General features: G+C 32.9%; 4 protein-coding genes and 2 long non-coding RNA genes across 6 annotated transcripts; 2 read left to right on the top strand and 4 right to left on the bottom strand.

The window, feature by feature from the left end:
* Positions 1 to 23,197: 23,197 nt before the first annotated feature.
* Positions 23,198 to 27,400, bottom strand: LOC110856391 (cytochrome P450 2J5-like). Its single transcript, XM_035857009.1, has 8 exons — positions 27,161 to 27,400; positions 27,039 to 27,079; positions 26,886 to 26,965; positions 26,016 to 26,345; positions 25,260 to 25,438; positions 25,104 to 25,178; positions 24,313 to 24,493; positions 23,198 to 23,851 (listed from the first exon to the last, which is right to left on the bottom strand). Exons 1-8 carry the CDS (start codon positions 27,255 to 27,257, stop codon positions 23,428 to 23,430), a joined length of 1,407 nt encoding a protein of 468 aa, XP_035712902.1. The 5' UTR covers positions 27,258 to 27,400; the 3' UTR covers positions 23,198 to 23,427.
* Positions 27,401 to 27,821: 421 nt separating this feature from the next.
* Positions 27,822 to 31,171, bottom strand: LOC110856292. Its single transcript, XM_022104772.2, has 7 exons — positions 31,020 to 31,171; positions 30,726 to 30,928; positions 30,279 to 30,360; positions 29,982 to 30,010; positions 29,785 to 29,903; positions 28,485 to 28,816; positions 27,822 to 28,120 (listed from the first exon to the last, which is right to left on the bottom strand). Exons 1-7 carry the CDS (start codon positions 31,084 to 31,086, stop codon positions 27,969 to 27,971), a joined length of 984 nt encoding a protein of 327 aa, XP_021960464.1. The 5' UTR covers positions 31,087 to 31,171; the 3' UTR covers positions 27,822 to 27,968.
* Positions 31,172 to 32,265: 1,094 nt separating this feature from the next.
* On the bottom strand, positions 32,266 to 37,620 carry LOC110856390 (cytochrome P450 2C15). The gene is made up of 9 exons (XM_022104877.2): positions 37,547 to 37,620; positions 36,476 to 36,560; positions 36,351 to 36,391; positions 35,876 to 35,969; positions 35,351 to 35,734; positions 34,757 to 34,933; positions 34,538 to 34,614; positions 34,292 to 34,472; positions 32,266 to 33,039 (listed from the first exon to the last, which is right to left on the bottom strand). Exons 2-9 carry the CDS (start codon positions 36,535 to 36,537, stop codon positions 32,592 to 32,594), a joined length of 1,464 nt encoding a protein of 487 aa, XP_021960569.2. The 5' UTR covers positions 36,538 to 36,560; positions 37,547 to 37,620; the 3' UTR covers positions 32,266 to 32,591.
* Positions 37,621 to 37,974: 354 nt separating this feature from the next.
* Positions 37,975 to 39,182, top strand: LOC118437681. The gene is made up of 2 exons (XR_004836276.1): positions 37,975 to 38,802; positions 38,888 to 39,182. It is a non-coding gene; the product is annotated as an uncharacterized LOC118437681 (long non-coding RNA).
* Positions 39,183 to 63,196: 24,014 nt separating this feature from the next.
* LOC110856389 (probable cytochrome P450 305a1) lies at positions 63,197 to 68,966 on the bottom strand. The gene is made up of 6 exons (XM_035856958.1): positions 68,658 to 68,966; positions 67,756 to 67,867; positions 67,276 to 67,465; positions 66,578 to 66,695; positions 65,959 to 66,100; positions 63,197 to 63,567 (listed from the first exon to the last, which is right to left on the bottom strand). Exons 1-6 carry the CDS (start codon positions 68,862 to 68,864, stop codon positions 63,389 to 63,391), a joined length of 948 nt encoding a protein of 315 aa, XP_035712851.1. The 5' UTR covers positions 68,865 to 68,966; the 3' UTR covers positions 63,197 to 63,388.
* Positions 68,967 to 70,434: 1,468 nt separating this feature from the next.
* LOC118437682 lies at positions 70,435 to 71,301 on the top strand. The gene is made up of 2 exons (XR_004836277.1): positions 70,435 to 70,715; positions 70,821 to 71,301. It is a non-coding gene; the product is annotated as an uncharacterized LOC118437682 (long non-coding RNA).
* Positions 71,302 to 72,089: the final 788 nt, after the last annotated feature.

The raw sequence follows: 72,089 nt of genomic DNA, 5'->3' as shown, positions 1-72,089 counted from the left end.
TTACTCGATATTGGAACAAAATGATAAATGATTTGGAAATTTTTGTATTTAAGTTTTTCTTTTTCGAAGTAAAATAAAACATTATTTAATCACTAGGTAAAAATCGATTAATAAAATTATACAGGATCCCTACCCGATCTACAGTGTAACATAATATATACAAATTCACAAAAATAGTCATACGACGTACCGCCCTTACTTTTTAATTTGAATGACCACAATTTATTATCCGTTCGTTTTGAGGGAAGTTGTAAACTCGACAAATTCGAATTTTTCGTAAAATGTCTTGAAGACAAAAAGTCTTGAAGAAACTTAATGTTTCTTCGTAATTTTTGATACAGAACTTTTTCAAAATAAATTGTCATAAATTTACTACGTTATAAAAATCTGACATAATTAAATCCCTAATTGGCACACATTTTAATTTCCCTTTAATTAAATGATTTAACTATCATTAATGAATTAATCAAGTACTCTCAATAACCCAGTGTTAATCGTCATGTAATGGTTATAAAATTAACACCACCGAGTGACTATTGTGACTCTATGGGAGCAAGATTTATCACCATACGGTGAAAAATATTATCACCGCTTGGTAAAATTAAATATGTATACACACCGTTCGGTGACAATATTAACACCGGGTTTTTAATATCCTACTAATGAAATCTACAATATGATTAAACAAGTTTAACAAATAAACCGCTATATTTTACATATGGCCTTTAAGTTTTAAATAAGCATTATCCATATTTCTGCGAATATGTTTTTGCATGTCTATCGCAATGCAGCCCTCTATTCATGACCTTTGAAGTGTTCTTATAAACACCAAAAACCGAATGACGGATCACCCGATTACAGGATGTTTACAGATTTTGTGGAAAGACAATTACATGGATTACTTGTGAACGCATGATCCAATTTGCGCCAAATTTGGCACACACGATCTCGAAGGTCACGACCACATCTGCCCAAAGTTTCGAATTCATATCTTCAAAGATGGCGCCTAAAAGTTAGCCCAAAGTGGACGAACCGTAAAAGCGGTTTCCGAAGCTAATTTGGCGGCGAAAAGTGCCCAAACGATAATCCAAAAATCTGGAACCCATCTTATCGTGTCCCCCACATATAATTGTATTAATTTTGTAATAAAACGACGGTAATTAGTTTCATCCGACCAACGTATACCACGAAATGCATACCCCTCAAAACGATGAATTCTGCCACCCTCAAGAACATTGATCCCCACGATGGCAATCAGAATCCTGCAACCAAAAGACAGGTCACAATGCAATCCCAGGTGTCTCCTGGACACGTTAATCGTATTTTATAGCACAATTTTAAAAAAGCCTTGCAGAGGAAGGCGATAGTCCGCGCACTTAAATTTACCCATATGGTAAACAAAAAAACTAACAGCCGGAGGCTGTTTGAAGGTCATGTTGGGAATAAAAATTCCGACTTTGTCGTCACATTGGACGGGACACTCTGCTGCCTTCAAAACTTCAACGGGACAAAAATAATTTGCTGCAAAACCGACCGAAAGCAGATTTCAAAGCATGGGTCTGAAAAGAAGGAAAAGTTGTCTGACTGATTCCTGGTGGTAGATGCAACGATGGACCGTGGAGTGCTAACGTTGATACCTGTTGGGTCTAATTCAAAAATAAACTCGAAGTACTTTATGGACAATGTTTTACATAAGTTGTTCGAGGTCAAAATTGCAAAGAAGCATTTTGAAGAGCCTGACAAAGTTTGCATCCATCACGACGCGACATTTTCATATACGGCCGAAATTATCCAACCGGACGGTCAAGATTTAAAGGAAAACCCCGGAATGACCTCGACATCTTTTTCAGGGGTACATCTTAAGTAACCTGACACCAGTCCGATGAATTTTTTTGGGCTTGGATGCCTAGAACTAAGCCTTTTCAATGGCAGAGATAAAAAAATGTCTGCTGTTTGGAAATCCCTTTCACCAATTCCTCTACTTTGAGGTCACTTTTTGAGCTCATTTTTGAAGATAGAAATTTGAAATTTGGTACATATGTGACCGTGACCTTGGGGATTGCATGTTCGAAATTTGGCGCCAAAGCGGTAAATAGGTTCGCAGTTTACCCATGAAATCATCTTTCCACAAAATCTGTAAACACCCTCTGTAAAACGAAACGTTGAGATCTATGCTGAAATTGATTTAACGGATTGTAAGCCCACCAAAATTTTGATATTTTTCCCGTTTACTATAATTATTCAAAAACGTGTATTTAGAAACTAGCTATTAAGATCGACTTCTCAAATTCGAAAAGATATATATATCCACAAAATTTAAAGAATTACGAAAATGAGTAAGTCAAACAATTCATTTTGCCATCTTAATTTTGGAAGTATTCTAAACAAAACCTAACTCGGTTTTAAAATAGTTAAAAAAATTAAATTCAACTGGAAGACTTTAGCTATGAAATTGAAGATTTTAGTAACTACAATTTTATCATTTCATGACTAAATTTTTGCAAACTCGGTCTTCTAACGAATTATATCAAATTTATATCAATTTGTTACCTCGGGTGGGTGGCAGGGGATTAATCCCGGATAAAGTCAGCCTGCCAGGTGGGTACATATTAGGACAAAAATTGGAACGGAAATAAGCAATTTTGTCAAATTAAGACACCATTTAGAAAATTCTTGAATATGTTTAAAATAAAACGAAAAGTTAGGTGGATCTTCCTGCTTCATATTTTGGAATCTCTTAAATTTTATACCTTGCAAAGTCTATAATTTTGGGAAATTTAGAATCAAATTCCGTATGAAAATTAAGGCATTAGCATAAATTTAACAACATAATTATATAAAATATGTAGCATTTCGAGCAATATTGAGTTGCATATTCTATTGAATTTTTGACAAATGGATATAATTTCAGAATGGTTTTTGAGTAAGATTTTTAAAATTCAAAAAGTGATAATTCTGTCTGATGTCAGATTTGTAGGCCATTAAATAACTTCCTGAATACTTTTTGTATCGAAAAATAGTCAGACTAAAGAACGTCCGGGAATGAATGGGAATGGTCTGAAAATGTGGTCATAAAATCACAATGAGTTATCGGAATTTTAAACTTTTTGCATATGTATAATACCAAATACGTACCTACATAATTTAACCACCACATTATTTAGCCGCCACACCCCCGTTGGCGACTAGTTCGATTTTCTTGCGAAGATTTTTCATTAAATTTTTTCCCGAAGTTTTTGCCACTTCCGAGGTGATTTTCTTCCATCGTCCTTTGAATTTTCGAAAGGTGTCAGGCACATCTTGAAGCCGGGAGTATACTGACTTAGAACGTGCCCAGAATTTTTCGATTGGGCGGAGTTGGGGTACATTAGGTGGGTTGATATCTTTTGGTACGAAATCAATATTTTTCTTTCTGAGGTACTCGGTCACTTTCTTTGCATAGTGACAAGTGGCGAGGTCAGGCCAAAACAAAACTTTATCATTTTTGTGAAACCTATTAATAAATGCTTCCAATCCAGCCTTGACGCAATTTTTCAGATAAATATCTTGATTGATATTCCCTTCGAGAACTACCGGGTCTGATACATGTCCGTGACTGGAGATGCATTGCCAAATGCAATATTTCTTTGGAAATTTGTCTTTTTTTCGTACTTTTTCTTCATAAGCCACTTCAGAGGGATCCGAGCTATGAAAAAAATGACGCCCTGGAAGATTTGAAGGGTCAACCGGAACATACGTTTCGTCATCCAGGATCACTACTTTTCCACGCATTTTCTTCAACAATTTTTGACAGCAATCCTTGATCCGATTTTCTTGTACGGGCTTGTAATTTGGTGCAGGTTTTTTGGTCCTTGCTTTGATTCCTAATTTATGGACCTTAATTTCCCCCAGGTAGCTTTTGGAAATTTTGACTTTCCTGGCAGCTACAGCTACTGACGTTGATGGCTTGGTTTTGAAAATTTTTTCAATTCTATTTTTCACTCGAGTGGTCGCTAGCTTCGCCGGACGACCAGCTGGCTTCTTGAATTGCACATTTTCGGAATCCTTGAACTTTTTTATGTAGGAATACACATTTGAACTTGGAATTCGTTCCTGCTTAAAAAAGTTCCAGGTCACCTTGGAGTCTCGGTTGGCTGTCGTGTTGTAGAACTCCATCACTCGTTTTGCTAACAGCTCCCTTTCAAACAAGCTTCTACCCTTATCCATTTTTGAAATTTAAGAGTGATATACCAAATTGACCCTAATGAAGTGGGCTTTCAGAAATTTAAATTATTATAGTTCGCGGGTTTATTGATTTGTCAATATACTCGCTAGAGCGCGCATTCCCATTCATTCCCGGACGTTCTTTATTTCACTATTGAGTGTTCAAGGTTTTTATAATAAATATTTATAAACTTTATAAAACTGCACAAGTTTCTAGTACTTTACAAATTTTGCAAAATGTCCCACTCTGGGCTCAATGGCGAATCTGGCATTTCAGAATTTCACGTCTTAAATTGGGTCTTAAATTTAAATTTGTTAAAATTTCGTCTTAAATTTCCCTAAGGAAAATAATTTTTGGCGATTTAAAACTTACGTTTCTAACTAATTGATCCCAAAACGCAATGAAATGTCAAATTATACGCAGATGATGACCTATATGTTTTTAGAATAACGTAAAAATACGTCGGGTTGGATTCCGTCTTGATTAAAAAAGTCGTCGTCACGATGATAGGACCTTATCGGGCAAAGTCAAAGTGCACGGTATGATTACAGCATTTGTGACAATATTAATCACGAAATTGTGAAATAATTCTCTTAACGGTTCTAAATTTTTGAAAATTTAGATTTAAAATCGGTAAAAAAAGTTTGACAATGTATAAAATTTAAATTTCAAGTTTGCCATCTTTGCATTCATTTTCGGCCTAAACATAATTTATGCATGAATTTTTGACCAAGTAAGAAATCTAAAAGTTGAGTAATGATAATTTTGTCAAATTTTTACGCCAGGTAGAAAATTCCAGTGTATTTTTTAACCCCAGACTGATAAGCTATTTAGATGGTTAGACCATATTTTACCTAGGTTACGCAAGTTGAGTAAAATATTTCTAATATTTATGTATACTTCATAAAATTAAGCTTTGCAAAGTGTGTAATTTTGGAAAATTTAGGGTCAAATTTCGTACGAAAATTATGACATTAAAATAAATTAACAACATAATTCTATAAAATATGTCTTATTTCGAGCAATATTGAGTTGCATATTCTATTGAATTTTTATCAGAAATAAATATAATTTCAGAATGGTTCTTGAGCAAGATTTTAAAAATTCAAAATTTAGCAATTTTGTCAAGTTTATACGCTATTTATTAAATATCAAAATATATTTTGGTGCGTGCAACTGATAGAGAAGTACCGTTGTTGATTAGCGAAGTTTAATTTACTTACAATGGAACCTTTTTTCAAGCTACACCGGGATCGACTAGCGACTTATGTCAAAAAATCAAGCCAAAAATTAGGAGTCACGTGACATTTCTCTTTCCGTTGAATGGCCCCTTTGAAGAAAAATATTGGCGGTTAAGTTCAATTTTTGAGAAAATTTTCTCCTGCTTTTTCCTCCACGGGGCAAAAACCAGGGAGGAGTGCGAACTTTGACCCCCAATATTTTTCCTCAAAAAGGCCATTCAACGGGAAGATAAGTGTCACGTGACTCCTAATTTTTGGCTTGATTTTTTGACATAAGTCGCTACTCGATCCCGGTGTAGCTTGAAAAAAGGTTCCATTGTTAGTTTAGTTTTATTTAGCGTATATTTCTAATATATACAAACGTAATAAAATTGAACGTATTTAATTTTGGAAAATTTAGGTTCAAATTTCGAGCAATACTGCGAATTTAGAGTTTGAATTTTTTTAAAAAATTTTGTCACAGAAATATAATTCTTGTATGGTTTTTGAATGATATTTTAAAAATTCTAAAGCTACAAATATCTGACTTGGAAGCCATTAATTAATTTTTCGATTGTTTTTGTGAGATTAAAGAGTCAGATTTTCATTATTGTCCATTACATTAAAATTGAAAGTGTGCTGGACATTATTATTTCAGTCGGGTATTTGTAAACTTTAGAAAACGGCAAAAATCATTTTACAAATTTTAAAACTTTTTGGTATACAATAACACAAATGTTTTTAAACGTTATAAAACTACAAATTATTTTGCCAACTTTATAAAATATGGACAAGTTAACAATTTATGTAATTTCTTGTAATATTTTGTAATACAAGTTTTTACGCCAGGAACAAAATTCCAGGGTATTTTTTTACCCCACTAATAAACTGTTTATGTGGTTTGCCCATAGCTGATATAGTTAAGCAAATTTAGTCAAATATTTGTAATCTGTGTATTTCATAAAATTAAACTTTGTGAAGTTTATAATTTTCGGAAATTTGAGTTCAAATATTTTATAAAAATTATGACTTTGATTAATAAAATAAAGCTAATAACATAATTATTTAAAAAATGTATATGATTTCGAGTAACACGGCAAATTTTTAGTTTGTATATTCTGACAGAAATATAATTTCTGTTATGGTTCTTATGTGAGAATTGAAACATTTAAATGGCGCAATTTTGTAGATTAGAAAAACTTTAGAAAATCTTAAGTCCGAAAAATCGAAAGATTAATCAATGACAAAATTTCAAAATTGTTTGAAAAGTTAGGAATCCAAATTTCAAAACCTATTTCTTGCGAAAAAATAACAAACCTACTACCTGTAGACCTGACTTTGTAGTATTTAAATTTATATTTTTAGCCATATCGGCGTTTTATTTTCAAAATTTCAACATATTCGATATTACGCATTTTAATTTTCCTTTAATTTAATAATTTAAATACCATTGATTAATTAAGTAATTGAAAATATTCAACAACAATAGCATCGGGTAACCACGGGTTTTCGATTTAACCTAAACCCTATTTCTATTTTTGGCACGATACATACTCAAAATTTTGCATATGTATTTACTTTCTTTTATGCAGACCAATTTAATAATTTTACGAAATAAAAACATTCTCGACCCAAATCCTATCTATTTTCTGTAAAAAGTTGTTTTTAAAGATTACGAAACAATCTCCATTTTCTTGGCGAAATTCATAACAGATTATAGATTCCGGTTTGACATGAGATGCTCGTAATGCGGATTTAATCGAATACTAATAGCACGCAGAAAAAATTCGAATCATTACAGACATAAAAAAGTGAAAATATTCCTACAATCTGTGTAAATTTACGATTTAGTTGCGATAAAAGTTAAAAATTAAGTAGTGAAATTTTTGTCAGGATTGTACCCCATTTGTACAAAAAATTTGTGTATATTTTTTCTGCAATTGTAAGAATCAGATTTCGGGAATACATATCGGCGAGTTATTCTACCCCAAAATTTTATTTGAAATCGTAAATTAAAAAAAATAATGGTTAAAAATGGTCATTTATCAAGAAAATCAGGGTATAAATTTTACTCACGTTACACAAATCACTTATAAGTATTTGCGACGTACTGGTAATTTCTTGCAAAGTTTACTAATATAAACTTGAATTTCATGAATTTCTTCGATTTCGTAAATTTCAATGTATCTGAATTTCATGAATATTTGTAAATACTTATAAATCAGAACATTTGCAAATTCGTTGTTTCATTTTTTGCAAAGTTGACGTACGCTGTTTACTTCGTCTCTTTAATGAGACGGGAGTTTAATCAGTTGGGGTGGCTAGACCCGGTTCGTGTCGTGGCGTCAGCGTCGTGGTCATGGTGGGCAGTGATCAAATCTGGTAAGCTTAACAGCATTTTCAGGTAAATTGAGGCTCACGGTGGGATTATTTTATTTGACAAGTTCTAATCTTGTATGCAGTGCTCCTCGTGGTTATCGTGGTGTTGATAAGCCTCCAACTTTATGGGAGTATAAGGGGCGATGATAAAGATGCCAAGAGAGGGAGGACTGGCACCAGGGGGTGGCTTAACGAGAAGTAAAGTTATTCGAGGTGCAGATGAGGCAAGTTGAGACATATTTTTTCCAGATCAAAATTGATTTCTACTATTTATAAGTTTCTTTAAGCATAGTTCGAGATATCAGAAAAAAATCTAAATCACATAATTTAAAAATTTCATAAAATTAAACTTTGAAACGAAAGTTTGCAAACGCTATGTATCTGTATATTTTTTTAAATTTATAGCCATGCCGGCGTTTAATAATTGCATAATATTATTTGCAAAATTTCAACATTCGATATTGGAACAAAATGATAAATTCGGGATTTTTGTATTTCAATGTTTATTTTTAGAAATAAAATAAAAAATTTGTAATCGCTAGTAAAAAAAATAGTTAATAAAATTGACGTACGATCTCCACCCGATCTATAGTGTAACAAAATAAATTCAAATTCGCAGAAATATTAATACGACGTACTGCCCATACTTTTTAATTTGAATGAGCGCAATTTATTATCCGCTAGTGTTGTAAGGGAAAGTTGTAAACTCGCAAAATTTGAATATTTCGTAAAACTTTTAGTTTGACGTTCGTAATTCGTAATTTTTGACAAATACAAAACTTTTTCAAGATAAATAGTCGTAAATTTACTACTTTACGAAAATCTGAATTAATTCAATATCTAATTAGCATGAATTTTAACTTCCCTGTAATTAAATAATTTAACTATCATTAACGAATTAATCAAGTAATACACTCTTAATAACCCTTAATTATCCTCTGAATTAAATTTTACTCATACTTTTGCGAATATATTTTTCGCATGTCATCGCAATGCAATTCAACCCTGAGTTAACCTAATTCAACACAAGAATTAATAATTATTCAGAAATTAATTTAACGGTTTATAGGCCCATCAAAACCTTGAAATTCTTCCCGTTTGCTATAATTTTCACAAAAAATGTAAAAAACGTGGAAATTTTAAAAGGTAATTATTTATTTTTGTAAAACTAGTCCGAATAATTGTATGAAATATGTACATACATATGTTTATTTAAAAAAATTAACCATAATTAGAAATCAGGCAAAATATTCTACATTTAAAAATCTGCACAAAATTTATGATTCCGGATAGAACAAAATTTCAAAAAGCTTATTCAGAAATTTTGATAAATCAAAAACCTGATAAATTTTGACTCTTTATTATACATACGAGAAACCTCTCGAAATTCGAGTCGATGGATAAATAATTTCACAAATGAACAAAAGCTTCTCATTACGCGAATAACGGAACTAATAATAATTTCGCCTTTGTTCTCATTTTTTCCTGAATAGCACGAAGCAGAGGGGACGACCAGCAGCTGGCCTTTGATTGAAAGACGACCCTCGTTACATCATCAGAACATCCACGACTAAAAAAAATCGGAGGGGTAGAGAATTCCACTCACAAAATTTGTGCCTCTCCATTCATTTCTTTGTGAAGGATCAGCCCTTATTTTAGGATTATTTATTGCTATGTTCGTATGTACGTGGTGGTCAAACACTTGTAGAAATCCGTAATATAGTAATAAATGAGACGAGATGAGAACGAGAGATTTGGTGACAATTTGGGAGGAGTCTTCGTCCGGGTGACATTTTTTTATCCATGTCCCTCAAAATCTCTGGGTGACATATTTGTTATTCATTTTAGGCTTTGGTTTGCTGGAAATAATTCGAGGTTTCTGAATTCATTTTCATAAATAAAATATTTACATGGAAGATGATGACATCTAAAATGACTTTAATTACACGTTTATTAAATAGACTGAACATCGACGTCAAAATGTTACGAAAAATTGTAGTCGCATGGAATTTCTTTTCTGCTTAATTTTTACATTATAGCTCGTTGATTAATGATTATGACTTACACAAAAATCAAGGAACCTATTAAATTTACAGAAATTAGACTTATTTTTAATAAAATGTCGTGAATTTATGACTTGTGGAGCTGAATTTACTTATTGCTGATGACTTTATGACTGGTATTGCTGACTTCTTCTCCTCCTCCGTTTGTGGGGGGGTGACGATAACGCCAAGATTTTAAGACGAGACGGCCACCTCCTCGAAAAACTTGGCTGGTTTGAGCTACGGAAAAAAGTAGGAAAACTATTTAAATGGGAAGTAATCAATATTATTTTGCATTTTGTTAAATAATTTGTTAAGTTGAGAACTCAAAAAATTAAAATTGCTTAGTTAATTAAAAGTATAAAATGCTACTAATGTACGAAATATTTCACAACATTTATCAATTAGATAAGCCTAGTTGGTCGTTAATTAATATCAACCGAATTACAAAATCTTCGTATTTCATAATATATATTAATAAGACTTAAACTTTATAAACTCTGATTTTTTTTAATCAATTAAATTCGATTCCATGCCTAATTAATAAAATTTTGGAATATTACTTTTGGCTTTCACATTCAAATACTCGCAAGCTCTGTTTTTTCTTACACATTGTACCTGAAATGTTATCAATGCTCGAAATTATTGGCAAAATTTACCAATTAGAATTGCATAGTTTAGTTGTTAATTGGCCCCAGACGATTACTACATACATCTTTCTAATTCAATTCAATTTAATCTACCTAAATTTTATAAAATCGGTGTGTAACTCTGACTTATTTTACTCCAAGTTTAACAAAAAATCATCAGAATGGAAAAATAAATTTTAAAAATTGTTACCTTATTCATCAACAATTTCATTTCTGGCTTGTAAAATTTATCAACCTATTTAGGGCATTCATTTCGAGTTCGCATCATTAGCAACGTTCGGAAAGAATAAAGTTCACAAGTTGGCGAAAAAATTGGCTTGAAAATTTATTTGCTAATTTGCTAGTGTTTAGTTTGCAAAATATTTTCCACAAATTCTGCAACGTGAAAAGTCTATCAATCTCTATTGGTTACAGAAGTTTTCGAATTTTAAAAATTTCTTATTCTGTGAATTTCAAACTCAAAACTTCGCTAACTAATAGAAATTAACGTATTTTTTCCAATTGAAAAATTCGATTGTATCAAAATTTTCATAACTTTGTTATTCGTGAAGTGTGTTCACTTCGTTGCTTAACAAAATTCCTAAATTCAAAAAATTTTCAAAATTCAAAAAATTTCCAAAATTCAAAAAATTTCCAAAATTCAAAAAATTTCCAAAATTCAAAAAATTTAAAAAATTCAAAAAATATATTGCGACGTTGTGAAGTTTTATTTTATTCAAGATACTATCTTATTATTTATTTTAACCCACCGAAGTTCAGAAATACTGCAATACAACGTCAAGCTCTTACTTAAAAAATACAATAAATAATTTTGATTATTTTAAATAAAATAAATTCAAATTCGAATTTAATTTATTATATTTTGAGATCCAAAAAATATTCTCTTAATTATACTGAGGCCCTCAGTCTGAGGGTATTCATTACGAGTTCACATGTTCGCATAGCAAAACAACTTTTTTAAAATTGCGAATTTTGCGAAGCCACGAAATGAAGACACTTCGTAAACGACAGTTCGTAGAATTTGGCGTATGAAATTTTAAAAATTTCAAAAGGCAAAATTTTGATAGCTGATGGAGATTTATGTACTTTTCCCATTACAAAATTATCCATGTTTGTGAAAAATATATTGAGAACTAAATATTAGTACTAGCCCAGGAGATGCGCAAGTTCGCAAATCAATTATCAAGACAAATTTTTTGCGAAATTTATTTTTTTGCGAACATTACTAACGATACTAACTTGAAATGAATACTCTTACTAAATTGTAGTTATTTAAAACAATATATATTTTACAATTTTAATTACTAAAATCATAAATTGTATGGATAAGTTTTGGCAAACTCTGATATTTGACTAATTTTTCATAAAATTTCATTAATTTCTAATTTGTGTACGTATGTATATGTATTTAGGTTGATTTACTTATTGCTGACGACTGATATTACTGACTTCTCCTTCATGTGTGGGGGGTGGCGATAACTCCAAGATTTTAAGGCGAGATACCACTTCCTAGAAAAACTGGGCTGGTTTGAGCTACGGTAAAAAGTAGAGAAAAAATATTTAAACGGAAAGTAATGCATATTATTTTGCATTGGGTCAAATAATTTGATAAAAGTTGAGTAGGCAAGAAAATTATAAGAAGATTATAAGAAGATTACAAGAAGATTACAAGTTAATTAAAAGTATAAAATGCGATTAATGTGCGAAATATTTGGCAAAACTTAAACCAAATTACAAATCTTCGTATTACATATCAAATATAACACTCTTAAACTTTATAGGATAGGTGTGAAACTCTGATTTTTTTGTAATCAAAATTCGATTGTATGTTTAATTCATTACGTTTTGTTTGAGGTAAAAAATTATTGTTTTTGGCTTTCGAACTAAAATATTCGCAAACTCTGTTTTTTTTGTTGTTGAAGTGTACCAATTTATTATCTGAAAATGCTCGAAATTGTTGGCAAACTTTACCAATTATAATTGCATAGTTTAGTTGTTAATTGATACCAGGCTATTACTACATCTTCCTAATGAAATTCAATTTAAACCACTTAAATTTATAAAATTGGTGTGTAACTCTGACTTATTTCGTTCCAGGCTTTAAAAAAATCATCAAAATGGAAAAATAAATTCCATTCATTTCTTTGTGAGGGATCAGCCCTTATTTTATTATTGTTGATTTTTATGTTCCTAAATCTACGTGGTGCCCAAACATTTGTAGAAATCCATAATATGCGATAGTAATAAATGAGACGAGATGAAAACGAGAGATTTAGTAGCAATTTGGGAAGAGGGTTCGTCATTTTTTGAGATTTTGTTGACATTTCTTTGACATTTTCTGTGACACCTTTTGTAAATATGTCGCTCAAGATATCTGGGTGACATATTTGTTATTCATTGCAGGCTTTAGTTTGTTAGAAACAATTGGCCTTTTTTTGCATCCACTTTCCAATCCAATGATAATCTGAGGGATCTTTTTTACACAGTTATTAAATCGACTTGACATCGACGTCAAACTGTGACGAAAAATTATGATCACTTGGATCATCTACCATACATAATATTTACATATAACATATTGAGTATGACTTACAAAATTAAGGAAACTAAATATTCAGTGAAATTGGATTAATTTTTAATAAAATTTCATTATTTTTGTACTTCTGTAGCTATATATTGGTTGATTTATTTATTGCTGACGACTGATATTGCTGACTTTTCCTCCTCCTTGATTTGTCGGGGGTGACGATAACGCCAAGATTTTAAGTCGAGATGCTACCTCCTCGGGAAAACTGGGCTGGTTTAAGCTACGGAAAAAGTAGAAAATCCATTTAAATGGAAACTAATCACTATTATTTCACATTTTGTTAAATAATTTGATTAATTGAGAATATAAAACAATTTGGATTATTTAATTATTCAACGGTATGAAATGCAATCAATATAAGAAAAAATTTGGCAAACTTTATCAATTAAAAATTCGTCATTGTTATTTAATATCAACCGAATTACAAAATCTACGTTTCATATTAAATATTAAACTCGTAAACTTTATAAAATCGGTGTGAAACTCCTACTAAAAAATACTGTTTACTTATAATAATTAAAAAATAATAATTAATTATAATTTGAATAAATTTTAAACTTAATTGTAATTTAATTTAATTGTAATTTAACGAAACCGATATCGTGGGAAACCGATTGATTTTTTAATTTGTTTGAATTCATCCAATTTCACAAAACTAAAAAACGTGCAGCGGCAAACCCTTTCAATAAATAATTTTGATTTTTTTTGCAGTCAATTAAATTCAATTCTATAATTAATTTATTAATTACAAAATATTTCATTAAAATAGCCTAAAATTCATAGCTAAATTGTTGCAAACTGTGTATTGCAAATTATACAAATGTGTATCCTGAAATGTTATAAACAAACGTGCAAAAATTTTTGGCAAAATTTACTAATTGGATTTGCACAGTTTAGTTGTTAATTGATATCAAGCAGTGTCCAAATCTTCATAGCTCAATTTAATATAAAACCCGTAAACTTAACAAAATCGGTGTGAAACTCTGACTGGTTTTATTATTTTATTTCCGTTTTAAAAGATTCATCAAAATGCAACAAGAAACTAAAAAAATGTTACTTTTCGCATCAGTAATTTCATTCTGGCTAGTAAGATTTTGCCACCTTCACGATAAAATCAGGACAATATTTAATCTGTATCATAGCGACCGACGAAATTGAAATTGATGACAGATCAGATGAAAATTAACATGATGTGGTCACATATAAAAATTAAGTACTTGTACTATTTATCTTGATTTCCAGTGAGTTAGTGATTATTAGTTGATTACTTTAGTAAAATTTGACGCGTTTTTTAAGCTAGCAAAGTACAAAATACTCAAGTATTTTGTGTTAAGAAAAAATTAAAACTTAAAAATTCTAAAATTAAAAAAAAACTCCTTTATGTACATGTTACATCTGGACAGAAGATGACCTGGATCTTTTTTATTATTTTAACTTGCCCAATTTCACAAATACTACGAATACAACGTCAAGCTCTTACACAAAGAATTTTGACTTTTTTAAATAAAATAAATTCGAGACTGTATTGAATTTACTTATTACACATTCAGATTTTAAAAATTTACAATAAACTAACAAGTCGCAAGTGGGCTGTAAAAATTGGGCCCGTGATGAAAAGGGAAATGATTCGTCAGATATTAAAATTGCTGGTAAAATTTTGATATATTTTGATTACCTTTTAGCTTGTCATTATTAGTTGATTATTCAGAGAAATTTTACGCATTAAATTTAAAATTTTTGAATTTTTAAATTTTTAAATTTTTAAAATTTAACAAATTAAAAGAATATTCTTAATTTGTGTTAAAAAAGTTAAAAAATTAAACAAATTACACATTACAAAATTTATAAAACCTGAAGACCTGAAAAATCATTTCTATCATTATGATTTATCTAATGATTTCCTTTAATATGCCCAATTTCAGAGAAATAATAATACAACGTCAAACCCTAACTTATAAAAAATAATTTTGATTTAAAAAAAATAAATTCGAGTCTGTACAGAATTTTGAGACAGAAAAATTACTATTTTTAATTAAACTAAATTTTACTCTATTAAACATTTTTTAAATTTTAGTTAGTAAAATTTTAAATTGCATAGCTAAATTTTCGCAAAATTTTCTGTCTTGCAAATTATATCAAGTTAGTTACCTCTGGTGGTTGAGGTGGGCGGAAGGGGACGTTTGGAGTACCGAGGTCATCGCGTCCATTAATTACGAGGTGGTCACCTCCTCCAAAATTGGGCACCTTCTTGTCCCTTCGCCTCTTCTTTTTCTGTTGAAATTGTGGGATGAACTCTGACCTGAAATTTGAATGGACGTGCCCCTCAATTTCCGCCAGGATGGCGACATGCTCCTCCAAATTGGTCAAGCTCGGCGGACCCAACCGAAGCAGATAGCTTATCGTCGTCCTTAAAGTTTCTATCGATAAGTCCAACCCACTCGGAGGAACGATCCACTCGTGATAAATGCGAACTATGAGACGAGGCAGGTTTCCGAGGCCAGGTCCACCACTTCCGGTGGTACGAACTGTGTGCAAAAAAATAATTAGCAGATTTTTTTACGCTAAAAATAATTCGCAGATTTTTTTACGCTAAAAATAATTCGCGGATTTTTTTACGCAAAAAATAATTCGCAGATTTTTTTTACGCAAAAAAATAAATACAAAATCTTACGCAAACTTCTCAATCGGTTCGAAATCGGGATCAAAATAATCCGCGTGCTCCTCCATGAATTTGGAAATTTTAAAATTTTAAAAATAACGAGAGATCCCGTTTTATTGAAGTGTCAATTAAATCTGGGGATAAAAAAGTGGGAAATTCTCTTCCCTTCCGTATCACAATATTTCATCTCATCCATTCCATTCCCAGATCGAATGAGGGATTTGAGAATCTGATGCGTCGACTCTGCCGAGTTTTCTTTTTTAGAGTAGAGAGGGTTGGATATCAATCTGTGATTTGGGTGTCAACTGAATCTCTCATTGGTGCATTGCGTTTAATCTGATCAGAGCTAATCATTTTGGGACACTTTTTGATTGAAAAGTTGCAAAAAGTTGGCACCTAAGTTTGAGGTCTTTAGAAGTTTAGACTTAATCGGACTTATTCAAATTTTTGAGACAAAATAAGTCCCCATTTTTTGTAAAATTTGGTTCACACGGAAGCTACTTCCGTGTTGTTTAAAAAAGGCTGATTTTGACACTGGAATTTGTTGAAATTTAACGCATTTTTTAAATCTAGGTAATCAATTTAAAAAATATTAAATCCTTGTGCTTACTAATATAATTAATCCATGTGGGAACTTCATGGTGAGATATCTTGGTATTTATATTAATTTTCCAGATTTACTATACTAATAATGCAGCGTGAAGCTCTTACAATAAATATATTTTTTTTTGCAATCAAATAAATTCGAGTCATTGAATTCATCACTGTTTGAGATACAAAAAGAAATATTTTTTTAAAAAATTAACCTGAAAAGTAGTCAATTGAAAAAGATTTTATTCAATGTGTGATTTGGGTGTCAACTGAATCTCTCATTGGTGCAGATTTTAATCCTGATATTTTGGGACACTTTTGTTTCAAAAGCTTAGACAATTTTAGGTAAGTTTAAGGTTTATATTTTTATTGAAATTTTTGGGACAAAATAAGTTTCCATTTTTTTGTAAAATTTAGTTTACACGGAAGTAATTTGAAAAAACGTAGTGGTTTGAGCTATGGAAAAAGTGGGAAAACTATTTAAATGGAAAATAATCAATAATGAATATTCTCATTATTTTGCGTTTTTTAAAAAAAATAATTTGGTTAATTGAGACCGTAAGAAAATTATAATTATTTACTTGTTTTAAAATGTGAAATGTTATCAATGTGCGAAATATTTGGCAAAATCTAGCATTTACATTTTAGCACAATTATATTGAAGTATTGCACCATCTTCATCTTTTAACGATGTATGAAATTCGTAGACTTTACAAATCGGCGTGAAACTCTTAATAAATATTTTTGATTTTGTTTGCAATCAATTAGATAAATTCGATTTCATATTTACGAAAAAAAAAGTAGTAAGGAACTATTTAAATGGAATGCAATGAATGTTATTTTAAGTTTATTATTAGCGTAATATTTTTATTTTAGTTCAAAAGTTTTATGTTTTACTCGGAAGTTTTTGTTACAAAAAAAGTTTCCATTTTTTTAGTAAAATTTAATTTAATACAAATTAGTATACATGCCTCCAAAAATTTGTACTCACATTTTAGGATGTTTAGCTTAATTTCCACAAGGCTAGATTTCAATCTATTAATTTGATGCGCTGTGAATTAAATTTAAATAAAAACCTACATCGGATTTAAAGTATTTCATATTATTTTCGCAAATTTTTGAAAATACAAATTTATTTGTAATGTAATAACTTTACAAGTTGGAAAATAAGTTCCAATTTTTACCAAAATTTTATTGGATATATATGCATGCACAAAAAATTATCGAGGACATAAGTTGACAAGGTTTTCATAAAATTTGTAAAATAAGTTCCCATCTATCTTCTTATTTTAAAAAGTAACACAATAATTTCCTCCTTCAATTTTTCAACAGTTCATAGAAATCTGCCATCTCTCTCTAGCCGCAAAAAAGATATAAGTATAAAGTTTATAATGAAGTATCACAAACCAGGTCCAGTATCTCAAAATTTATTTCGTTCTAATAAAACTTACATAAACCTACATTGGTCTCAAAGTATATCAAAAAAGTTTTTCGCAAATTCAGAAAATATAAATTTATTCCTAATAACTTCACAACTGGGAAAAATAGTTCCCATTCTTACCAAAATTTATTGCATACGCAGAAAGAATTTTAAAATTTGTCAGACTCTCTTTTTGGGACACTTTTTGTTTGATAAAGTTGGGAAATTTTAGGTATGATTTAGGTTTTTGCTTTTATTTTTAACTCGGATTTATTGAAATTTCTGGTGCGAAATAAGGTTTCATTTTTCAGAACAATTTAATTTGCTCATAATTAATCCACGTAAACTCTGTTTCACATTTAGTGAGTTCATCACATGGAGCACATTAGCCGAATTATTTTGTTATTTGGCTAAAACAATTAAATTAATAAAATAATTCGGCTAATGTATTCCATGTGATGAACTCACCAAATGTGAAACAGAGTTTAATTAATTATTTGCATGCCCTTTTCCTAATACTTTGATCTTCATTTTCTGACGTGTATTAATTTAAAATAAAAAATCCTGATTGGTTTTAAAGTTTTCACAAAAGTGGAAAAATTATTTTTCATATTTTTTTTTAAATTTTTCAAAAATAATGTCACAAGTTAGCTTTGCATTTTTACTAAAATTTATTTTTCACGAAATTATAAAATCTCATTGGTCCAGATTTTAATCTGATCTTGGGGGCACTATTTGTTTCACAAAGTTAGAAACTATTTAATTTTTAGGTTTTTATTTTTACTCAGATTTATTGAAATTTTTGGAACAAAATAAGTTTCTATTTTTTTGTAAAATTTAGTTTACACTGAAGTAGCGTGTTGTTTTTAAAATGCTGATCTTCATACCGGCATTTGTTGAAATTTAATGCATTTTTTAATTTAACCAATTAAAAAATATTAGCTCTTTGTGTTTACTACAAAATTTGTACACCTGGCGAAGAGATAGATGGTATCTTAGTATTTGCTTTAATTTGCCCAATTTCCCAATACTAACAATACAGCGTCGAGCTCTTACAATAAACAATTTTGAGTTGTTTTGGAATCAAATAAATTCGAGTCTGTATTGAATCTGTATTGAATTTATTACTGTTTGAGATAAACAAAGAAATATCTTTTTTAATTAACCTGAATCGTAGTCAATTAAAAAATATATTATTCACTGTGTAATTTGGGTGTCAACTGAATCTCTCGTTGGTGCAGATTTTTTTTTCCTGATATTTTGGGGACACTTTTTGTTTGGCAAAGTAGGAAAATTTTAGGCAAGTTTTAACTTAAAACTTTCAAGTTTATATTTTTACTCGGGTTTATTGAAATTTTGGTACAAAATAAGTTTCCAAGAACTTTAGTTTACACGGGAATATAATATCGTTTAAAATGGTGATCTTCACTTTAGGATGTAAGATAACTAACAAAAATAAGATAAGATAACTCACAAGTTAAGCTGCAGTTTATTTTATTTTACACAAACTTATAAAATTTTAAAATCATAATAGGTTAGATTTTAAATTTACATCGGACACGATAGGTTTAGATTGTAATATTTTTGTTTAAAAACTTGCATAGGTTTCTTTTACAAATTCAATGAAACCCATGATTTCAAACTTTACTCGTTTAAATTTGTATGCAAAAATAGTACCTAGTTTGTATTTTCTACAAAAGTTTATTTTTGGAAGGTGATAAATTTATCTAAACTTTGGATGTTATTTATTTCAAACCTTAAAAACCTATCTCGGTTTTGAAATGATTCAAAAAAACGTCTTCAGAAACTCGGAAAATTCTTAACAAGTTCAAAAGTGAGGAAATAAATTCTCATTGTACCAAAATTTATACAGAATTATAAAATTCCTCAGACCCACATTTCAGAAGTATTTCATTCAATTTCGAAAATAAGTTCCATATTTATTTTGATTTTAAAACTGACGTAATAAATTCCCCCTCAATTTTTCAGCAGGTCACCGAAATCTGCCCTCTCTCTATATCCGCAAAAAAAATAGTTTCTTAGGAATTAGCACGAGAATGGGACAGTATCCAAAAATTTGATGCTTTCGAATTAAACTTAATTAAACCTACATCGGTCTTAAAGTATGTCAAAACCGTTTTTCGCAAATTCAGAAAATATAAATTTATTCCTAATAACTTCATCACAAGTGGGAAAATTAGTTCCCATTGTTTAAAACTTTATTGCATACGCAGAATTTAAAAAATTCTCAGACTCACAATTCACCAGCCTTTCATAAAATTTCGAAAATAAGTTCCCACACTCTAAGAAACCCGGTAACTAAGTTATTACCAGGCGGAGTATCTATGTGACTCTACCGCATGGTAATTAATTTATTATTGAGTGGTAGACATTTTTTTTACCAAACCGGTAATAACCCCGGTCGCGAAATTTGAAAATATTACCAGCTGGTAACTAATTTTCTACCACTCAATAATAAATTAATTACCATGCGGTAGAGTCATATAGATACTCCGCCTGGTAATGATTTAGTTACCGGGTTTCTTAGAGTGCATCCATACTTTTATTTTAAAAAGTAATATCATAAATTCCCCCTTAACAGGTCACCGAAATCTGTCCCCTCTCTCCATCCGCACCTCTCCTCTGCGTCATCTGGTCTCTAATGTAGCCCTCCATCTTGCTCGTGTGATGGTTTTAGGAGTGTGGCTGCCTGCCTAACAGTGGCCCCCACACTTTCGTCATCTCGTCCAACGCGGGCTTTTCGTCCTCATCGGTCAGCACCCCGCCCATCGGAAATATGAGGTCGTACGGAATCACGGGAAGAATCACGTCGCGCCACACTTCCGAAGGAGGACGAATTCGGCGTCGTCGGCGAAATCTGCACCGTTTTCCCCCCCGAGGCGAGAGAGATCTCTTCTGCATAAAATTATAGGTCAGCTCGAGAGGTCAATTATAAGGCTAATTATAAGCAAGCAAACATTAATGTGCAAAATATTTTTAGGTCTATCGGGATTCCTAACAAAAATATTCGTCAATTTACAAAGCATTGCCGTGAAATACCTTCGTAAATAAACGTGAATTTCGTGGGTTCGATTTGTGGTGCGGACATGCGAACGGGTTTGGTTTGTCGGGGAAGCAGGTGGCGAAAACCGGTTAAATTTAAAAAAAAATCCTGTGTGAGGGACCGTTGGGGGACATTTTTCTTACCCCTTATTTTCCGGGATTTACTTTCCCCCGATTTCCGGAACAAAGATAGTAATCGAACCCACATAAATCATGTGCTGTACTAACAAGGGAAGTTTCATAGTCAGCGTAAGCTCTCCGATTTTCACCAAATTAGTTTTAACCGACCAATTTCATAACTGATGATTTTGGTAATATATAAATAACTTGTGTCTGAATTATGATTGGTCGACGGCGTATGAAGCAACAGAATTATGGATAATCATGAATTTTCGTGGAATAGGTTTGCACATTTTGAAATTTTATTAATTATTTGATATGTCTGTAAATAATGTAACAGAAAAAAACGACAATAAATGTTCAATAAATGATTTTATAAATTATAATTCAGAATTCAGATTATGTCCAACTCATTGGCCACCAACAACCAGAACTAGTTATCTGCGTGATTATACTACGGTATGCAGTTAGGTATTCCGTAACATTCTCCTGCGGTTAATTGGTTGAAAGAGTTTCCACGTGAAGGAGCTGCCTCATCACCCGCAGATCGTCGCACCTAATAAAGTGTCATTAAATACGTGCCATGCACGTATTAATTAAATTAGTGCAAAAATACGCCTTCGCAAAAAAATACAAAAACTCACTTTCGGATCTGCTGCATATTTTTCTTCAAAATTTTTCTGAGAATCTGCAAGTTCTGCAGACGCAGGTTCGGCAAAAATGTAGGCCATCGTGGCAATCAAGACAAGGGCAAAAAGAATAGCCTTTATTTTCTCAGATTTTTGTAAACTATTACGACTTGAGGAAAATTAGTGAGTAAAAATGTATCGATGGTAGTTCAGCGTTGCTGAAAGCTGGATTGATTGTCATAGTAGAGTTTATTCCCTTTTTATATTGAAATTTACGGATAAAACTTCGAATTGTTTTCTGAGTGACTTTACGTCGATTTGCTGAGGCATTAGTACAAATTAGGCAATTAGTCTCGTCTTTTTTCAGACGGTGAGGTTTTCCCCATAATTAGTGGACACGTGGTTTATTAAATTATGTGATTTACACACAATATTGCTGAGATTAAATCGATTCTAGACCCTGAAAGTAAAAATGATCTCGCTGGAAGATATTTTTAGACTGATGGTGATTTTTATTAAACAACTTGGTTTTAAGGTTTTGACAGTACATAGGAGACATTCATACATATGTAATAATATGTGGTCAGAAGTGACCATACAAACTACGCAGAGTTATGCTCAAACGAAGTGTCCCTTCTAATGAGGCATAAAAACAAAAGGACCCTTTTAATCCCTTGTCCTGGGAAAAAGGTTGGAAAATGCTCAGCCCTCATAAAAGTCGACAAACTTAAAAATTGATAAATATGGAAAACTTTGTTAATATGCATATTTTAACAGACCCTACTGTGCATAATAATTCCGAATTGTCGAAACGCATGATTAATTACCTAAATAATTTTCCTAATTATACTCAAAGTGGAATCTTCGTTACACTCTAAGAAACCCGGTAACTAAGTTATTACCAGGCGGAGTATCTATGTGACTTTACCGCATAGTAATTAATTTATTATCGAGTGGTGGACATTTTGTTACCAAACCGGTAATAACCCCGGTCGCGAAATTTGAAAATATTACCAGTTGGTAACTAATCTTCTACCACTCAATAATAAATAAATTACCATGCGGTAGAGTCACATAGATACTCCGCCTGGTAATAACTTAGTTACCGCCGGTAACTTACCGGGTTGCTTAGAGTGTATGGATTTAGTACTCGGCCAGCATTTTTACCACTCCGACTTGGCCGAGTATTGTCGCCCACTTAGCGTAGTATTTTCCAATTTTTTCGTTATTTTGTAACATATTATAAAATCCATGAAACTGATTTAATGAAGTGTTCTTGCGTTTTGGGTTTTGCAAAATATACCTTGCAACTTTTTTTGTGTGTCGAGTCGTAAATCATGTGCTGTACTAACAAGCTGAATTAAGCTGAATTTTAATATGAAAACTCGTATGTTGTACTAGGTATTCTAATTTATTTGCACCCTGATATATTTCCGGTACACAAATTAAAGAATTTTTAATCACATAATAAACCTCTTCTTAACCCAGAACCGATGGATTTACGAGGCTGCGAAGGGCGTACTTTGGCACTGTCCATCCCTCATCAACAAACAGGCCGAGTAGGCGACCTTTCCCGTGACCCATAATTCTCAACCTCACTCAACGACCTGAATCAAATGCTCTAACTCTGTGATCCATATTAGTTATTTATTTATTTATTTATATTTTTTATTTGATTGACTCGTATGAATTTATTCATTATGCTGAATCATGATGGACAACAGTCATCCCCGTTTTGTACATTTCAAGCATTAAAATATGTGTACACATTATGAAGTCATGTATTTATTGCATATTATGCCACTTATGAGGGTCCTGCTCCTTATCGAAAATCCTTAAAAATTACATTGAACGGTTTTGGCGTCAGTATAAAGGATATCTTCGACTCGAACCCATTATCCGGCCCGTCTTTTTCAAACACAATATCGAATCTTTGCGCGATATTGGTCGCAAAGAGGAAAAGGCTGTCCCTCGCCAAACTTTCGCCAAGACATTGGCGAAAGTTGGGGAGAAAGGCCCCCTCCCCGTGGAAAAGGGGATCAGGGCGTCATGCTTTTTGAACGTTTTTCCATCCGGGCTTAAAAACCGGTCGGGTCTGAAGTTCTCCGGATCCGTCCAGACTTTCGGGTCGAAATGGATGTAGTGCACGTTGGCCGTGATGACGGTGTCTTTCGGGATGAGATAACCTTTATACTCTTGATCCTTCATCGCCCTGTGTTGGACTCCTTGCGGGGTTATGGTAGAGAAACGTAACGTTTCTGCGATCAGGGCTTCAGTGTATGGCATGCTGAGACAAAAAACGGAAACAGGTTTATGTCAGGTTTTGGATTTTTGAAAATCGAAGTTTAGGAAATTCGCGAATAGTTTTATCAATTAAAGCTATGAATTGTGTAAGATTATCAAGTTAACGAATTTACTAAACACAGATCTGCAAACTCTGCTATGAATTTTGTGAAGTTGCTTAATTCAAGAGTTAAGCGGTGAGTTTTGCAATTTTGCAAATCAACGTTATGGATTTTGTAAAATTGCAAAATTACCCGTAACATGTACATAACTGAATAAAGTTTTTAGATTAGGGGAGACTTAGCGCAAATCGTTATACACTTTTTAAAATTATTTTAGACAAAAATTTACTGCTCAAAAACTTTTCAAAATAAATATTCTTACCAGATTTTTACAAAAAAATTTCAAAATTAATAATTCTGTCACCGTAGAAGGCAGTCTTTGCAAATTAAATTATGCACTAACTTTGGCCTGTCTGACAGAATAGTTGACCTACTGTTGCCCATAATGGATTCAATTTCCTTTTGAAACTTTTCCAGAATTTCTGGAAATTTACTGAGGTAAAGCATCATCCAGGACAGCGTCGTTGCAGTAGTATCCGTTCCAGCGAAATATAAATCGCCCAGAGTTTTGGCTAGGTGGTCCACTAATTAAAAAAAGAGTTAGATAACTAACTAATAGGTGCAAAAATGTGTGCAAATTTTCGAAAAAGCTATATGTGACTAGTTGGAAATGTTATAATCACACTTTGTGATTAGGTTTGATTTCTGGGATATCTTGTGGAAAGTGAAACAACTGATTTAAAATACACTCTACAAGTATAACAAAACTGTGTTATATGCTGGACAAAACCAACTTAATATTTACATTCGGCACGAAATTCTGAGCATTTTTCTACCCGGCTTGATCCGATTAGGACAAAGTTGCATTTTGGATTTGATTTAAAAGATTAAAATTGGTTAAAAAACGGTTCGAGCTGGGAATGAAAATTCTCAGAATTTTGTGCTCAATTTTCTGACTCCAAAATTTTAATATAAATTCCCAGAGCCGAGAATCGTCGTTTTTGACGATTTTGAATTTGAGTCATCGGATCCTACATTAAAGAAAGTTGTTCCACGTACTCACTAATCACACATTTCACAGACAGCACATGAAATCTTAATTGTGCTGTGATTTTCCAAACCCTGCATATTTGTACCCATCTGCTACATACATATTAATATATACGTAAATCTTTATATATGTGTAAACCATACCACCCACTTTTCCCATAAACGCGGAATTCGGATCCGTAGTTTTTGCAATTTCGTTTAAAAATGCGTCCGTAAAATCTCTGCCAATTTATGCGAAATAAAAATCCCTTTAATTTTGCACATATGTAAATTCATGGCATGTACCTTATAATTTTTTACATCTGTCGAAGTCATCCTGTCTCGTTTTCTCGTGGTCAATCCCTGGTTGTCTCATGTAATCGGCCAATTCGGCCAGTGCATGTTTCATTTTCGTGTAGCCAGTCCACCTTGGGAAGAATTTTACTAGCCATGGCATCAATATGAGGGCTCCTCCACCCTCTATAATTTCATCAAATGCGCTAAAAAAATTCAAAAAAAGTAAAACATTTAAAACGAATTTTGCAATCTTTTTAATACAAACTCCTCCATGTATTCATCTCGGAGTAAGAAAAACGTACAAAATCTAGCTTCTAAAATACTCCGATTTAAATTTGAACGCCAAACATACATTTTTTGCAACTTGTATTATTTTTTTAAGCCTAAGGTGCATTAAGGCTGTTGTAAGTGGAGGTTAGATTTTAGCAGTGCAACTTGCAAAATACTGAAAATGAATACTCTAAGACATGCAAAATGCATAATGCAATAAGATTCTTGCGATTTTCAAGCTTTTGCAGAAGTATTTCTGTAATAAGTACTTCTCATCAATTCCGCCATGTAAATGATTTTCAGATGTTCATTAAAAAATAAATGGTGAACATCGAATTTTTGTCCTCAATTTTCGTCTGCTAATAAGTTTTTTTAGTATTTGCAAACTCTCCTCAATTTCTCACAAACATTTCTTCCACCAAACAAGAATACGTAAGTTTTCCTGAAAATATAAATTTTCCATTTCCCCGTACCTATTAGTCTTATGCGTCATTTTCAACAATTCCTTATCATTCTGTTTGTGCCTTATCCCCGTGCGAATGGCCCACAACGAGTTCACCACGGCCAGAAGCAGACGCTCCTTGATGTCGTCGACCTTCGATAAGCTCGTGGACTTCCAGCATGATGGAGTCCTCCATCGTGCCCTTTCCGAAACCAAAGTCGCGCAACTGTCGCAACGTGAAACGTCGGAGTTCCTCCCAGTGTTCGCCTTCCGTGTTGATAATCCCATGCACTTTGCCGTCCATGATGAAGTCAAACTCAGAAAAGTCCATCCTTCCAGAAAATGCGGGGTAGGAAAACATCTCTTTCAACATTTTGTAGTCCGAGACGATCACCATGCTGAAAATACAGGTGCAAGAGTTATAATCACAAAAATTGATTAAATGTATGCATGCATACGTATTTCATACTTACAATAAACGCTAAAATATTTAAAAAATATTTGTGCATGGAAAACCATAAAAACAAGAATTTTCGCAAAAATGGTGTGCTTTTGAATTTAACGAGAAGGCCACCGCACTTGAAAAAGTAAGGGCATATTTTAATCATATAAATTGCAAATATTGGCAAAATTCGATCTAGTAAAATTATTGCAATTAAAAAGAGATGCTTAAGATTATGATAGTATTTGCAACCCAATTTTTCTTACAAACGCCCAAATCATTTTGTACTGCATTTTTGTGCATGATAAAAATAACAACGACTTTGTAATAGGAAAACTCGATTTTCTCGGAAGCTTGTAAATATGGTTTTTGGATGAACCTATTACCTCTCATGCTTGTAACACAATTGTAGAAGTGTGCAAATTAGCTTTGCAAAATAAAATTTTCACAGGTACGAACATTCTCATAATTTATTGTACTTATACATATAACTTACTTTAATGAACCAAAATTCAATTTGCACAATGGTCCGTATTCTTTCGCCCATTTGCTGAATGTGACATGTTGGAATTTGTCCTGCAAAAAAATTAATTAATTCTTCAAAGTTTCAGAAGGAAATTAGTATTTAAACAAATTCTGTCTAAAGTACCAGTTGGAGGATATGTCCAATTAACGGTAGTCCACGAGGCCCTATAGAGCAATTTCAAATCTTACATACAATTATAAAAATCAAAACTTTATAATTTTTGGAAAATTATAATTTTGCCCCACCTGGAGGAGTATTTTTCCACCTGGGCTTCCTCAAAAAGACGAAATAGATCAGACATCCCAGCACCACTCCGAGAGCTATCACTGTTCCGGAAATCATTTTCACCAGAAAATATGTATCTAATTATCCCCTGATTTTTTTACCTGCGAAATTTTTAACTCAAATCACACATTAATGAAAATATTCTCTCATGAAATCCTGTTATGATCAGGATGCCAACAAATCCAGGACTGATTTCACAACCTGCCTCACTAACAAACTAATATCATAACAAATATTATTCGACGCAAAGTTGCACTCTAATTTTACGTGCTAAAATCATGCTAAATCCAAATATCTATCACGCGAGACGCGAATTTCTCTTCAGTCAAGGTTATGTAATTATCAGGCATTTACCACCACGGTCCAGCAACACATTAATCCTAAGTTTTGCATGTGCATGTACAACACGTCTCATTTTTGCTGGTTTGTAATCGCAAATTGTAAGGTTAGTTACGTACGTGTTGTTGTAAAGCAGTGATTATTTGCCAGTTGTACCTAACAGCAATTGAGATCTTTGGAAAAATTAATGATATAAGACAAGATTTTTTTTGCTCCAAGAAATTTGACTACAAAGAATCGAAAGCATTAAATTCAGAGAGTGGTACAAATTTTGTAAAATGCATGCTTTATTTTTTTCGTACAACTTAATTAAATAAATAAATACATATTTTAGCATTTAATTTTTATACTTAAATTATTTACAATTATATAATTTTTGTTGCCCAATGTTTGTGCATTTTTAATAACATGGCATATTATTTCGTGCAATTATTTTCGCTTAGTTTTTGCAAATCCAGTCGCTTCTTCTTCCCCATTGTCTAATTGTTCCGGCTGTGGCCATTTTGGAGCAGTTATCGATCGTACAGTCGCGACAGCGGCAATTGTTATGATAGCGTTGCCAAATGAGGACTTTACCTTCTCTGTGGATAGACATGATCGTAAGAGGTGAGTCGGGTTACTGGTCAACCCGGTAAAAACCCGATAAAAACCCGACATGCCTGTAACCCGATCAGGCTCGGACGGGTCGGGTACAGAAATTTATCGGGTCGGGTTCAAAAATTTATCGGGTCAGTTTCAGAAATCTATCGGGTCGGGTACAGAAATTTATCGGGTCAGTTTAAGAAATTTATCGGGTCGGGTTCAGAAATTTATCGGGTCAGTTTAAGAAATTTATCGGGTCGGGTTCAGAAATTTATCGGGTCGGGTTTCTAAATTTTTAACCGACTCATCTCTATTCACCGTGTAAGTGTTTTAGCAATAAAAATGAAATTGTTTTTAAATTACCTGCCACACTCACTAATTCATTTTCTACTAAAATTTTTTCCAGTTGCTCCACCGTTGCTTGATCCCCTTTAACGGTTGACCATTCATCCAGCATTTTGAGAAACATTGTTTCCGCGTCCATTGTCCCGTTCTGATAAGCATTTTCTAACGTTGTGAAATGGGCCGGGTTCAAACCAAGGGTTCGATGCAGCATGCGCCATTTCCGAATTGCAATTTCATCCTGTACCAATAATTTTACGAGACGATGGGTTTGCACCCTACTTGACGAGGAGGAGGACGGTCTGATATTATTGTTTCTTCCAATGGCAGCAATAATTGAGCCATACTTTTTTCTAGAGAGAAATATGTTAACCTTTGACATTTGTTTAAATAAAATATAAATAATCAGGGGTGGGCAAAATACTTAAAAAAAAATACACTCTTAGAAACTTGGTATTGAAAAAAACCTAACGGTATTGATACGTGACTACCGCTTTGGTATTAAACGGTTATACCATATTGGTATAGAACCGGTATTGAAATTATACCTCATAATAAGGATTTTAATACTAATTGGTATTATATTTTTTACCACGTAGTATTAATTCAATACCGGATCAATACCACGCGGTAGAGTCACGTATCAATACCAACGGTTATTGATTTTTTTAAGAGTGTACAGTATTTTGAGCTCCGATCTTCCCAGGACCGGATTTTGGATTTCCGGCGCTGTTACAGGGTTTGTGATGAATTTAACTTTTTATCGCGGTCGAAATACAATGCTTTCACAATTAAAAAAATATATATTTTGAGAGAGATAAAAACTCAATTTCAAGAGTGGGTTCAAAATACAGGTTTTGTGAAGAAATTAGCTTTTTATCGATGCCAAAATAGTAAAAAAAAAATCGTGAAAACATATTTTGATTGTGATTAAAATTTAATTTATGCATCAAAAAACCTGTACATATTTTCGACCAATTTTTAGTCCTCTGCTTTAGAAGCGCTGGAAAATTTCGAGGGCCATTATACCCACCAAAAGATGAGATGCATGAAGAATACAGCAGTCCTACGAAAAAACCGGTTTTGTGGCGAAATCAACTTTTAAAACTCCATTGTTTTCACGGTTTTCTAAAAATGAAGTACTTTGACCTAGATAAAAACTTGATTTCTTCACAAAACATGGCTTTCGCCTTAATTATCTAAATTTTCGTGTTCTTGTGGGTGTAACATCCGTGGAAATCCACCAAACCCTAGGAGCTCAAAATACTGCATATTTTGACAAAGCATTTTACCCACCCCTTAAAAATATTAACAAAATTACCCAAACATAGATTCATACACGATTAACGTAATAACAACAGTAACCCAAAATATGTCGGTATATTTAATTCCCCAAATGTTATAATGTGCTGCTACCGATCCTACTAAGGAATATTCTAGCTGAAAAATATCATTAAAATTTTTTTAGTAAGTTGGTAATAATAATTAACTGTTTTTTTGCAATATTTGCATATTTACACCGCAAGATCCTTGAAGAATGTACGGATCTATAATTAGTTTCACACACTTTAATAAAACTGCATGGTACGAAGAATATATTGAGGATATTCATTACGAGTTAGCATCGTTACAAACGTTCAACGTTCGCAAAAAAATAGTTCGCAATTTCGCAAAATAAAATTGGCTTGAAAATTCATTTTTTGCAAACTTGCACATATACGTAGTATTTAAGTAGTTCGCAAAATATTTTTCAAAATTAAGTTGCGATTGGAACTCGTAATGAATACCCTCATTGTATTTCTTACTAATTCTTACCGTCAGGATCATCATAGCCTTCACAAGATACTTGAATTTTTGCAAACTTTATATTTTTATTCATCGTTGATTTACATTCCCACTGTTAATTATTCAATCAAAATTAAGTGACATTTATAAATATGCATAATTATTGTACTCATGAAAACCTTCTTGTATCTCGCAAATTCTGGATAACTTGTGAAGTTTTGCGAGATTTGGCAAAAATTTTTGCGCAAAAAGTATGCATTTTTTGCTGAAAAAGTAATGATTTTTTTATTGAAAAAGTATGATTTTTTGCTGAAAAAGTATGGAATTTTTTGCTGAAAAAGTTTAGGATCTTTTGCAACTATTTTTTAAATTGTCGGAATTTTACTTCGGAAAAGTTTACGAAATAAGTTTCTATGCTAAATATAATAAGATAAGACGTTGTCGTGAGTACGCCCATTATGATTAAATAAAAGCTACCTGAACATCTACACCGTCCCAGCCTTGATTATAACACTGAACACTGGTTGGTTTCGTGTCACAATTTTTTCCAAGACATTGTAACTGCGGTACTGAAGGTGATCTTCTTCCAATGGTAAACTCATTTTCGAAAAATGTTAAAACTTCAATTGAACTTAATTCGATTTTACCAAATTTTTTCCCTTTTGTAGGGATTGTGCCAGCTAAATTGAAAAAAGTTTTATATGTAGGATAACTTTAAATATATAAATAATTAGTTAATTAATAATTTATAATTATGATGAGTTAATCTACCACTATTTCCAAAAAATACTGCTTGTTGTATAATTAGGATGGATGCGAAGTATTTTAATTTACACATTATAACACACGATGAAATCAGGATAGTACTTATTTTGCATGAGAATTTGCAGACCGTTTGTATAAAAGTGTTTAATCAATTGTGTTAAAAGCAGATGAAAATGATGAATAACATTGCAAGTTCATTGGATAATTTTAATCCGTCAACAAGCAGTGATGGGCGGGCTCGGGTGGCTTTGAGGTCTCGGGCGTCGGGCTCCTATAGGATATTTGAGGCGGAGGTCATTGAAATCAGAGTTGGCCTATTTTTTGAAAATTAGAGAGGTCAAGGTCTAACCTCGCTGAGTCCTACAGTGCTCAGCATGAGGTCGCAGCTAAATTTCTGAGGTTGAGGCTTTCAGCTTTCTCGGTGAGGAGGAGGACATGTGAGGTCGTAGGCCTCGTTTTATTTTTCGGGAGGCCAAGGCCTTGTGAGCATAGCTGTTCAAACCACAGTGTGCATCCATAAAGTGGATAGGGATTGTGGATTGTAGTTTTGGACCAGTCTGTAATTTTGTAGTTTTGTGGATTGTGGACAGTTGTTAGTTTGTGGAAGAGTTCATAGTTTGTTGTTTCGGGAATGAATTTCTGGATTGTAGTTTTAGTTTTGTGGATTGTGGTGAGATGTTGGTAATTAGCCTTTAATTTGTTACCGCCGCTGGCCTAGCTGTCTCAATTTCTCAATTAATGAGTAGTTTGGTCACCCCACAAACTACAAATGCACAGCTATGCTTATGAGGTTGCCCATCACCGTCAACAAGATAACAAACCGTTAGCGATAAGTTTAAACAATCAAGGCAACCCGATTCCTGTGACTCCGTTAATGAAAAGTGTTATTCAATCGACCTTCTGCATGCGCCGTGTTTCTGTATTATTCCAATATTAAATACGTACATACGCGTTCAATTGAATTTAAATTCATTGCATATTGATAAAAAAAATTTATAAAAAATAATCAGATTCCTTTGTCCTACAAATCCTACAAGTAATTATATGTAAAGTGAATAATTATCTCAATTATCCACGAGTGCCGGCCTTTGTCTCTTATCTCGTGTACGTAATTGATTATGATTAATATCCGGTGTGTGTTGTAATTGTATATAGTTTTTCGGAGATATCGTTAATACTTATTCAAATTAATGAAATGTTTTTTTTAATAAATAAAAAATACTAGCAATAAAGAGATTCACGGTCAGTTTGACGAAAATAAATTTTTGCGAACTTGCAAATTTTTGCGACACTCTACTTACATAATGTTGAACGTTTATATTTCAATTTCACCAACCTAAAAACTGAACTAAAAATCGGTTTTAATCTCGTTTCTCTGCACTACAGTTTTTGCAACTTTTGGCATTTTTCCATTACAGATATTTTATCTCAATTTTAAACTGGAAATCTTAGAACTAAGATTCATTAAGATCTTAGAACTAAGATTCATTATGATCTTAATGAATCTTAATTATGATGTAGTTTTTTCATCTTGAAATTATTCCTAGTGCACATTACAGAATTTTCAAGCACATAATTCTAAGCCAATCTGTCCTTAAAAATCACACTGAACGGTTTTGGCGTTAGTATAAAGGCCAATTCCGACTCGAATCCATTATCCGGCCCATTTTTATCAAACACAATGTCGAATCTTTGTGCGATATTGGTCGCAAAAAGGAAAAGGCTGTCTCTCGCCAAACTCTCGCCGAGACATTGCCTCTTCCCCGTGGAAAATGGGATCAGGGCGTCATGTTTCTTGAACGTTTTTCCATCCGGGCTTAAAAACCGGTTGGGTCTGAAGTTCTCCGGATCCGTCCAGATTTTCGGGTCGAAATGGATGTAGTTCAAGTTTGCCGTGATGACGGTGTCTTTCGGAATGAAATACCCGTTATATTCTTGATCTTTTAAGACTTTATGTTCCACTGCTTGGGGTGCAATGCTCGAGTAGCGTAACGTTTCCGCGATGAGGGCTTCCGTATACGGCATTCTGGAAAAATATGGCAAAAGTTACGGACTCTCAGGCATTAAAACATTACATTTCCGGTTCACATACGGTTCACACACCGGATAATTTGTACACTTCTCGTAAATTACTTGTAATCTTCAGAAACATGTTACATAACATAACATAAAATTACATAACAGTAAACTTCAAGTTTGTATCCTCAATTTGCATCTAACTTTGTTATAAAAAATTTCAAATTGAAAACTTTCACAATTGCGTACGAGTTTGTCCACATATAATTTTGTCCTCTACCAAAAATGTAAATATTAATCCATTTCTGGAAAAATCTGGCAAACGTTGAGGTACGGTTTTCGACACACAAATTTAAGAAAATGCTCAAGTCACAAAGTCACAATTACATGTGCTGGTCAGATTTCTTATCCTTAGTTTTGTAGAACGTCAACATTCACATCGTTTGGTATAATAAAAACAAGGTATAATAATAAGACTTCAACTCAGGAAATTCAAGTGTTCAATCTATTTCCGGTAAACGCTTAAAATTTCCCAATACATAATTTTATATTTTGGTGTTAAACCTTGTAATTTTTGAAAACTTGTCAGTACGTTACTTTCTCAAGTCGTTTAAAAATTTTCGTCTTTATATGGAACAAATTTGTTCAAGTTAGATTTTGTTTGATGCGTTTAGAAAATATTTGAAAATGCATCAAAATTTGAAATATTTGTAAGATTCTGTAAGTTTGCAGAATTTACAAAGGAATTTACTAAGGACTGTGTGAATTGCTGCAACTGATTGACACTAATTTTGTAAGCTGTATAAATTTTGCAAAATTCTTACAATCAAGATCACTGTAAATAATTTTGAAACGAATCGTCACCCGCGGAGGTACTATAGTGCTCTATTTTTGGGTAACGATTTAGGAGACGTTTTATCACCAGGGGGAGATAAGCCAAAAACTCGGGTATCAAACACACTTGACGTTGTAATTAAGAAAAATTGAACATTTTTACCTAAGATTTTTTAAAAATAACAATGTTGATTTTTCTAAGTGACGACGTCACATGTGTTTGATCCACGAGTTTTTGCCTTATCTCCCCCTGGTGATAAAACGTCTCCTAAATCGTTACCCAAAAATAGAGCACTATAGTACCTCCGTCGGGTGACGATTTGTCTCCAAATTATTTAGAGTGATCCATGTCAAGTTTGTGAAGCTTTATTGTCAATTATTGGCGAAAGTTTGCAAAAATTTGCACCCAGTTAAATTTACTGAATTACTTTGCTCTGTCTGACACTGTTGTAGATCTAGCGTTGCCCGTAATGGATTCAATTTCATCTTGAAAAGTTTTCAGAATTTCTGGAAATTTGCAGAGGTAAAGAATCATCCAGGACAGCGTGGAGGCCGTTGTTTCGGATCCGGCAAAATGTAAATCACCCAAAGTTGCGATAAGATTTTCCTCTAAAAGTCAAAGCCACTTAAATTATTCAAATTGCTATTAATGCTCGTAATTTAGTACTATTTACCTCCTAATTTTCCAATAAATGCTGAATTAGGATCAGTAGTTTTGTCAATTTCTTTTAAAAATGCATCGGTAAAATCCCTGCAAATTTAAAACAGTTAAAATCAATTTCATTTTGCACGTAAATTCATGTAATTTTTGCGTATGAAATGACATGAAAAATATAATTTTTGTATATGAATTCATGACATGAAAATCATAATTTTGCACATCTACTTCTAACCTGTCAAAGATATCTTGTCTCGTTTTTTTATGGTCGATGACTGGTTTCCTCAGGTAATCGGTGAATTCAAGAATTGCCCGTTTTATTTTATCGTACCCACTCCATTTTGGGAAGATGTTTACTATCCACGGCATAAATAAGATGACCCCTCCACTCTCCAAAATCCCCCCGAAGGCTCTTTCAAAAAACGAAATTCTTTTAAAACTTAATTAAATATTCTAAATTGTGTAAAAAATTGCTCTTTTGCTGTTCAAAATCTGAAAAACTTCTCAAATTATGAGACCCTCATAAATTTCAAAATTCTGAGGTGACTTCTCCGAAGAAAAAATTCAATTGTATGTTTAAAAATTTTGCAAAATTTAGCGTAAGGTCACGACAAATTTGAATTTCCTTAAAAATTACAAGATTCCAATTTCTCCTCATTTTTGAAGCTTCTCCACAGAATTTGTCAAAATTTTGCACAAATTTGCACTTCTTTACCCTTAAAAATGAATCCGTTCACTATCGCAAAATTTTCCATAAAGTTGTACATACAAAATTTGCATTTGCTAAAAAACACTCCGCAAAAACTCCAAAATTTCAATTTCCCCTCACTTTTCCGACATGTTCAACAATTCCTTATCATTCTGTTTGTGCCTTATCCCCGTGCGAATGGCCCACAACGCGTTCACGTTGGCTAGCAAGAAACGCCGCTTGACGTTATCGACCGGTTTCTCGCCACACTCTTGAAGACCGTCGATCAGCTCGTGGACTTCCAGCATGATGGAGTCCTCCATCGTGCCCTTTCCGAACCCAAAGTCGCGCAATTGTCGCAACGTGAAGCGTCTGAGTTCCTCCCAATGTTCGCCTTCCGTGTTGACGATCCCATGCACTTTTCCGTCCAGAATGGGGTCGTATTCCTTAAAATCCATCCTCCCAGAAAATGCAGGGTTGGAAAACATCTCTTTCACCATTTTGCGGTCCGAGACGACAACCATGCTGCAAATAAAAAGATATAAAACAAGGTGCAATTTCTTAGTAAAAAATTGTGTAATCCAACCCAATTTTGCAAATAATTTTGCAAAATTTACAAACATCCTCTCACGAGTTACTTACTTTTCCGTTATAATTGTAACTTACTTCATTGGACCAAAATTCAATTTATACAAAGGTCCATATTCTTCGAGGTCACAGCGTAGTTTCCCACTCCTTAAAGTGCCAAGTGTTCGCACTTCTATAGCAAAAAATTCAATCAATTTTTGTGCCATAAAATTATGGAACTCTCTTCCACGTAACTGGGAAAGTAATTTAACTTTTCCTAAATTCGTACAGCAGTGTAAAGAATTGCTTAACAAGAATTGTTACATTTATTATAAATTTATAGATGATTAGATTAGTGCTTTTAAATTATAGCAATTCTGTCATGAATTGGAAACCAGCTTATATTAGCTGATATTTGTTGACAGTTGAATAAAGGTTTTACAATACAATACAATACAATATTTATTCGCCCACTTGGCGAATGTCACATATTGGAATTTATCCTAAGGTCAATTTTCGATATAATTTTGGAAAATTAAGACTAAAAATTTGCGATATAGTTATTTATGCATACCATTTGCAGCATATTTCCAAGAAACGGTAGTCCACGAGGCCCTAATTAATTGACATACATTTCAATCTTTTTTCAAATTTAGTAGCATTTTAACGAAAATATTGACTTTATCAATTTTGTCCCACCTGGAGGAGCATTTTTCCGTCTGGGCTTCCTCAAGAATACGAAGTAAACCAGAACGTCTCATCGATCATCATCGTTACTCTGCAACTTCGTCACCGTTTGGTAACAGCAAGTATAAATTCAAAATTAAAAATGAATCTATATATATACATACTAATATTAATGGTTTAAGATCCAAGTTTACTGAGGTTTTCAATCTACTCCAAACTTACAATGTGGCATTTTTTGCCTGTACAGAATCAAGACTTGATATAGGTAGCATTCCTTTGAATATGTTTGCAATTTCAAACTATCAAATGATTCGAGAGGATAGAATTTCGAATATTAAAAAGTCTGGTGGTGGAATTATGATATACATTCATGACTTGTTTAGCTTCGAATTAATTGAATGTAATATTAAGTTCCCGAATCTAGTTGAAATCCAAATAGTTAAAGTCTTCAGAAAGTTTGTCAAACCAATAATTGTTGTTGTTGTTTATAGACATCCTGACTCTTCTAAGGCCAAGTTTCTTGTCTCATTTACTGAACTTCTACTGTTTCTAAGTAATTTTAAGTTTGAAAAACTATTTATGGGTGACTTTAATTTCAATCTATTACACTTCAAGGACACGTTTGATTCTGAAGTACATAAACTTTTCCTACTGTGCAAATCTTTCAATCTGTGGCAAATGATTGTAGGACCGACCTTTCAAGGAAAATCTCTTCTCGACCACGTGTACGTAACTGATAAATCGAACTATCCTTTTTCTGGTCATTTCTCTTTCGCTGGTTCGGATCATGATCTTTGTTTCGTGGTACGAAATTTAGGTAAAGTTTGCCTGCCCCCTATTCAATGTTTAGCTAGATCCATGAAAGACGTTGATTGGTCTGATTTTGAAAAACACCTTATGAATTTTAACTTTAATTTTGAAAACAATCTGTCAAATACTTGTGACCTTGAAGTAATAAGATTCAATAATCATGTAATGTCTCATTTAGACAAAATTTCTCCTCTTAAACGTAGACTTGTCAAAATGAAAAAATGCAAATGGTTTAGTGATGAAGTAAAAAAAGCATGCAAACTTCGCAATTACCTTCGCGAGGAGGCCAAAAGTAATGGTGATTGGAAATCTTACAGAATTGCTCGTAATGAGGCAGCACGAATGTTGAATACTGAAAAAAATACGTATTTTAAAGAAAAGTTTGGTACTAAACTAGAGTCTGAATCTTTGTGGAATACTATTGATGAATTAACTAATTTTAGACGTAAACAATGTACTAAAATAACTTCTCTTGTAGATGATGATGCCACTATTGTTACTGAAGTATCACAGATTAATACTTTGTTATCTAAAAAAACTTTTCAATACTGACTCTGACCTTGATCACTCTGTAACACGTAACTTAATTAATAATCATATTAATAATGATGATGATGATGTTGAATTGTCAATTAATCCTGATGATATTTCACAACTGATTTCAGACACTAAAAATAAGAAAAACGACAATGTTAATATTCCTTTGTGGTTAATGAAGAGATGTGTTAATTCGTTTAGTATCCAACTTGCTGTCCTGTTTAGCCACCTTTTACATATTTTGTATGTACCTACTCTTTTTAAACATTCTATTATCTTACCATTGTATAAGGGCAAGGGACCGCGTAATGTGCCCAAGAATTACAGACCGATTGTTATCCTTAATTCCTACTGTAAATTATTTGAGAGGTACCTATATCATAGGATAAAAGATAGAATAGATGCTAAATTAATAGATGAACAGCATGCCTATCGTAGCAACAAATCGTGTCACTCTGCGATTAGTGCTTTCACCACTTTCACCTACTCTGAACTTGACAAGAAGAACGGTATTGTGGGAGCAGTTTTCATTGATCTTAAGGATGCTTTCTCTAGTATTTCACATGACAAACTGGTTCGAAAATTGTTATCCAATTTTAAATTAAGCAAACGACTACACTCTTAGAAAATGCAATATCTTTTCATGAAGTAAAATGGAACGTTATGCGCTTTAAAGTAAACCTCACTTGATTCGAAGTAAAATGGTCAACTTCATTCAAAGTAATCACAAAAGTCACCAAATGTGGAGTAAAACCACTATTTTCTAATCCACAAAGTAAGCTATTATACCATTTAGAGTAAGCAAACCCCATTTAGAATATTCTTGGTCAAACCAGACGCTGACTTTTCCCTCGCTCTCATTACAACTCGCAGCTCAGCCAGTCAGTGCTGATAGTTAAGTTGATAATTAATTAATTAGTTAGTTAACTCATAAGCAAATAATGGAGGAAACGAGGGGGTTATTGCAACAATTTGGACGGGGACGCTGAAGGGTAAGAAATTCGCATAATTTACATAATTTATACATAAATTTAATTTACATTGCGTTTAATTTTTATTTTAATTGTATTTAAACAGATGACGATATTACGGACGAGACTCTGTTAATAATTTCAGGAGAAAATTGTCAGGTTTTCTAGGTCATTTTAGGTCGCCTTTGGAATGCATTGTACAATTTGTGAGAACTTAGCTGGTATATCTTTGTTTTAAGTGCAAAACTAATATTAAAACTTTAGTATAACATTAAAAAAATTATCTTAAGTTAACAGGGTCCAGCGTTTACAAACATCCTCACTAGTGGTTCATAATAAGGGTAATTTGTAATGCAATGTTGAATGTGAAATAAAATATATTATTAAAGTACTAAATACTGCGACTACGCTTAAGTAACTTTTCCTGGGGTCATCAAAGCAAGAAAGTAAAGTCATAATCAACGCGATTTAGGGTTACGGTCGTTACCCTATTGGGCGCTCAGTTACCCTGTGAATATTGTTACAGGGTAAAATGGCTTACTTTGTGGCCGAGAGAGAGCGATTCGCTATAAGTGGGGTAGTGACACTTTGGAAGTTATATCGAGTTATATTTTACGTCATATAAAGTATGGATTTCTAAGAGTGTAGTTAAACTGATTTATTGTACTCTTGAGAATAGAACTTACAAATTTGTATCTGGTGATGATGTTTATTGTATTAATACGGGCGTAGGTCAAGGTTCAATTTTGGGTTCAATTCTTTTTTCTGCATTCCTCGACGACGTAAAACCCTCAATGGAGCTACAATTTTTATGTTATGCTGATGATATTATTATTTATTTTGGTTCTGACGATATTAACTTAATTGCTTTGAAATTACAACAATGTTTGCAATCCTTTTGTGATTGGTGTTTACTTAATGATCTTAATGTAAATTTTGACAAGACAAAATGTATGTATTTTCATAATGAGAGAGTTCCTTTAAAATCAACTGTAAATTCAATTATTGTTGATAATGATAAGTTAATCGAGCGTGTGTTCTCTTTCAAATATCTTGGCCTTGTATTAGATCCTAGTCTTAACTTTAAGTTACACTATGATCATGTCTATGCTAAAGTGTGTCAAGGCATAAAATTGCTGCATGGTCTGAAGCGTTCCATAAATGAACAGGCTATGAAGGTTTTGATTAATACTCAAGTCCACTCTGTTATTGATTATTGTATTGACATCTCGACTGTACAAACTTCTCTTTCTCTCAAGAAAGTACAAGATATTATTGATAATTTTTTGTTAAGTTACTACTTCCCAAAGCTTGCGAAATCATACTCTACAAGAAAGCGTTCACTTATTAATGTTAAAAAAGGAATTGATGTTAAAAAATTCAGAATAGATAATAATTTACTTACTGTTGAGGAAAGATCTAATTATGTATTACTTAAGAACGCGTATAAACTTTATAAACTCGATAAGTTAACCTTTTCCGAGAGATCTATTAGTTATAACCGACCTAATATGTGTGCGCCTATTCATAGGACAGAAGCTTTTAAACGCTCGTTGACGTATAGAAGATACCGTATTTGGAATACGTTACCGAAGGACTGGGAATTACGTAATATGTCTTATGGTTTGTTTCAATCAAAAGCACGTGACTTTGTCACTGGTCAGAATTGTGACCAAGATGTGCAACTATGATTTTGTTGTAGTTATTAGTGTAGTTTAGATGAATTCATTATTGTATGTGTCTTGATCTGAAAAGCAGATTTTTTCTGATGATTTGCGACATTTTAATAAACTCCAGTAAACAGTAAACAGTAAACAGTAAACTGCGGCCGCTGTCGCTAGAACTACTTCCGTTCCGGAGACCATTCTTAGCAGAAATTATGTATTTCCGATTTGCAAAATTTGCATGCAAAACTTATGTAAATACACTCTCGCAGTTTCTCTCTACCACAATTGTATGCAAATGACACGTGTGCTTCCTTCCTTTTATTGTCCAGTGGTGGATTATGTCACTTGATATCTGATTGACCAAATACCATAGACCAGAGATTGTGTTGCAGCAGCACTCTATATAGCCGCTGTATACCGCGGCTCTCTATCTCTCTTCCCTGCCAAATACCAGATGTACGGTCAAAACCCGATGATTTTATATATGAACTTGATAAATGGACAAATACATTCACAACTCATTTTATATACTGGTCTCTGTACATCCTTATGTACACACATACTTTTGCCAGACAATGGAGAATATCGACCAGAGAACGCCATACATACATAAATTTGTATGATGAAACGTTATTTGCACACTTTTTACGATATATTAAACGTCACGGTAACGTTTTTCTTGTGCCCATGAAAATGTTTGTCCATGCAAAAAATAACAACTCAAGTTGCTAAACCCGGCTTTTCAAGATATACATACACGAATTAATGTGAGTGAGGTTCATCTCGGGTGTCCGATGTTGAGTAGGTTACGCCATACAATACATAAGTTCAATTGGCAGATATGCACTCTACACAAATTTGATTAAAGATTGAGATTGAGTAAAATTTGCAATGTCACAAACCTGGTTGTGTAAAATTTATCCTATATAAAAAATTGAAATTTATCCAACGTTGCAAAATTTTCGCTCAACCTTGAGTAAATTTTGCAAAAGTTTACACGTCATCCCAAATTTTACCCAATTTTATTTAGAGTCTGCGAGTCACAAACTCTGTTCCCGTCAGAAACAGAGAGGAATCAAAGCAAAAAATGTCTTTGGGGTACCACGTAAAAAGTTTTGAAACATTTTCATAATGTAGAAAACGTGCATAGAATTTTTGCCCGCTATAAAATTTCACGATATCTCAGCTGTAACTCTTAGTAAATAGCAGAAATAAATAGCATTTCTGATTTTGGCAGTTTTTTCGCTATTCAACGCCATTATCAAATTTTGGCAGTTTTTTCGCTATTCAACGCCATTATCAAATTTTGTATAAAATTGTTATTAGGTCAAATTGATTTAAGCAAGGCCCTATGGCTCAGAGGTACGAGGGTAGGATTGTCACCACGCAGTCACACGTTCGATTCCTCTGGCCGGGAAGCTATTGCTAATCCTACTCTGCTCGGTGTTAGTACGGGGTAGGTGCTGTCTCGTGACAGGGTGAGCCCAGCCATACGGAATGGCAATGTCACTGTGTACAGCCCCTAGCAGAGTCCGTTCTCTGTGGGGATGAGACAACTTGCTACGAAATTATGGCACGAAGTCGCCATCTGAGGCTGAAAAGCAGAGAAATCTGAGTCCTGGCGATGTAAAACTGTCACATTTTAACATTTTAACATTTTTTAACATTTAGATTCGATTAATACTGCAAAATAATATATTTTAAATAATTAAAAATAATTAAGTATATATTTAATATATTTAATATATTAAAAATAATTAAATATATATTTAATATATTTAATATATTAAAAATAATATATTTTATTTTATGGGATTTTTTTACTTTGTTGAAAATAACGACTTTTTAAAGGTGAGTTTTGAAGATGAGGGCAATCTCAACAAGGAAAAGTCACTTTAGAACCTGAATATTTTACAATTTTAAAATTTGGAGAATTTCAGTAGCATAAAATGTATCGCAAAATTGAATTAACTTTATCAAAATTATATGTTAGAGAAACACAATATGATTGGATTTTAGAATGTAAATAAAATAAAATAAAAAAATCTGGCGTCTATATCCAACATATCATTGAAACTATTCCAAATAATTTTATTTATGATTAAATTTCGATGTAAATTACGGCCATATTTTACTAAATTCTTGAACTTTTTGCAATGATTTATACCAAAGTTGGGTAATTTAAATGTGTCTGTAATAATATATTTTTTAATTGTAAATCTTTTCAAAGCAGGACTCGATGACTCATTTCCAAAATCGTCAAAATTACCACATTTTAACCATTTCTAGGCCTTGGAAATTTATTTTAAAATTCTGAATGACAAATTCGTAGTCAGTTAGTTTATTAACGAAATGGTAGTAAGTTTTTAAGCCGGGTTTGATAAATTCCAATTAGACCGTAATTAGTAGAAAGTTACAATACTAATTTGGCTTTTTGAGTTGGTTGATTTTAATGTACAAAAATTTTTTATAAAAAAATACAGTTCAGATTATCAGTAAAAATTAAACAATGAAAAGCAAATTTTCAGATTGTTTTTACATCGAATGTAACTTGTATAATTATAGTTTATAAATTGTTAAGATTTCAAAATTTGCGTCATTTAAATTTTGCGTCATTTAAAGAAAACCCAAAATTTAAAATATTTTAAATCAATTTAATCAGACTTAGGAACCAGATCAGCGCTAGGATTTTGTAAGTGAAGGTACATATGTAGTTTTAAGTGAAAAATTAGCAGAAAATCTGGACATTTGCAAATTTCTCGAATCACTTTGCAATTTTATTCGAAATGCAAGAAAAAGTCTGTGTGTATTTTTTTCTGTTGCATTTAAACGCCGAAATTTAAAACTGTACGATAATTGCATCCTAGTTTGCAAACAGATTGACAAGCTTTCACCGTCAAAAGTTGCTTAAATTGAGATTATATCTTATACTATAATCTTTAGCTAATAAGAATTTCATATAAAAGTTGTTAACGACCTGGACCACGGCAAAAAACATAAAGGAAGCAAATTGGCAATATATTTAAATAAAAGTATGGGCGCCTTTAAGTTGCATAAGATGTGCAAATTTGAATATTTCGAGAGGACACAGATTTTTTAGAGTTTATAATTTCAATCACATCGCGTGACGTTATTAAGAAGCGAAGCGAAATCCCTTTATGGAAATGTCTTGTCTGTCTGTCTATATGCATGATAACCTTATAACTGATTCGAATTTTGACATGCGGTTTTCGCCAACAACGTGTTTCTAATTTTTGACGTACGGATGAGTTCGAAGATGGACGCTGTAGGTCATAAGGTCACGACGCCATGGTGATGACGCCAAAGGTGTCGAATTTTTTGTTTCCGCCATTTTACAGGGTTTGGCACGTAGGTGGATACGAATTTGACCTTGAATAACCCCAGAACGGTTTGTCGCAGCGGGTCAAAATTTTGAACAGACGAGCATGTTATCCTCAAATACTTGTGTGCAAAAAACCAACTCTCTACTTTCAAAAATGCCTCCCCCACAGCCCCCAGGAGGTGAAACACTCATTTTTGCTCTTTCCAAACTTAAATACTCATACAACCGAATTACTAAGCATTTTAAAAGTGAATGGAAAACGGTTTAGAAATCTACAATCAATAAGGTATTGAAAAATATAGGTGAAAAGCGATAAATTTTGAGTAAACGGCAACCACCACCCCCTGAAAGAAGGCAAAAAAAGTGTTAATTCCGGCCGTGTTTAGGAAAAGTGACCTCTTGACCTCAAAAGACCCTCCACCGACCCAAAGGGAAATTTTCCGTAAGGTTGGGGTGTCTAAGCGTTGAGTGAAAAGAGAAATTTAGATTTTGAAGAAACGACGTCGTCGGAAAACTCGTTTGCATCAGCTGGCCGAAAAACAGGAAAAAAACTCGCGCCAGTGTTTACAAAAAAAAATATTTGAATTTTCTGTCAAGGAATCAGAGTGAGTTATTAGTGACATTTGACGAAGCACTAATTTCTCTACAAGTTACTAATTAGGTTCGAACAGTTTACTACACGACAAATGCCGAAAACAATTCACGCAAGTTGGTGCTTCCGCGTGAGGAGAACTTTTTTAAACAGTTTATGGTGATGGGTGCAATGTCGGGTCGTGGTGTCCTCCCACTTATCAAATTCCACCAAAAAGTGAACGTATCTGCGAAGTATGATGTGGACCGTCTATTTAAATCACTTTTAGAATAACATTTTCCTAAATTGCACGGTAAAAAAATAATTAAGGTGATTTTTCATCATGACGTAGCGTCTTCCCAGACGGCAAAGTTGACCTCAGATTATGCAAAGGACCTTGAAGCTAGATTGGGGATAAAAATCATTTTGAATAGTGAAATACCTGTACAATCCCCAGATATAAGTCAAATGACCTTATTTGGGGTCGAATACTTGAAAACAAAAATTTTTCTGCGGAGACCGAATTTTTTAGACCGAGTTTGGAAAAATTTAAAATTACTGTCTCAACTTCTGGGGGCTGTGGGGGAGGCATTTTTGAAAGTAGAGAGTTGGTTTTTTGCACACAAGTATTTGAGGATAACATGCTCGTCTGTTCAAAATTTTGACCCGCTGCGACAAACCGTTCTGGGGTTATTCAAGGTCAAATTCGTATCCACGTAAGTACCAAACCCTTCTGTAGACGTAGCTTTAGACGGGGATTTCAAAAATCGACATGGTTTTGAAGTGCCATGACCGTGTCGCTTCACCCCTTTGCTACATTTCATTTTCAACAGTTTATTTAGTACGGACATTGTCAAAATTAAATTTGTTCGCAGTTTATAGTCAATTTGACAACAAACTGCGAGCAAATCTGTAGCATTTTATGCGATACAAATTTCATTTAAAAACTGACAACGGCGTTGAATAGCGAAATCAGTTGAAAAAACATAAAAACTGCGGAGGGATTTCACGTCACGTAGATGCATGTAGATTCGCTTGTAGTTTTCGCAAACAAAATTTTCAGTTTATGCAACTTTGTTTTTTTTAGTCTGTTGGGATTAATGAATTTTTAAAGATGAGTTTTGAAGACGTTTATGTATAAAATCCGTAAATTATATAAAGTTAAAACTTTTACAAAGATTTTTGAGGGAAATTAGCTGGCAAGTTTTTATAAGCTTACTCAGATTTTATATTATAAAATAGGCAATTCACCCAACTCTTGGTAACTTTGTAAAATCCGTAAACTTACAAACTTTTAAAAATATTTCGAAAGAAAATTCGCTCACAATTTTTTGCAAACTTGCTCAGATCGCTGGCCTCTTTTTATCTTGTAAAAACGCACGGATTTTACAAAGTTACCAATGAATGCATAAATTACCTGAAAGATTTCGAAAGAAAATCAGAATTTTAATTGAACTTCAGATTGTAATTGATGGATGAATTTGTCGTTCATCAGGATAAAAATCATCTTAAAGGCTTTGCTGATTTACAGGTATTGCATAATTTTTGAATTCTCGATTATAAACGCCGTTAAATATATTTTGAAATTATTATCATAGAGTAACTACTCATAGATCCAGTTGAACTTTAAATTGATAAAAGTCTTATATTTTTACTTCTGGTTAGGAAATATTTTGCAATAAATTGATAAATGCAAACCCAGAAAATATGCAATCGTGTAAATCAATTAATACAAAAGTTGGTATTAAAGTTTATTGATGAATGTTTTATTTACTCAATTAGGGAATAAGTTCACTTTATTTAAATTATTTAATTAGAACGTTTGCTATGGTCGAGGAATTATGTATGTAAATATGGCTTTAATTATAATGCCTCGACCATAAATAGGGTAGAATTAACTCGAATTTTTGTAACAACGTAAATTTACAACTACTTATGTATGAGGAAAGTTTTCTATCGAAAATGATTTACGATGGAAAATCAAGCCAGAAATTTTATGAAAATTTTGAATTTCACTCACAACATGCGCGGAATTGAAGTAATAAATTGTGATGTGATTATTCAAATTATACAGTTGACAGTAAGAGTCACACGTCGTATAAAATATTTCTGCTAATTTGAATATATTTAATTACAATGTAGTACAATGTACAATGTAGATCGAGTAATGTTCAAAAACACTGTTTTTTTTAGACACAAAAGAGATGATTTTAAATCTTACAATATTGAAGCAATTCACGCAGGCCTTGGTAATTTTGTAAAATCCATAAAATCCATTAACTTACAAACGTTTCCAAAATTTTCCACATTTTCCAAGGAAAATCGAGCTTATAAATTTTTGCAAACTTTCTCAGATCAATGGCGTCTTCTCTTTGTAAAATTATTTTGCAAAAATGACGGATTTTACAAAGTTACCAAGGACTGCGTGAATTGCCTCATTATTTCAACACATTAATTTTGGTATGCAATTATTTGATGCTATGGTTTTATTCATGCAAGTTACTAATGTTAAATTAATGAATTGCCTCATTATTTTCTGCATAAATTGCAATTTTTTGTCAAATTTCTCGTCTAGCCATGGTTTCGGATTTTACAAAGTTATCAAGGACGCGTGAATTGCTTCATTATACAAAAATTCCCATTGAAGATAATTTCCGCCTTCAAACGGAAATATGTATTTAATGCCAATTCTTGGCGATCTGATAAAACTAAAGGAAAAATCAAAAAACTTTCAAAAAATTAATGTCTTCTAAAATATTCAAATAACTTTTAATACTTCAAAACTGGAAATCATTTAGTGTTATATTTTCCATGATATTATCAAAATCAAGGGACGTAAATAAATCTTGGAACCTTACAAATGTGCATGCAAAGGATTAAATCGGGTTTAGCCCATCTTTTTGGGTGGGTCATAAAAATAATGAAGACCTCCAACGATTTTGCTAATTTTTTTATATGTTGTGATACAAGTATCGAAGTGTCATCTCCGTGAATTTCATGAAAGAGGCATGCCTTAAACTCCCGTACTAATTATTTTAGTGGTGGGGGTTTTTTACATGCATTTAAATGGGAGAAATACATGTGCTAAAATCATGATAGGACAAAGTCGTGGAAGACCTCCAACGATTTTCTTCAAACTTTGCACACTTACTTATTATATAAGTAAGCATGTTTTAGCAAAGTTTGGTGAAAGAGGCATGCCTGGTTCGGGTGCAACATGCATAAATACAAAAAAAAACATGAAAATCGTCATCATTTAAATTAAAACTGCTAAAATAAGGTAACCATGTCATCAAAATGATGACATGTAAAAACAATGGGGACCAAAAAGTGGAAATAAATAAAAATAAACCGTTACAACGCATGTAACCAAGGGGTGAAAGGAGTGTCATACGTCAATGTGAATATCAAATTGTTCGAAAATTTGTTAAGATTGACACTTCTGACGTGTTTTCGACTTTTGTGTCTTATTTGTGTCAAATTTAACAGTTGATAACCCTTATGTGACCTTTATATGACCTCTGAGGTCAAAATGGAGGTCACCATTGAATTCGGGGTTAAATTTCAGTTGAAATTGAAATAGATATGTCCTATGACCTTTACATGACCTCTGAGGTCAAAATGGAGGTCACCATTGAATTTGACATTGAAAAATAGTTAAAAATGACGTGTCACATGTCAAAACTGACAAGTGACACTTTTTCGTCACTTTTCGTCACCGTGACGATGTCATCGTCACAGGTGACGTCCAAGCACAAAAGGACATGAATTTTCGAATTCCTCATTGAAAAATAGTTAAAAATGATGTGTCACATGTCAAAACTGACACGTGACACTTTTTCGTCACTTTTCGTCACTGTGACGACGTCATCGTCACAGGTGACGTCCAAACACAAAAGGACATGAATTTTCGAATTCCTCATTGAAAAATAGTTAAAAATGATGTGTCACATGTCAAAACTGACAAGTGACACTTTTTCGTCACTTTTCGTCACTGTGACGACGTCATCGTCACAGGTGACGATGTCACAGTGTCCATCTTCGAACTCGTCCTGTCCATTGACGTTAGGAGTTTACGTTCAAAATTTCAAGTGTCTATGTCTTTTCGTTCAAAAGTTATCGGAGCTACGGACAGACAGACGGACGGACGGACGGACGGACGGACGGACGGACGGACAGACAGACGGACATAACGATCTTATAAAGGGCTTTCACCCCTTAATAAACCCTCGCAAACGCGCATACAGAAGTAGCTTCAGATTCACTCCACCCCCACGACAGCGGGGGAACACTTAATTTCAGTGTATTTCATCCATTTTTTTAATTTCACTGAAAATCTCATTTTTCCCCGACAACACCCCCTGGCGCCCAGGGGGTGTGGTACAACTCGGGAACACTTAATTTTACTCTATATCATATATAGATTCAATTTTTGTAAAAATCTCATTTAGCCCCGACCACACCCTTTGACGCCCAGGGGGTGTGACACTTCAGGGATACACAAAATTTCACTCTAATTCACCTATAGAATCAATTGCACTAAAAATCTCATTTTGCCCCGACCACACCCCCTGGCGCCCGGGGGGTGTGGCACATCAGGGATACACAAAATTTCACTCTAGTTCATCCATAGATTCGATTGCACTAAAAATCTCATTTTGCCCCGACCACACCCCCTGGCGCCAGGGGGTGTGGTCCGGTTGCACCCAAAAGTTGATAGGATCCTCCCCCTGGGGTCTTATGTATGATGGCGAAAACCGATTTCGATTATCTTTATCCGTTCTCCCGTTATCCTGCTGACAGACGGACAGACAGACAGACAGACAGACAGACAGACAGACAGACAAAGTCTTCACATAAAGTAGCTGAAGCTACTTAATAACCCCCATCTCTTCGAGTTCAATCTTGCAACCTTATCACTTCAAACACGGTAAGTGGTGGTTTTGATATTTTGATGGGTTGGGAAAGGGAAAAATCCTACTCTGGGCCGAAGTGAGCGTCAATCAGGGGAGAAATCTCTTTATTGACGTGAAAGTAAACCGCAATGCACAGTTTTTTTTCTGCCAGCTTTCTCCCTTTCTGTGCATTGTCATGATCTGAGGAGTAGGTGGGGAGGAGCTGGCTACTTTTTGATGTTGTATTGAGTACAACAATTACATTTCTCTGTTTGTCTCGCAGACATTAACGGAGAAAGTCGTGGTGCCGGTGGACTTCGGACTGTGTGAAGGAGGTGCAGTGATAGTTTGAGGTAATTATGCCAATGTTCTTACAATGCTGTTAATATGAGTTTATATGTATGACTATGATGAAATGCAATACACTTTCTACCAAACTATTTCAAATGCTAAAAATAAAAAATAATGCTACATTATTTAATGCATGTTGGTTTATTAATTGATAATTGAACAGGTGTCCAGCTCATTGATCAACCAACATGGTGAAGTTTACATGTGCAGTTTGTGACTCACACACAAGTGTCCGGAGAAGCATGCGTCCAATATCAGGGCAACAAATGTGGACAGTACTACCAAATGCCATGCTAAAAGTCGGAAAAACTGCAAGACTCGATCATCTCATCTGTAGTGGATGCCATGGTTTCATCAGGGGCAGAGTGAGACGAGGATCAAATGTAGACCTGCAGGTACGTCTGAACCAAGTACAGACTTCCAGATCTCGTAATCTTCAATCAAGACGTCATGTGGAGGAGGATTTGCAAGACCAGAACGATGAAGACATGACGAATACCAGTAGCGATCATGAGGTGCCACATGATGAAGAGTTAAGTCAAGCTATGGTCATCGATGCACAGGTCCCAGATGATTCTTTTGAGCAAGATGCGCCCCAAATCCAACATCACGATCCAGTTGTAGAGGTGCCGGGTATTCCATCAGCTACGTCCAACGAGAATAGGTGCCTTATTTGCAAGACATCAGTTCGGACCCGTATCAAGCGCCGAGCCATTATTGAAGTCTTCTTGAGACGAGGAATCCTAATTCCTGAAAACAATAGATGCTGCAAAGACCATCTGGAGGATGAAATATTGAAACCGGAGGACATGGATGCAATTGAAGTTGAAAAGCCTTATTCGACGCTTACAGGAAAGCAAGTGGCGAAATGGTTGACTACCTTAAGACAACTTGCAAGAGAGAAAAAATTGCCCATTGATTTCTCCAAAAATTCGTCACTCACCAACTCGGATTACGAGATGTTGCTAGGAGTATCGATAGCCAGTTTTGAAGTCCTACTCAAACATTGCGAAGGTCCCTTAAGGAATAGTCCAAATCGTACTATTCGTAGTGCATTGGCCATATTTCTTATGAAACTTCGACTCAACATTTCTCAGAGAGTTCTTGCATTCTTATTTGGTATTAAGAATCAGTCCACTGTATCCGAAAGCATCTCAGCTGTCCTTGACGCCCTTCTCTCCACCTTCGTTCCACTTCACAGCGGGTACAACCACATTACAAGAGAAGACCTCCATGAGAAGCACATGAGAAAATTCTACACAGAAATACTAGGAGTACCGCCCGAATCCTTGATCCTTATTCTCGACGGTACATACCTTTTCACACAGAAAGCCTCAGACTTCAAACTCCAACGTAGAAGCTACTCAAGTTACAAGAAGAGGAATCTTTAAAAGCCGATGATGGTTGTTTGTCCAGACGGATACATAGTTGAAGCCACAGGACTGTTCTATGGAGATTGTGGAAACAATGACGCGAATATTTTGAAGAAAATGTTGGAAGAACATGAGTCCATCATGGTAATATTAGAAGATGGAGATGTCTTAATCTTAGATCGTGGTTTTCGAGACGCCATTGAAGAGGCGGAAAGCCAAGGACTTTCTGTCTATATGCCAGAATTGATAAAGAAACACCAATCTCAATTCACGACTTCTGAGGCTAATCGTTCTAGGCTTGTGACAATGCTGCGATGGGTAGTGGAATCTGCGAATGGAAGATTGAAGAATAAATTCAAGTTCTTTGATGATACAATTGCTGCTAGTTACTTCCCCAAGCTGCCCGGATTCCTCAAGGTTGCAGTTTCAATGCTTAATGCTTTTTCCCCACCACTTTTTACTGAAAGTGATTGGAACGAACAACTAGTTGAACTTGTCAGCTCCCGACTTGAAGCAGAAAATGCTGTCCAAACGTTAGTAGAAGAGAATAATTTACAGAGGAAGAGTGTTCTATGGAAGAATGCGGATGAGGATTGTGTACTCGAGTTCCCTCAACTGTCAATGGAAGAATTAAAAATTATTACTCTGGGCCCTTATCAAATAAAGATTGGAGCCCTGTACAACATTCAACATGCACCATCTGGATCCGGTTATGAATTTTTGTTCCATGAAGAAATGAAGGATTTGATTCGAGCGAAGTTGCAATCTAGATTCAACAAGCGTACTCATCACACCTTATGGATTAAATTCACCCCATGGGGACGCGGACCGGAAGCAGTCATAGGCTGGTACTGTCTCTGCAAGAATGGAGCAAGAACCCTTGGGTGTTGTGGACATGTAGCTGCGGTAATTAATTCACCATAATTTAAAACTTGCTTATTATCAGCTTTAGCATAACGTGGCTTCAGGTTCTTCGTTACTTGTCTCTGGATCGGTTTGTTCCGCCAACTCACAGAAGACAGTTGGACTTAGAAGAATACATTGACGCCACTAGAAACCAACAAGTTCCTTCCTCATCCCAACCTGGTCCTTCTCAAGGTGCCTTGGTAGAGGATATCGTCGAATTGGTGGAAGATTCTTCCGATGAAGAGGAGTTCTCGGATTTCGAGGAATTGTTAGATCTTTAAAAGTTATTGCCGGATATTCTGAATTACACATTCTGCAGTTATTTGTATTAAACCTGTTTTTTTTGGCTCGTCAATTCTGTTGCATTTCTCTGTGTACTGTTTCCGATTTTTGTAAAATGCTGTTTTGCGATTTTGTCACAATAAAACTGTTTTGTAACACACCCGTAACCTCTGTGGTTCCAAACTTGATTATAGATGTATGAAAATATTAATTAAGTTACAAAGTACTCTAAATATTAACATGTACATATTTACAAATACATGCATATGTAGATGCTTAGATATATAGATACATACATATGTAGATGCATACTTATATAGATACATATATATGCAGATGCTTACATATATAGATACATACATATGTAGGTACATACGTACATATGAAGATGCATACATATAGTTACATAAACATGCATGTATAGATTGCCTGAGGTCACAATACCTCAAGGGACCTCTCTACCAAGTTTTAGTTCCATCGGAGTCGATTTAAGAGAGATCAAAACCAGTGGGGGTCAGTCAGTGTGGGTGTACAATTTTTCTGCATATCTCGTGCATAACAACACTGAAATACTTGCATCACAACCAGCATATATTGCTTGGAAACTCTTCAGAAATTGGTAATTATTCACCACCCAAAAAAAGCCCTTAATTTTCCTGGGGAATAAATGAAAAAGGGAGAAAATTCCACCCAAAACGATAACCATAGCAGATACCGTCCTTTGTGTACAAATTTCATCAGAAAATTCGATTTTTCAAGACCGGATCATTCCGGCGTAAATCCCGACAATTACGCAAAACAATTACGCAAAAAACATGTGTCATCAAGTTACAAAGTGCAAAAACATGATTTTTCTTTTATGCAATTATGCGTGTCAAAAAAAACAGTTTATCGGACGGGTTTATCTTATCCAAAAATGTGGCGAGCGGCACGGCATACCATGAGATTTTGGGCAATTCAAATTCGCGCAGTTCTTGGTAACTTTGTAAAATCTGCATGTAAACTGTTTGAAACAATTTTACAAAGCTGTTTACAGTGAAATTTTACACAGTATACAACCCGTTACTGATTTACAAACATTTCATCACTATGTATTGAATTCTCTGTGATTTTAAACGCCGTCAAATATATTTTGAGATTGTTATCATCAATCATTGATTAAAAGATACGTCAGCAATTTGACTCCAAAACAAGTATTTTTTGACTTATCGTTAACAAATATTTTTGCAATGAATAGATGAATGCAAACCTAGGAAACCTGCGTAAGCTTGCAACTCAATTAATACAAAGTTCATAAATACGAAATTTTGCAAACTTCGCAATTTTGTTGAAGATCAAGACAACGCCTTCTACAAACTTGTAAATATTTTATCAACTTTTGCACGTTACAGATATTACAGAGCTTGATTCACATTGCTTGTCCGCATTTTATAATTTTCCCGTATGTACATATGAATTTTGTTTTAATAAATTGAAATGGCCAGCAATTGAATCTAATAATTATCTGTAGAAAATATTAATTTCAGGTAATCACTGTTACGACGTGGAACACAACTAAAAAACATAAACGAAAAAAATTCGTAATATATTTACATGAAGTACGGGTGCGTTTGATTTCCATAACACGTGCAAATTTGAATACTTCGAGAGGTTACAGATTTTAAAGAGTTTATGATTATGATTTCAATCAAATTGTGTTACGCGCAATGAACTATGAGTGCACTTTAGTTTCTGCCTGAAATTTGAATTAAGGAAAATGTTATAGATTCGCTTGTAGTTTTCGCAAATTATATATTTCATTTTATGCGACATTTTTTTGCTTTGTTGGGAATAATGAATTTTTAAAGATGAGTTTTAAAGACGAGGAAATTTCACATGGCGATCTCACCAATAAAAAGTTACCTTTGAATTAAGCGAATTTTAATATTTGACAATTGTTTAGAAATTTCGAGAATTTTAATATTATAAATTGCATAAAATAAAAAAATGTATCAAGTTTATTACTAAACAAAATTGTCACTAGACATTAACAAAATCTAATTGGATTTCATCTTTACTATAAATAGAATAAAATACATAAACTTGGCGTCGATATCCAACATATTATCCAAAACTGTTGCAAATAATTTTATTCGTGATTAAATTTTGATGCAAATTACGACCATATTTTATTAAATTCTTAACCTTTTTGCAATTACGTACACCAAAGCTGGGCAATTGCTTAATTTTAATGATGTCGCTGTGGTGATATATTTTTCATTGTAAATTTGTTAACGTGGGACTCAATGACTAAAAGACATTTGCAATTCGTATTCACATTTGCTCACTTTCCTATTAAATTTGGCAGTGAAAACCCTATTTCAAATTTATTTTACTTAACTGGGTAATTATAGTTTCGAATCTTTTAAAATTTTAAGGTTTTGCGTAGTGTTGCCACAAGCCCATGGATGGAATAGGGAAAAATCCTATCCCATCCATGCGCTTGTGGCAACATTAGTTTGCGTCATTTAGAACCCAAAATTTAAAATATTTTAAATCAATGTAGCCTTAATCAGCTAAGATGTGGATTTATGGAAATGAAACTACGGCATTTATAATTCCACCCCCACCCAAATCCACCCCCACCCCCACTAAATCCACCCCCACCCCCACCCTCATCCGACTCAATTGATACAAAGTTGGCAAATACGAAATAAATTTTTGAAACTTAAATTTACTAGTGAACATAAACTTTGGCATGTTACGGGTTTTACAGGTTTATATGGTTTTTGTTTTACTAAATTTAAAATGTCAGGCAACAAATCTAATAGCTTGACCTGTTGCAAATATAAATTTCAGTAAAAACAGTTTACGAGGTTGGACACGGCAAAAAAAAACGAAACAAAAAAAGGTTTGTTTTACTTTTATTCGTGGAAGAAAAAAATCAAAATTCTAACCTCCATGCAATGGAATGTTAACTTCGGGGGGTCACAGATTTTACAGACTTTACGATTTCAATCACATAATATCGTTACGCGTAACCCTATTATTTTCTTAAACCAGAATCTCGTCTGTACCATTTGCTGTACTACACATTTCAGGCAAAAACTGCGTTGAGTAGAGAAAACAACTAACAAGACTTAAAAAATACTATTTATTTGTGACATTCAGATCAAGTGCGTCCTCTTGTTTTGTGAAAGTTTGAATGAGATTTCGTATCGGGTCAAGTGTCCGGGCAGTCTCGGGGACTAGGCAAGTAAGGAAATTCAGATGTTTTTACCCTCGTTAAAATAAAATTTGTAAAATTTGTAAATTTGTTTAGATTCATAATTTATGAAGTTTACCATGCGGTAAGACAAAAAACATTCTGGTGACAAGAATTGCAAAGATTGAATAAAGCGTAAAATATTGTAGCTTAGTTGAACACGTTTGAGGAATCTAAAGATTAAGGGATCTAATGGTCATCCAATGGGACCATTAGATCCCTGAATGCGTGATGAATGTTTTATTTGCTTAATTAATTAATTTCATTAATGATATTTAAATTATGTAATTAAAAACGCAAATTAAAACTTGTGCTTATTTGGGTTCAAATTAACTCGAATTTTTGTAACGCAGTAAGTTTACGACTAACTAATTTTTATGTGAACATTGCAAATAAACCGCATTTTCCAAGTTTTTCTATTTTTCACTGTTCAACGCCGCTATCAGTTTTTGTCTGAAATTTTTGTATCGAGGAAACCGTTGCAGATAGGATCCCACCGTCCTGCAATTAAAAATTTCATGTTAGGTGACAGTTTTTTACGGTATTGGGAATAATGGCTTTTAAAGATGAGGAAATTTAACAGGGCCATCTGCTAAATTAAATTAAGCCAACTTCAATATTTTACAATTGGTTAGAAATTTTGCGAATTGTATTACCATAAATTGTATCAAAAAATTGTGTCATCTGAAATTAAAATTTTCGTTGAGAGCAAATAACATCTCATCCGAATGTTAAAAAATAATACGAAAAAAAATTAAAATTGAATGCAAATGACGACCATAATTTATTAAATTCTTAAGCTTTTCGAAATTATGTAATTACCAAATTTTGGCAAATTCCTACATTTTTATGAGGTCTATGCGATAATATATTTTTTAAGTCAAATTCTTTTAACGTGGGACTGAATGACGCATCACCAAAATGATCAAAATGAGCATATTTTTAACCATTTTTCGGTTTCTAGAATTTATTTTAAAATTCTGAACGACAAATTTGCCGTCAGTTAGTGATGTTTTTAAGTCAGTTTCGAAGCGTTCTAATTTTTTTAAAGGCATCTTAAACTTGAAATCTCTTGCTTCAAAAACTGCCAAAATCTGGAGTATATATTGTTAAAAATTGACAACTCCATGCTCAAAATTGTCACGCAGAATCTTTAAATAAATTCCCGGAGCCGAGAAATTACTAAAACTGTGCTGATTTTGGTTATTTTAGCGATTAATCACTGAGTCCTCGTTGGGACTAAATTTTCAAAAATTTGAAAATAGGCTTAAAAGATAATAATCCAAATACAGTTTGACCACCAGGTTTCGAAATTTCGCGGAACACTTATGTCCGGGAGAACTTATGTCGCGGCGCACTCTCGTCGGGAGCACTCATGTCCAAGAGGAACGCTTGCGTATAAGGCGTGCTAAATATTTAAAACAATTATCAAATGGTATATATGCCATTTGATAATTGTTACCAATTCTCATTCAAATCAATCCTCATTAGCACGGATCTTTGTAAACTGTGCAACTTTTACAATAATTATATTTTTTAAATTTATTTAATTCAAAATAAAAAGACACCTTGACCTGAGTAAAAAGATTTTAGGCTGATTTTGCATAGAAACAATGGGTAAAGGTTTGCAAGTTTGCGGATTTTATTAATTTTACAAAGTTATCAATCACTGTGTAAACTATGAATGGCCTCATTATAACGTTACGGAAACAATAATGGAGATTTTACCTGGTTACAAACATCCTCGTGAATTGATCACAATTTCAATTTTTCCACTAAATTTTGGTAGGTTTGGTTTAAAAAAAATTGGTTTTAAAATAATGGTTGATACAAAGCTTGCCGATTGTGTAAACTTTGCAGGTTTCGAATTTTATGAACTTCATATTTACATTATCCACCCAGGTTTCTTATTTTATTAACTTCGTAATTAAATAACTCAAATTGCGTCGTTAAGATAACAAATTTAAGAGAAAGTGTTTATTCGATTTGGAACTTGATATAGCATACTTTTTATAAATCAGGTTTATTAAGATTTATATAAAGATCTTTTCTTTTTATAAGTCATAATCTCAGTATTTGCGAAAATTTTGAAAACCGCTTAGATTTTTGGAAATTTTTTTGAAACCGGTTCATAAAAATTTGTTGCAGATATCGTAATTCTTTAATATCAAGCTATTACTATATACACGGTATTACATCTACTAAATAATACCGAGAAACACAGATAAGCGTATATGGCAACTTGTATGGCCAGGTTTCGGGTGAAGATTTTTCGGAAAAAAAGTTTCAGAAATTTCCAAGATTTCCTAAACATTTTTTTACTACTTTACAAATTTTCATAATTATTCAATTCCTTGTGATTTTAAACGCCGTTAGATATATTTTGAGATTATTGTCGTCATTTATTTAACCGTAGATTCGATGGCTACTCGTTCTAAGATAATTTTTAGTTATTAGTTACGGAATATGTATTTTTTCAAAAAATAGATGAATGCGAAACGCACGACTCAATTAAGAAATACAAGGTTGATGAGAAATCTTGCAAACTTCGTATTTTTTTGGTAGATCACGATAACGCCTTCTGCAAATTAACTAGTGAAGATTTTATAAACTTTAGCATGTTACGGGTTTTGCAGAGTCTGAACCACATTCTTGCCCTCGATCTAAAATTTCATCTGTGTTTGTTTATATGGTTTCTGTTTTATTACCTATAAATTTAAAGTGTCAGGTAACTAATCTAATAGCATGATCTGTAGGAACTATAAATTTCAGCTAAAAACTGTTAACTATGTGGGACATGACCAAAAAAAACGGAACACAAAATTGGTTTCTGTATTTTATTTCCATTTCCTCGTGCAAGAAAAGAATCGAAATTCTTGGGACGCTAACTTCGCCAGCTCGTGAACAGCACTACATAATAGCGTTACGTACGATATTTAGATACGATATGTTTAAGTTTAAATTTAAGTTATAATAAGTTTATGGATTTTACTAATAGTAAAATCCATAAACTTATAAACTTTTCCAAAATTTTCCAACCATTTCTAAGTAAAATTAGCCCATAATTTTTTGCAAACTGTCTCAAATCAAAGGGGTCTTCTTATTTTGTGAGCATTTGCTAATTTTTTTTGAGAAAATGCCGGATTTTATAAATTAATGTAAATAAGATAACAAATTTAAGAGAAAGTGTTTAATCGATTCGGAATTTGATAGCATACTTTTTATAAATCAGGTTTATTTAGATTTATATAAAGATCTTTTTATAAATCTTTTTAAATATCTTAATCTCAGTATTTACGAAAATTTTGAAACCCGCTTAGATTTTTGGAACAGGTTCGTAAAAATTTGTTGCATATATGGTAATTTTTTAATATCAATCCATTACTACGTGGTATTACATCTACTAAATAATACCAAAAAACATAGATAAGCGTATAGCGACTTGTATGGCAAGGTTTCGAGCAAAGATGTTCCGGCAAAAGAGTTTAAAAATTTCCAAGATTTCTCAATCATTGTTTTTTTTACAAATATTTCATAATTTTTGTGAAATAATTATGATTTTAAACGCCGTTAGATATATTTTGAGAATCTTGTCATTAGGTTTTTAGCGGTAGATACGCTTGTAGCTAGACATAAGATAATGTAATTTGGAGTTAGCAAATATTTTGCAAAAAATAGATGAAACTTACGAAACGTGCGAAACGTAAGACTCAATTAAGTAATACAAGGTTGGTGCGAAATCTTGGAAACTTTTCCAAATATTAAAATTAGCTCACAAATTTTTGAAAACTGTCTCAGATAAAGAGCGTCTTCTTATTTCGTGAAAGTTTACACAATTATTTTGAAAAAACGACGGATTTTATAAGTTACTCAATTACTCAATGAGACAATTCATTGTCTGCATAACTTCCAAATTTTTGTCACCTTCCTCTAGTCATGGTTCCGGATTTTGTAAAGATTTTACAAATGACTGCGTGAATTGCCGCATTATACAAAAATTCCCATCTCATTCTTAAAGATAACTTGTGCAAATTTCAAAATTCCCTTAACTCTGGGAGGATCAAGATTTTCTGGAGTTTATGATTCCAATCACATAGCATTTATATCAACAACTGAGAGCGAATCCATATCATTTTCTGTCATACACATCTCACGAAAAATCTGCCAACGGTGTTGACAAAACTTTTAAATACTATTTCTTTGTGTCACAAAGTTTGTGACATTCACATGGTGAATGTTGTGAGATCGCCTTATTAAATTTCCTCATCTTTACAAAGTCATACACAGTTCCCAACAAAACAAAGAAAATGTTGCAAGAAATGAATTTTGTGGATTCTGACAGCGTATTTATCTAAAACGTTTTTGGTCACACAAATTTCAGCCAAAAACTGATAATGGCGTTGGATTTGGAAAAAATTGCAAAACTTAAAAAATACTATTTATTTGTGATATTCACAAATAAAAATAAATTTGCCTTTTCAATTTGCCCTATTCAACGCCAGTATCAATTTTTGTCTGAAATTTAGTAGAATGAAAAACGTCTTAGGTTCGATTTTACTTCCCTTTAATAAAAGATTTAATTTTCCGCGACATTTTTTTTTACAGGTATTCGGAATAGCTTTCGTAAATTTCTTTGTATGCTTTTTTTCCACTTTTTCATTTCCCCACAGCCGAGAAATGATTGCATATTATTCATTTTAGCGATTTTGACGATTAGTCATCCAGTCCTCGTTGAGGCTGAGACTATATTTTATTACTTTTTTTCCAATTTTTTGAAATTGTTGATATCAAAGTTGCGTAAAAAAAGTTCGCTACATTTGAGAAATTTTTGACGAATGATTCCACTAAATTGGTCGGTGTGGAGGTTGGATTTTCCTTCAGTCTGCATTCCGCGTCGAGGTAAAGTTTCTTAAAATTTTGAAGATAGGTTTTAAAAAGGATACGTTAATGAAATTTGACGCCTTTGTAAACTTTGTAGTTTTCTGATTTGTAGAGCTTCATAAATTATTTCTGGACCTCTGTTTCACCTAGTTTATTTTATTTATTTATTTCATAATTAAAAAATACAAATTGTGTCGTTAAGCTATGTAAAAAATTTGAGACGGTTTTTATGTTTAGGTGATTTTAAACCTGACAACAGGCTTCTGATTAACGGCAATTTCTGTATTTTTGAAAACCGATTAGATTTTTGAATCGTAGAAAATTTCGTAAACTGAATTAATTTGGGTGTCCACATGTCATACTTGCAAGTTTACAAAGAGACAAATCACGAAATCCTTGGTAACTCTCTCAAATCCGTAAACTTACAAAGTTTTACAAATATTTGAAAGGAAATTTCACTCTTAAAATTTTTGAAAATTTTCTCACACCAACAGAGTCTTTTTATTTTGTAAAAGTTTGGAAAATTATTTTACAAAACTTTTAGATTTTACAAAGTTCTGCTTGAATTTTCTCAAAGATTTCGTTGAAGAATCAGCATTTTGGTTGATATTCGGTACGCTTTTTACAGGTTTAGTGAATTTTTATTAATAGAAGACTTTTTAATATACCTTTTTAACATACACAAATATGAAATCTATTTACTTCTTTAATTTACTTGAACTTCAAGATTTTCAATTCTGGGTTTAAAATGACGCAAATTTTTGAAATTTTCACTGAATTTTGTTTGGAGCCCAATTTTCCTAAAATTTACATAGGTTCGAAACCGTTTCCAATAATGTTTCAAAAGTTTGAATTTTTGTAAATTTTTATATAAATTTTGCAAAACTGCAATTAAATTTAGCAATTAAATTTTGCATATACAAACGCCGTTACATATATATATTTTTAGATTATGTTCAATTAGTATCAAGAAATAGATTGAGTAAAAACTTAGACCATAAAAGTACCAATACGGTGCCTTTTTAATTTGTCATTAACAAATATTTTTCAATAAATAAATGAATGCAAGCCAGGAAAATATGCTAGCAATGCAATTAATACAAAGTTTGCAAATACTAAATTTTGAAAACCTCTCAATTTATATGTTGCATCGAAAACAGTACGTCCTACACAAATTTACATATTAAGATTTTATAAATTTTTACACATTACGGATTGGTAATTTTCACTTGTTAGAATCACATAGTTATTTGATTTTTAAAATTTCACTGATGAAGTTTTTGATGCAATCAAATCTTGATGCACAATTTTTAGCGATATAAATTTTGGGCAAAAACACGTAAAAAATAGGCCAATGAACAAATTTATACATATATTTACATAACCGTAACGACCCCTTTGATTTGCATAATTTCAAAACTCTCGGAGGTTACAGATTTTACAGGGTTTACGATTTCAATTATGTTGTTTTGTGTACTCTATAACAATAAAAATCAGAATTATGTTTTATTGGGGATAATCCAAGGAGTATCTAAAACATATTTCTAATACTGATTTTACATAAAAACTGATAATGGCGTCGAATAGCGAAAAAGTAAAACTTTTCGATTTTGCAAACTTTTGAAAGTTATGAATTTTTTCCGAGTTAACGATTTCACTTGATTTTGATGAGATGTACAACTAATTTATTTGCAATCATCTAAATTTAACGAGAAATTTACATTGTTAAAATAATTAAACTAATTATTCTTCTAATTTTTTAGACAGTTTACGTATTTGTTTCGCATGAATTTTTTGGAAATGGGCGTACTCACGTCAATTTTTTATTTCGCTCGTAACCGGTTTAGCAAATAGTTTGTTAAGTATATAATCTTGCAAAATTTGAAAACAGAAATCTATAAATTTTCGAGAAAAATTCATATGAAATTTGGAAAATTTCTCAAAACTTATTCATTGAACACACTGTTAGAAATCTGGTATAGTCTGGGAGGTATTGATTGTCGGTATTAAAGTTGCTTCCGCTCGGTATTAAAATTATGTTTGCTACTGATACGGTAAAACTTTAATATTGAGCCATTACTGCATGGTATAACTTCTTAATACCGCTTGGTATTATTTTAATACTGGATTTCTTAGAGTGTAGTCACAAATTTTTTTCCTTGCCTGAACAAAATGTTCCATTTCCGACGATTTTCAGAAACCAAATTCTTTTAAATTCTTAAACGTCCATGTTCTCGACTTTTCCCACATTTCACCCTCGCTGGTCACGATTCCCAAATTTTTTATTTGTGTAATATAATATAATACATACATAAATTCGTAAAATTGCATATATGTAAAATAAATATTCATAAACCCATAAATTCTGGAAACTTGCAAACTTTTATACAATTTTATAAATATTTTACTGCAAAATGAGCTTACAAACTTGACTAAACTTACTCAGATCTAGGAGGTCTCTTTATTTTGTGAAAGTTTGTAAAATTATTTTTTACAAAATTTATGGATTTTACAAGTTTCCTATGGCTTCGCGATCTATCCCATTGTTTCCTTTACTTTGACCCACAAAAGTTTGCAAAATCGTACAAGAAATGGGGAAAATTGGATAACAAATCTTTGCCAATAAGTCTAAGGGCGCATGTAGTTTTACATGAAAATTAGAAATAAACAACATTTTCTAAGTTTTGCCAGTTGATCGCTATTCAACGCCAGTATCATTTGTGTGTGAAATTTGTATGAAGGAAAACGTCTTAGGTTCGATTGTATTTTAGTAAAAGTTCTCATTTTACGAGACATTTTTTACGGTATCGGGAATGGCTTTCGGAAATTTCATTTTATGTCGAATTTTTTTTTACTTTTTTGTTTCCCCACAGCCGAGAAATGATTGTAAATGTACTGATTGTAGCGATTTTGACGATTAGTCATCGAGTCCTCGTTGAGGCTGAGACTATATTTTATTACTTTTTTCCAATTTTTTGAAATTATTTCTATCAAAGTTGGGTAATTGCTAGATTTTAATGAGGTCAAATAATATGTGTATTTCTTAATTGTAATGTTTTAAGATTTTTTTAGTCATCAAGTATTTTCGGATTGGTTATCGTTTTGTGAACGTAGCCTGGAATGGGTACGGCTTAAAGGCGAACCCAGGTCTCAGGTCGAGCCTTGGTTTTTCCTGGCCGACGGGAACGCTGAGCTTGTATCGTCCCACGATAATTGTGGTCAAGAGAAACGTCACCAGATTTGCGTACAGCTCTCCTGGGCAGTTTCGTTTTCCTGGTAAAATTAGGCAAAAATTTAACAAAAATTAAGACAATCATTTTGACATTGTTTTTATAAAGTTAAAAATTTTAACTAAATACATGTCCGCCCTCTGTCTGTTAAATTAAATATCCATCATTTTAATTTAAAATCAGTCTAGCTTTTTAATTTTTACGTTCCTTTGTACATACTTAGTAAATATTTTACCATCTTTTCGTAAATGTTATAAATACAAATTTCCGCGATTTTTCATAATGCATAATCGCCCTAGTTTCGAAAATTGTATATTTTAAAAATTTTGCGTCATTAAAACCCCGCAACTTGAAATACATAAAATTATTAAAGCATAATTACTAATTAGGAAAAAAAAGGTACACGAACGGCTTCGGATTTTGCGAGCTTGTTGATTTTGTACTGTTGACTTTACATAGAAAAATTTTGCAGAAAAAACTAAAGTGTAAATTATCGCCCCTCAATAAAAATTAAACAATTTAAAACAGATTTTCAGATTGTGTTTGTGTTTAAATAGAATGTAACTTCTATAATTATAGTTTCTAAATTGGCAAGATTTCAAAATTTTACGAAAAACCCAAAATTTAAAACATTTAAAACCATAATTTTATGTCGGATACATTATGGCAATGCCACCTGTGACAATTAAAATATACAAATTTTATGGAAAAACCGATAATGGCGTTGCACAGCGAAAAAATAAAACTGACAAAACTTTTCAATTTTCTAAACTTTTGTAAGTAGATATGTGAAAAATAGGTAATGTTTTTAGATAACCTGACTTATAAAAAATCCAATCATCTTGAAATTTGAATTTCGGAATTTTTTGCCGGTTTTTGAAATTCAATAAAATTAAAAACTCTTTCAAATTTTTAAATTTTCAAAAAATATTGCAAGTGGATTTTTTATAAATCAACTAACAATGCAAGTCTTTTACGTGTACAACTCAGATCTGGTTGGGACCAATTTTATTTTGTTCACCACAAAAAATTAGCATACCCGTATTTTTTCATTTTTCATAATGCGCTAATTTGAGCGCGAGGCGCGAATTTCTATCCTATCTCGAATCATTTTGCAATTTTGTTCGAAGGACATGAAAAAGTCGGTGTACATTTATTTATGTTGCACACTGAGATTAAAATGTAAGCAAATTGCTACTGGGCGTTGTCTATATATGACCTCACCGGTTTGGTAGCGATTTGCTACAGAATTGTAGTAAATTTGCTACCATCTTGTAGCATTTCCTTATCCCGCTGTTACGCTACCAAACCCGTGAGGTCATATATAGACACCGCCCAGTAGCAATTTGCTTACATTTTATTCTCAGTGTATTTAAAGGCCAAAATTTAAAACTGTAAAATAATTGCAGTGCAATTTGTAACCAGATATTTTCATCGTTCAGGGTCATGTTTTCTCGAAACAGACCAGTTGCATCAAAAAACATCTCCCATCACATACTTTTCAGTGGAAGGTAGCCAGTTAATAGTTAGGCAATTTATGCCATTTTGTGTAAACTTTGTACCATTAGGAAAATTGTAGTAAAAACTTTTACATACAAATATAACAGCTTGCGACTTGGATACGTCTATGATCAGTTTTTAAGCTGCTGATGTTTTTTTCTGTTTGTAATTTAACCCCCAAACATTTAAACTATTTTAAGTTAATTTAATTAGAATTATGAATAAGAAAATAGGACAGGATTCTGAAAGTGAAAAAATGTAGTCTTAAGTGAAAAATTAGCAGAAAATTCGGAAACTCCAAATTTCTCGATTAACTTTGCAATTTTATTCTAAATACGAAAAAAAGTCGATGTGTATTTCTTCTGTTGCATTTAAACGCCAAAATTTAAAACCGGATAATAATTGCAACGGAGTTTGTAATTAGATCCAAATGTTTTGACCGAGAAGGGTTATTTTATCGAAACAGACGAATTACGCAAAAAAAATCTTGCTTCATACTTTTCAGACAGTTAATAGTTGTGCAATTTACGCCAAGTTTTGTAAACTTTGCAACTTTCGTGAAAGTATTTAAAAAAAGCTTGTACATACAAACAAGAGACTCTCACGACTTGGATAAATTACATTTACGATCTATTCCCAACCTGTTTTTTTGTAATCTTTGTAAACTTTGTAGTCTTTGTAAAAGTCCCCCTCCACACTTTTCAGTGGAAGGTAGGCCGTTAATAATGAGTCAATTCACGCTAATTTTGGTAACCTGTGTAACTTTATCAAAATTGTAAAAACTTGTAGAGATGCTCATTACTTGTATACATTTAGGATCAATTTTTATCAGTAATTTGATTTTGTCTTTTTTTAATCTTTATAAACTTTGCAAATTTACAAAGATTACTGTGTTACGAAAAGATTGGGGGTTAATTTGGTTAAATTTACTTACCAACGGAGAAAGAAATGATGTTTGCAGCATTGCAAATTTCGCGATTCGAAGTTAAAAATCGTTCTGGACGAAATGTTTCGGGATCTTGCCAGATGGATTTGTCCTCGTAGTAGAGACGCATATCGGTCAGGATTACCGTGTCCTGGAATTAATTAAACACATCTTGAATTTCACCTCTTCACCGATTTAACTAATCCTAAGCCTATCGTATTTAATTTGTGGCATGAAATTGTCTCAAAAATTTTTGCAAACTTTGTTTCGCAATTTTATCAATGAGGTAATTCCCACAGGCCTTGGTAACATTGTAAAATCCATTTCTGTAAACGTTTACAAATATTTCGAAGCTAAATTGCATCTCAAATTTTTGAAAATTTGTGAGGCGTAAGTGTGTACTTTTATTTTGTAAAAGTTTCATAAATTATTTCTCCAAATTTACAGATTTTACAAAGTTACGAAGGACTAAGTAAAATTTACCCCCGAAATTGCCACTATAATAAAGAATTTTATGAGTTTTAAATATGACAACCACTTGTAATTTGCGAGGTTTGCTAAGTTAATTTAAATCGACTTTCCCCACGGCATTTCAAATTATTTTAAAATCGAATAAATTACTTGTTACCTTCTTAATGACGTAATTCTTATACTTGAAATCCCACAGGGCTCTTCGAGGAACTGAATTTTGCAAAATTTTCGCATTCCTGTGTAATTCCAGGAGGAACGCTTGCGTATATGGCATGCTACATATTTAAAGCAATTATCAAATGGTAATTTAATTCTCATTCAAATCAACCCTGACTAACGAGGATGTTTGTAAACTGTGCAACTTTTACGACAAATATTGTTTTTTTTAAATTTAACATCTTAAATCGGTGAAAATTTGTAATAGATTGATTGTCTATAAGACGATTCTCATTCGTAATATTTGAGACAATTCAAGTAGTTCTTAGTAACTTTGTAAAATCCATAAATTTTGTAACACAACGTTATAAATTATTATAAAATAAAATAAAAGTACGCTCTTAATATGAGTAAACTTACAAAAAGTTTTCAGGCTGATTTTCCTCCGAAATATTTGTAAAAGTTTGCAAGTTTACGGATTTTCTGGATTTTACAAAGTTTCAACTGACTACATTAAATATATTTTTATTTAAGGCGCTGGTCGTTTAGATTTTTCGATATAAATTTATGTACTTAAAATGATTTCATTAATCGTAATATTGGAATAAACTTATTTTTATCAAGTTATTTAAACAATTATGAAAATTTTAATCGGTTACAAACATCCTCGTGAATCGATCATAATTTCCATAAATTAACCTCTTTCTATCCAAAAATGTAATAAATTTGTTCTCTCCCGGACCCCCTTGAATTGCGACAATTTCTTCGTAAATTTTCTGTTGAACCTCTGGATAGGAAATCAAGTAGAGAATGACACACTCCATGAACGAGCTGGACGTGTCCGTACTGCCGATGAGCAAATCTTGAAAAACTATTTGGAAGTTTTCGCCTAAATCAAAAATTTCACACAGAAATTTTAGACATAAATTAATCTAGTAAAATAATGAGGCAATTCACGCAGTCCTTAGTAACGTTGTAAAATCCGTAAATTGTGTAAAGTAATTTTACAAACTTTTACAAAATAAAGAGACGCCCTTGGTCCGAGTAATATTACAAAAATTTGTAGCTACTTTTCTTCAGATATGCTTCTAAAATTTTGTAAAGTTTACAGAATTTACGTATTTTACAAAGTTCCCAAGGCCTGCGTGAATTGTCTGAATTAAGTAATTGTTCCATTACGACAAAATATTTTTGCATCATTTGAGAAATTTTTGACGAATGATTCCACTAAATTGGTCGGTGTGGAGGTTGGATTTTCCTTCAGTCTGGATTCCGCGTCGAGGTAAAGTTTCTTAAAAAAAGATAAGGAGAAATGTACAAAAACTAATAATTTACGTAAACTTTGCAGGTTTCCGAAGTTTTGCATTCACTCATAAGTTATTTAATTGTTGATATATTCCACATTTACCTAGCTTTCTTATTTTATCAACTTCATAATTATATTAATACAAATCGTGTCGTTAAACTATGTAAAAAATTTGAAAGACAGATTTTTGTGTTCGATCGGGTTGAAGCCTGACAGGAAACTTCAGGAGTATTTGTAAAAATTTTGAAACTTAGAAAATTCTGTAAACTGCGTAAATTTACGATTTCACGTGTCAAAACGTAAATTCACGAAAATTCGCGAATTACTTGGTGAATTTTCTACAATCCGTAAACTTCCAAACTTTTACAAATATTCCAAACTAAAATTCGCTTTAAAATTTTTGAAAACTAACTCAGATCAAGGGCGTCCTTTAATTTTGTTTTATAATAATTTGCAAAATTATTTTACAAAGCGCACAACTGCGTAAATTTCCTCAAAACTTTCGATGGAAAATCAGCATTTTGGTTGATAATCGGGTACGTCTTTTATAAGTTCCGTCGATTTTTGTTGATGTATAACTTTTTAACGTACGCAACGAGTAAGGAAACAACGACCACATCTAACCAATAACTTAATTCACGTGATCCTCAAGGTTTTCAATTCTGGGGGATTAAAGTGACGCAAAATTTTGAAATTTTCACTGAATTTTGTTCGGAGCCTAATTTTCCCAAAATTTATACAAGTTCGCATAAACACCATGAAAGTTTTCACTTACTCCGGCTACTTTGTTGCAACTGTTGAAAAACGCCATTTGATCATTGTATCCCAAAGTTTGTGGGAAGACGAATCTCAAAAAGGGGAACGAATTGACAATTCCACTCCCACGACTTCTCGATCGAATAAAAGCGTCGCTTTTAACGACTAACATTTTGATGTCGTCCTCATCCCCGGGTTTTATCCGACCCTCCACCATTTGCCACATTATCGTGTAGATGGCAGAGCTGAAGAGTTGTGTGACCTCAAGGACACCGGAAGTCCCGATGATGGCGTCGATTTCCGAAATTAGCGAGTCCGAACACGTCTAGAGAAAGATTTTTAGATGAATATTAGATTTAAAATCGACTATTTATATCTTGCAGGGTAAAGTTTCAAGCAAAATTTTGTAGGCAAAATGTTTTGGGAAATTTGCAAGAGTTCGTAAATATGATTTTGAAAACATTGATTTTGTCAATTTGAATGTTGAATTTTGGATTAATATTAAACTGTTATAAATCTGGTATTGTCAGGCAGGTATTGATTTCTCGGTATTAAAGTTGCTACCGCATGGTATTAAAATTATACCAGTCCGTAAAAATTTGGTACCAATAGGGGAAAACTTTAATACCGAGCTATTACTACACGGTATTACTAATCAGTACCACTTTGGTAGAGTAACATATGAATACCGATTGGTATTATGTTAATACTGGATTTCCAAAAGTTTAGATTAAAAACTAACTAAATATTTTTATAAACTGTCAACCTTCACCTCGAATTAGAACTCATTTAACAAATACTTGGCTAATTTTGCAAAACCGTATGTAATAAATTGGTAAAACCGTGTTGAATAATTTTGCACAACTTTTGGAATAATTTAGCAAAAACGTTTCCGATAATCTTGCAAAACTGTTTATATTAATTTTGCAAAACTGCAATTAAATTTTGCATATGCAAACGCCGTTATATATATTTTTAGATTATGTACATTGAGTTCTTAGAAATAGATGGGGTAGAAGCTTGACCCAAAATAAATACTGTCATTTTGACTCATAGTTAACACATATTTGGCAATAAATAGATGAATGCAAGCCCAGAAAATATGCTTGCGACCCAATTAATACAAAATACTAAATTTTGTAAACCTCGCAATTTTTATGTTACATCAAAAAGAGGACACAAATTTGCATGTTGAGATCTTATAAACTTTTGCACATTACGGATTTGATATTTCCAATTATTAGAAACACATGGCTTTTTCTTTAATAAATTATGATTAACTGATAAAGTTTCTGAGACAATTAAATCTTGATGCACAATTTGTAACGATTAGATTTCCGCAAAAAGTGATAATTTTGACGTTGAACACGTCAACAACAGATGACTGAACAAATTTTTATACACATTTACATAACCGTAAAGAGCCTTTTGATTTGCAGAACTTAAATATTTCTGTCTCTCTGAGAATTACAAATTGTACAGAATTTACGATTTTGTGTAACTCTACACTCTTAAAAAACTGGTATTAAATCATTACTGACCGGAGTACATATGTGAATCTACCGGCACTGGTAATAACGAGGCAATTACCGTTCAGTAATGTTTTGGTAATGAAAAATTTACCACCAGGAACAAACTACTACCAATCCGGTAGGAAATTATTACCAAATTTTTTTTTTTTTTTTCGACTCAAATAAATTTAGGGAATTTCAACCCTTTATTACATATATTTAAGATTAGTTCGTACAATGAGAATTCCAAACACAACTATTCTAAAAAAAACGGAAGAATCATCATACAAATGCAGCTATAATTAGGCCATGATTTAAAATATGCCGAAAACTTAGAGATATAATTTCGTATTTCATTCATTCACGAAAAACTGAAAGAAATGGCTTTATATGATAAGGAAATAAGAAGATTCAGCCTAACCTGACACCTAAGTTGTTGACATACCCACGACGCCAGGTAATGGGTTGGGATCCTCCCTGGGGCTGTGGGTATGTCAACGCGTCCCTAACCTTACCGATGCCAAGTGCTAGGAAATGACTGAAAATAAAGAACCTTCCCAACCCGGGTACGCTCGCATTTTTTGAAATTTCTATAGGTTCTTTAAAAGAATTTAGGAAAGATGTGCCAAATGCAACTTAATACAAGAAGTAAAATTAAATGCTAATTACAGTTTAGTCTCCCACGGCGGTGGATCTTCTTGGGAGGAGGACTTTACTTGTGTCATCAGGGGTAGGAATTAAACACTGCCTCTGACTCACTCTGCTTCATGACCACGTTATTTAGTACAATGACAAGTCAATAAATAATTCTTAGGAAGAGATTTGTAGAATAATACATGCTTATGTAAGAATATTTTAACTACCTGAAGGTGGGAAATTTTATCAAAATATTATTTTAAATTGAGATTAATGTTTATTCTATTGTTGATCATAGTGTATAGTTTATATTTTTTCCATTTTCGATGGAAATTGTCCATCAAAACTTTCCCACCTCGCATGCAAACATGGAATTCAGACAATATTCGTCCGAAAACCATGTGCCTAAAGTGGGACAAATAATCAAAATTGTCCCCAAAGTGATTTAGAAAGTGAACATAGGACTTATATATCGTGCAAAGACCATAATAAATAAATATATTATCGTACTTCATATTTCGAGACCCATTAATCCCTGATCGAGAGACATTAGTCAGGTCTCTGCTGAGAATTTTTGAAATAAAAAGCCAGAGGGGCTGAAAATGGACACATTTAAAATAATGACTAGATTTTATATCTTTAAATGGACAAAAGGGGCAATCCCTACCCTCATGTATGCCCATTGACTCAGCCATTTTTGGCGTTAGACCAGTATTGTGCAAAAGTTTATAAATTACGTCTTTCTCTGGATTACTCACCTCGCTTTTTTGAAGGGTAAGCCAGGCGGAATTATTTAAGGTGTCGAGTGATACCTCAGACCATTTTATTTTTCGCACAATACGAGTACATAGTAAATACTGCTTGGTTTTCACAAAAGATTCAAACTCACCCCCGTTGCCGTATTTTAGGCATCGAAATGTGATACACTCTTGAGATAGTACATAAGTGTCAATAATATTACGAAATCAATGCGAGCACGGAGTATCTATGTTACTCTGCCAGATTTTTAACATGTACAATAATAGCAATCAGAATTTTATTTAATTCGAGATAATGCAACATGGATAATACACCTGCGATATATTTTTTGTACAAATTTCAGACAAAAATTGATATTGGCGTTGAATGGAGAAATGCCAAAACTTTTCGATTTTGTAACGTTTTGAAAGTTATGAATTTTTTTGAGTTTACGATTTCACTTGACTTTGACGAGATGCATAACTAATTTATGTACTACGGTGATCAAAATATTTACGAGAAATTCGCATTGTTAATATATATCTAACTACCTATTCTTCTAATTT

Source organism: Folsomia candida, unplaced genomic scaffold (assembly GCF_002217175.1).
Source record: "Folsomia candida strain VU population unplaced genomic scaffold, ASM221717v1 Fcan01_Sc015, whole genome shotgun sequence".
Taxonomy (NCBI): Eukaryota; Metazoa; Arthropoda; class Collembola; order Entomobryomorpha; family Isotomidae; genus Folsomia; species Folsomia candida.
The sequence above is the reverse complement of the archived record's forward strand: the minus strand, read 5'-3'. Positions and strand labels throughout refer to the sequence as shown.

What these genes read in the sequence shown, in the direction of transcription:
- LOC110856292 (XM_022104772.2), bottom strand. Translation starts at nt 31,086, where the DNA reads ATGTGTAAATTAAAATACTTCGCATCCATCCTAATTATACAACAAGCA. An exon ending in TTCTTCAAGGATCTTGCGGT is followed by an intron (nt 29,904 to 29,981) that starts GTAAATATGCAA and finishes GATATTTTTCAG; the next exon opens with CTAGAATATTCCTTAGTAGG. An exon ending in TGAATTAGTGAGTGTGGCAG is followed by an intron (nt 28,121 to 28,484) that starts GTAATTTAAAAA and finishes GTCTATCCACAG; the next exon opens with AGAAGGTAAAGTCCTCATTT.
- LOC110856391 (XM_035857009.1), bottom strand. Translation starts at nt 27,257, where the DNA reads ATGATTTCCGGAACAGTGATAGCTCTCGGAGTGGTGCTGGGATGTCTG. An exon ending in TTGAATTTTGGTTCATTAAA is followed by an intron (nt 26,346 to 26,885) that starts GTAAGTTATATG and finishes CTGTATTTTCAG; the next exon opens with CATGGTGATCGTCTCGGACT. An exon ending in GATAAGGCACAAACAGAATG is followed by an intron (nt 25,439 to 26,015) that starts ATAAGGAATTGT and finishes GAATTTTTTTAG; the next exon opens with CGCATTTGATGAAATTATAG.
- LOC110856389 (XM_035856958.1), bottom strand. Translation starts at nt 68,864, where the DNA reads ATGTGGCAAATGGTGGAGGGTCGGATAAAACCCGGGGATGAGGACGAC. An exon ending in GTTGCAACAAAGTAGCCGGA is followed by an intron (nt 67,868 to 68,657) that starts GTAAGTGAAAAC and finishes TCTTTTTTTAAG; the next exon opens with AAACTTTACCTCGACGCGGA. An exon ending in TGATGCAAAAATATTTTGTC is followed by an intron (nt 67,466 to 67,755) that starts GTAATGGAACAA and finishes TTTTTGATTTAG; the next exon opens with GCGAAAACTTCCAAATAGTT.
- LOC110856390 (XM_022104877.2), bottom strand. Translation starts at nt 36,537, where the DNA reads ATGAGACGTTCTGGTTTACTTCGTATTCTTGAGGAAGCCCAGACGGAA. An exon ending in TTGGAAATATGCTGCAAATG is followed by an intron (nt 35,970 to 36,350) that starts GTATGCATAAAT and finishes TTTTTGCTATAG; the next exon opens with AAGTGCGAACACTTGGCACT. An exon ending in AGACAAGATATCTTTGACAG is followed by an intron (nt 34,615 to 34,756) that starts GTTAGAAGTAGA and finishes TTAAATTTGCAG; the next exon opens with GGATTTTACCGATGCATTTT.